The sequence below is a fragment of the Bacillus rossius genome (assembly GCF_032445375.1).
Source record: "Bacillus rossius redtenbacheri isolate Brsri chromosome 9 unlocalized genomic scaffold, Brsri_v3 Brsri_v3_scf9_2, whole genome shotgun sequence".
NCBI classification, from domain to species: Eukaryota; Metazoa; Arthropoda; class Insecta; order Phasmatodea; family Bacillidae; genus Bacillus; species Bacillus rossius.
In genome coordinates, this window is record NW_026962013.1 from 29,595,901 (window position 1) to 29,667,989 (window position 72,089).

A 72,089-nucleotide genomic window follows, 5' to 3' on the forward strand; every position below is an offset into this window, starting at 1 on the left:
CTGGGAAGAAGAATATTGCTAGAAGAAGAAGAAGAATAAAATTTACTACGAGTGGGGAAGAGGTTAACTGTGATTGGGGAAGACTCTGTTAGTAGAGGGGAACAGGATTGTCAAGGGTGGGAAAGAGGAGCACTGTGAGTGGGGAAGAGGTTTACTAGAAGATGGGTAAAGGGTTGCTGTCAGCGGGGAAAAGTTGTGCTAGGAGAATGGTAAAGGGCTACCAGAAATGGGGAAGATGTTTACTGTGATTGGGGAAGACGTGTGTTAGTAGAGGGGAACAGGATTGTCGAGAGTGGGAAAGAGGAGCACCGTGAATGGGGAAGGAGTTTACTAGAATGTGGGTAGAGGGTTGCTGAGTGGGACAGAGGTTCGCCGGGAGCGGCGACCTCTTCAGTGCAGCGCGACCAGCTCGTTCACCTCGCCCATGTAGCTGGCGAGGTCGGCGCCCACGAACTCCGCCTCGTCCAGGTCCTGCAGGCTGGAGTTGCTGATGGTGTTGGTGGTGCTGTCGGCGGCGGCGGCGGCGGCGGCGGCGGCGGCGGCGCGCCGGCCCTGGTCTGGTTCCGCGCCGCCCCTCAGCAGGCGCGCCAGGGCGCCGATGCTCGGGTAGGAGCGCAGCAGCGAGCAGCCGCCCCGCTCCCTGCGCGTGGACGACGCCAGGCTCAGCAGCCCCACGGACGTGGTGAGCGTGAGCTGGCTCGAGTCCGAGGAGACGCGCGACCGCGGCCGGTACTGCGGGTACGAGTGGTTGAGGCTGCCCGCCGCCGCCGCCGCCGCCGCCGCCGGGGACGAGGGCGCCGCCGCCGCCCCGGCCGCCGGCAGCCCGCCGCCCCCGGCCGCCCCCGGCGGAGACCGCGGCGGCTGCCAGTCCGGGTGCGCGCGGCACAGCGGCTGGTGCTGCTGCTGGTGGTTGTTGTTGCACCTGGACAGCACGCTGTACGCGCGCTTCCTCTTCGAGTACTTGTCCCGGCCGCAGCACTGCGCCAGCGTCGACTGCAACACCGCACGCAAGCACACTTCACGCCACGCAGGCACTAGTCTACGGAGCAGTCAGTCTGCTAGGAACGAGCGGTTAACTTCATTATATATAGAGACCGGAAAAATTCGCGGGTTCAATGACCTTCAGGATGGACTCCAATATCCTCTAGACACTCGGGCAAAATGCCAACTGTTCATTTGCTGCTGACTTGTGAGACGTCTCGACTGGGTGGTCTGTGATTCGACACTTCTATGAGTGAGGGTCTCCAATTGGCCCTCAGTCCTCCAGATTAACAGTGAACCAATGGCAGAAGCAGCACTAAGGTATAATTATTTGAATTGTTAGCAAAACACGAAATGAACACCCGAGAATTTTTCAGGTCTCTTATTATAACCAAAAACCTTTGTTTCGCTATCCATATGAGATAGGGGAGAGGGGAGTCGTTCTCATTTAGACTACAACTATTAGGAAGACAATGATTGTACCTACATGCTCACTCCCTAACGTTTTTACCTCCATGAGTCAAAAGATCAGTCACCGCACGTACGCAAGAAAGTAAAGGTAAGAACTCACGTGGATTATTAATTATAAAGCTTAACTTATTACATTATTTTATCTGAAAAAAGAATTTCTTCACGTAGTGTAAAATATTATTTGCTTTAATCTCATGATGATCCTAAATATGGATTCTTAAGCGCTCCGTTTTTGTTTCATGGAATACATACTATAAAAATTAATATAGCGAGAATATGTCCAAAGATTTTCTCTACATACTCCCATGAACACTATTGTGCTTGTTTGATATAATCAAAGTTTACAAGGCAAAGCTATTTTTTAAATAATATAATAAATGTACTGTACAGTTTGATGTACTTTTGATGCAACTTACATGTATATATATATGATGTTAAACGTAAATAGCATGTGAGTTATTACAAATATTACACTGTAAACAAAAATTTTAAAGAAATTTCTATGTATATTGATTAGCGTTACTAAGTACGTATTTTTATGAAAGAGGAGGAAAATACATAAAGTTTCAAGTGAAAATTTCTATGGATGAATGAATAAATAAGATGTGAGAGGAGTAGTATACAAATGTATTTCCTAGATCTGGCTTCTGGCTGAGGTGCGAGGTGCCGGTGTCCGCCATCTTGGATTTGTGACGTCACGGCGGCAAAAATTCCTCAAAATTCCTCAAAAATGACTCAAAATGACTCAAAATTTCCCGTTTTAAGAAAAAATTTCCCGTTTTCGAGGGAAAAATTCCCGTTTCGAGGGAAAATTTCCCGATTTAGTCCTTAAAAATCCCAACGGCTAGAAATGTCCTGATAGAGGCTTAAGCATCCTTAGCTCAAGCCTCAGTTAAGCCTCTATCAGGATGTGACCTTGACCTTTGACCTTTGACCTTGACCACGACGGCCATCTTGGATCCACCATCTTGGATGACGTCATTTCGTTTTCTCGAACATTCCGTCATTGTGTTATCGGCCATATTGGATGATGACGTCACCGTTGCCATTTACGTTACGACCGCCATCTTTAACTTTTTTATTTATTATCCGATTTTAATGAAATTTTTTTTTAAAAATTATAAAAAAAATTAAATAATAAAATTTTTAATAAAATATTTAAAAAACAAACATTTACAACACGGAGCTCGGAGTCCTCGGTTCAAACCCGACGAGTGCAAAAAAAATAAAAATGGCTACCGATCCTTCCCCCCGCGGTGGCTGCGGGCATACTGACTCCCTCCACTTTTTTTTTCAAAGCATATATATCGTCAGGTAGTATGACGTCATGGCCGCCATCTTGTCCTCGTCTGCTGGAAGCCATCATCAGTGTATCGTCGGCGAGAGTGCGCTGACGCCATGTTAGTTTAATTCTTATCCGCTAGAGTGCAGTAATCATTTATTATTGCTGTGACACCCGACATCTTGTCATTTGGCCGCCATCTTGAAAATCCATAATTATTTAGCTAGAAATTCGAGAAAAATTCCAAAATTCATTAAATAAATTTGTAATCTATATACTGCTCGATTAGGTCGACTAAGGTCCTTGGTACGATCTAGGACGATGCAAAAAAATTAAATATAACATCAATTTAACACAATAGTAACAGGTTCGAGGAATTAAACACCACAAGTTCTTTTACAAACATAATATTTATTACATAATTTCTATTCTACTACAGGATCATTTGCGAAAGCCAGCAATCTTATAATCATTTAGTTCCGCAGCGGTGTGAAATGACTAATTCTTAGCTCCAATCGGTTTATACTAGACAGAGTTCAGCCAGAACCTTTACAGACATAGTCCACCTCTTCTTGACAGAGTTTCTGGATACCATTTTTAACAGTTTGCTTCACATCGTTAGAACTGTAAATTACTGCAGCCGATGTCTTGAATGCACACTTCTTCACTTTGTCATCGAACGGATATGGCTTTCCATATATACAGTCCAACCACAAGTTATATTTCAAAGGTCCGTTTGTTGCTACATCATCAGTAAGCTGATTGATTATCCTCTGTCTGATATCGTCAAGAAAATTACAAATGTCTTTCGACTCACCTAACGTATTTAAATAATAGTAGTCCTTCAATGTTCCACGAAATGCAGACTGCGCCAAGTAGAAGCCATTATCGTTCACTTGAAATGCGCCGAACACAGTCTTAGGTTTATTTTCCTGTTCAGACGTCATACCAATCGGTTGCTCCACATCGGTTTTCTTGCTTGTACGCTCACGAGCCTTCAACATAAACCGAGGAGTCGAAATTTCTGCAGGTAGTTCAGCAGTAGGCACACGGACTTCACCTTTACAGTTTTTCGCATGTCGTCGCAAATTATCAATTCTAGTAAACCATTCATGACACTCATCACATCGAAACTTCATGCGAGATGGATTCTTCGTGCATTTGCTCCGCTCATGTCTTCGTGCATCATGAGCAAATGCAAACGACGTATCACAGTAGCTGCAAGGATACCGTGGTGATGAAGACGAACCTTTCAGACCCGATCCAGATACTGGCGTTGCCGCAGTTGCACCATCTCCAGGCATACTCTTATGAACATCAATGCATCGTTGTTGCGCCGAAACCTTTACTTTCTGCCGAACAGCAGGACCTTTGCATGCCTTCATGTGCGTTTTCATATTATCTTTTCTGGCAAACTGCTTATGACATTTCTCACAAACAAACATTTTACGATATAGGTTCTTGGCACATTCTCTATTCTCATGTCGTCGAGCATTGCTGTTATTTGAGAAAATCTTGTCGCAGTAACAGCACCGATGTTCGTTAGTTGTTGCCGATTCGGCATCCATTGAAGTCTCCATTGATGGCGAACCAGCGTTCACCGAGTTTCCCTGTGCAGCCAGCACTAGAGACATTAAAGTCTCTTCTGCTGGCGGTACCACGTCTGTTGAAGTCTCCTCCAGTGTTGACATCGACGTTGCCAACGGGATCTGCTCCACCATCGTCGACGCTGACGTCATGGTTCCCGCAGTCGATGGTACAACCTCCATCGAGTTCGTCGTTAAAGTCGGGAAAGATGCCATCGAGTTCGCAAGAACAGGTAATTACGTGATTAATGCACCAGAAGAAACAATCTAGGTGATCCTTACACCGACGACGTCAGTAACAAACTAAGCATCCTGTTGTCTAGAGCTCGCTTATATATACATGCACCGTATGGAACAATACGCTAGTCAAATCAAGAACCATTTACAATAATACTAGAGTCAAAACAACATTAAAAATAGAAGGACCATCAACGAAAAGGCAGCACATTTGGAAGCACCGACAACGAAAAGGCAGCACATTTGGAAGCACCGACAACGAAAAGGCAGCACATTTGGAAGCACCGACAACGAAAAGGCAGCACATTTGGAAGCACCGACAACGAAAAGGCAGCACATTTGGAAGCACCGACAACGAAAAGGCAGCACATTTGGAAGCACCGACAACGAAAAGGCAGCACATTTGGAAGCACCGACAACGAAAAGGCAGCACATTTGGAAGCACCGACTACGAAAAGGCAGCACATTTGGAAGCACCGTCATCGAAAAGGCAGCACATTTGGAAGCACCGACAACGTAAAGGCAGCACATTTGGAAGCACCGACAACGTAAAGGCAGCACATTTGGAAGCACCGACTACGAAAAGGCAGCACATTTGGAAGCACCGTCATCGAAAAGGCAGCACATTTGGAAGCACCGACAACGTAAAGGCAGCACATTTGGAAGCACCCACAACGTAAAGGCAGCACATTTGGAAGCACCGACAACGAAAAGGCAGCACATTTGGAAGCACCGACAACGAAAAGGCAGCACATTTGGAAGCACCGACAACGAAAAGGCAGCACATTTGGAAGCACCGACAACGAAAAGGCAGCACATTTGGAAGCACCGACAACGAAAAGGCAGCACATTTGGAAGCACCGACAACGAAAAGGCAGCACATTTGGAAGCACCGACAACGTAAAGACAGCACATTTGGAAGCACCGACAACGAAAAGGCAGCACATTTGGAAGCACCGACAACGAAAAGGCAGCACACTTGGAAGCACCGACAACGAAAAGGCAGCATATTTGGAAACACCGACAACGAAAAGGCAGTACATTTGGAAGCACCGCCAACGAAAAGGCAGCACATTTTGGATGCATCATCGAATAAGGAAGCACATTTGGAAGCTCCATCAACTAAAAAAGGCAAAAAGGAAGCACAAGTTACGAGATCTAAGTCTTAGTAAGAAATCATAATACAAGAAATAAAAACATTACATTCTTATAATTTAAATTATTTATTTTATTGCTTTACATTATACAAATGCAAGTAAAAGAAGTCAATATTGTATGTAGCCAGCATTCCTCAGTTCCTTGAGTATGAAGGATATTTCTTTGATGCACGAATAGTTTCCTGCACAAAGCGAACCATGTAGAAGTCTTAGCCGGTCAACCAATATGTTTGGATCTTTCCATGATGTGTAATCATTCTCTTCTACCACCATCTTCCTTGCACCTTTATAATAAATATTATGATCTCTGGTGTCTTCCGTTTTACCACCAACCTCAGGGTAACTTTCATGTTGGAGACGATGATCATCACAAGCTTGATCAGATTTATTTAATATATCACGTCGTTTCCATCGTTTCGGTCTCAGGACACCGCCACATTCTTCGATCTTGGCAGCTTTAGGTGCTTCATCATAGTCTATGTCTTTGTCAACAGCCTCAGAGTCACTGTAACAATCACCGTAGAAGGAATCGTTTTCACCCAATTTACCGTAATAATTCGATGTTGATGATGTTGAAGTGTCTTCATCGTCTTCATGCTTCCTTTTTAGGAGTCCATAATTTTTACAAAGTAGGAAAGATCTACTTGAATTCGGCTGGAATATATTCTCACTTTTCACGTTAAGGATTCTTCCACTGTCTTCATTCTTCCGTAAATCATCAACCTTCTTCAATTTAAGTTCTTTGTCGAGATCGGAAGAGCCAAGAAAATTATTGTCGTAATGCAGATCACTCTTCCTTAGGCTAGTAGATTCATCGTTGTCCTCTAGCTTGTACGCAGGCTTGGCGCTACAAGTTCTGCCATGTCTTTTTAGACTCTCTCTCCGCGTAAACGACTTGCTACATCGAACACAACTTATCATATTGCGCAGTGGATTTTTAACACTGTCATTCTTCTCGTGTTGTCTTTTATTCTTTCTCAAGATAAACTCTTTACTGCAAAACTTACACCTATGTTCTTTCGATACAGCGTCAGATCCCAAATCGGAATTCATATTAGTTACTGAGACTAATGTCAGATACCAATTGAGTGTTTTAAATTAGATTCAATACTTAAATAAAAATTTTTTCATATTTCATCAGCGAGAATTAATATATCTCATGCAAAAGTACTTTATGCATGTAGTTCTGCTTTTCAACAACAGATGTCGCCACATGTTGCTTGCAGGTAAATAATATTTAGTTATTTTATGCGGGATGCGGGATGCTCACTATCGATCGCAAAAGATGGATGGCTTCGTTAGACTCCAAGGAAAAGGAAGTTCATCTTGCATGTTGGTGCTCCACAGATGTCTCATGGCGTAATTTTAATTTGACTGAGTAATGATATTTGTTAATTCCACCTGATAAAAATATTGCAAGTTTTGATTTAGTAGCAGAAATTATCGAATTAAATGTAACTCCAAATAAAATGACATGTCTCATTAGAACAAAAAAAATCCATGCAGAGAGCGGTTTCTCAGAATAGTCAGAAACACTTGAAGAAACCACAGGAATGATTGCAAGAACACGGGAAAAACCATCAAAATATTGTCAAGAATAATCAGGAGCACACTGAGGAAACCACCATAATATTAACAATAATAATTGGAAGCCAACGGAGAAAACCATCATAATATTGACCAGATTAATCGGAAGCACACAGAGAAAACCACCACATGTTTTCTTTGATATCATAAAATTACAAGAAAAAATATTTAAAAATAAAAATAAATTAATAAAAAATTAAAAAAAATTAAAAAATGCATAAATTTCTGGCTTGTACAAGAACTCTATCTTTGCTCAACAATGATAAGTTTACAAGCTAGCAGAAACTGTTTATGCATTTTTTAATTTTTTTTAATTTTTTATTAATTTATTTTTATTTTTAAATATTTTTTCTTGTAATTTTATGATATCAAAGAAAACATGTGGTGGTTTTCTCTGTGTGCTTCCGATTAATCTGGTCAATATTATGATGGTTTTCTCCGTGTGCTTCCAATTATTATTGTTAATATTATGGTGGTTTCCTCAGTGTGCTCCTGATTATTCTTGACAATATTTTGATGGTTTTTCCCGTGTTCTTGCAATCATTCCTGTGGTTTCTTCAAGTGTTTCTGACTATTCTGAGAAACCGCTCTCTGCATGGATTTTTTTTGTTCTAATGAGACATGTCATTTTATTTGGAGTTACATTTAATTCGATAATTTCTGCTACTAAATCAAAACTTGCAATATTTTTATCAGGTGGAATTAACAAATATCATTACTCAGTCAAATTAATATTACGCCATGAGACATCTGTGGAGCACCAACATGCAAGATGAACTTCCTTTTCCTTGGAGTCTAACGAAGCCATCCATCTTTTGCGATCGATAGTGAGCATCCCGCATCCCGCATAAAATAACTAAATATTATTTACCTGCAAGCAACATGTGGCGACATCTGTTGTTGAAAAGCAGAACTACATGCATAAAGTACTTTTGCATGAGATATATTAATTCTCGCTGATGAAATATGAAAAAATTTCTATTTAAGTATTGAATCTAATTTAAAACACTCAATTGGTATCTGACATTAGTCTCAGTAACTAATATGAATTCCGATTTGGGATCTGACGCTGTATCGAAAGAACATAGGTGTAAGTTTTGCAGTAAAGAGTTTATCTTGAGAAAGAATAAAAGACAACACGAGAAGAATGACAGTGTTAAAAATCCACTGCGCAATATGATAAGTTGTGTTCGATGTAGCAAGTCGTTTACGCGGAGAGAGAGTCTAAAAAGACATGGCAGAACTTGTAGCGCCAAGCCTGCGTACAAGCTAGAGGACAACGATGAATCTACTAGCCTAAGGAAGAGTGATCTGCATTACGACAATAATTTTCTTGGCTCTTCCGATCTCGACAAAGAACTTAAATTGAAGAAGGTTGATGATTTACGGAAGAATGAAGACAGTGGAAGAATCCTTAACGTGAAAAGTGAGAATATATTCCAGCCGAATTCAAGTAGATCTTTCCTACTTTGTAAAAATTATGGACTCCTAAAAAGGAAGCATGAAGACGATGAAGACACTTCAACATCATCAACATCGAATTATTACGGTAAATTGGGTGAAAACGATTCCTTCTACGGTGATTGTTACAGTGACTCTGAGGCTGTTGACAAAGACATAGACTATGATGAAGCACCTAAAGCTGCCAAGATCGAAGAATGTGGCGGTGTCCTGAGACCGAAACGATGGAAACGACGTGATATATTAAATAAATCTGATCAAGCTTGTGATGATCATCGTCTCCAACATGAAAGTTACCCTGAGGTTGGTGGTAAAACGGAAGACACCAGAGATCATAATATTTATTATAAAGGTGCAAGGAAGATGGTGGTAGAAGAGAATGATTACACATCATGGAAAGATCCAAACATATTGGTTGACCGGCTAAGACTTCTACATGGTTCGCTTTGTGCAGGAAACTATTCGTGCATCAAAGAAATATCCTTCATACTCAAGGAACTGAGGAATGCTGGCTACATACAATATTGACTTCTTTTACTTGCATTTGTATAATGTAAAGCAATAAAATAAATAATTTAAATTATAAGAATGTAATGTTTTTATTTCTTGTATTATGATTTCTTACTAAGACTTAGATCTCGTAACTTGTGCTTCCTTTTTGCCTTTTTTAGCTGATGGAGCTTCCAAATGTGCTTCCTTATTCGATGATGCATCCAAAATGTGCTGCCTTTTCGTTGGCGGTGCTGCCAAATGTACTGCCTTTTCGTTGTCGGTGTTTCCAAATATGCTGCCTTTTCGTTGTCGGTGCTTCCAAGTGTGCTGCCTTTTCGTTGTCGGTGCTTCCAAATGTGCTGCCTTTTCGTTGTCGGTGCTTCCAAATGTGCTGTCTTTACGTTGTCGGTGCTTCCAAATGTGCTGCCTTTTCGTTGTCGGTGCTTCCAAATGTGCTGCCTTTTCGTTGTCGGTGCTTCCAAATGTGCTGCCTTTTCGTTGTCGGTGCTTCCAAATGTGCTGCCTTTTCGTTGTCGGTGCTTCCAAATGTGCTGCCTTTACGTTGTGGGTGCTTCCAAATGTGCTGCCTTTACGTTGTCGGTGCTTCCAAATGTGCTGCCTTTTCGATGACGGTGCTTCCAAATGTGCTGCCTTTTCGTAGTCGGTGCTTCCAAATGTGCTGCCTTTACGTTGTCGGTGCTTCCAAATGTGCTGCCTTTACGTTGTCGGTGCTTCCAAATGTGCTGCCTTTTCGATGACGGTGCTTCCAAATGTGCTGCCTTTTCGTAGTCGGTGCTTCCAAATGTGCTGCCATTTCGTTGTCGGTGCTTCCAAATGTGCTGCCTTTTCGTTGTCGGTGCTTCCAAATGTGCTGCCTTTTCGTTGTCGGTGCTTCCAAATGTGCTGCCTTTTCGTTGTCGGTGCTTCCAAATGTGCTGCCTTTTCGTTGATGGTCCTTCTATTTTTAATGTTGTTTTGACTCTAGTATTATTGTAAATGGTTCTTGATTTGACTAGCGTATTGTTCCATACGGTGCATGTATATATAAGCGAGCTCTAGACAACAGGATGCTTAGTTTGTTACTGACGTCGTCGGTGTAAGGATCACCTAGTTTGTTTCTTCTGGTGCATTAATCACGTAATTACCTGTTCTTGCGAACTCGATGGCATCTTTACCGACTTTAACGACGAACTCGATGGAGGTTGTACCATCGACTGCGGGAACCATGACGTCAGCGTCGACGATGGTGGAGCAGATCCCGTTGGCAACGTCGATGTCAACACTGGAGGAGACTTCAACAGACGTGGTACCGCCAGCAGAAGAGACTTTAATGTCTCTAGTGCTGGCTGCACAGGGAAACTCGGTGAACGCTGGTTCGCCATCAATGGAGACTTCAATGGATGCCGAATCGGCAACAACTAACGAACATCGGTGCTGTTACTGCGACAAGATTTTCTCAAATAACAGCAATGCTCGACGACATGAGAATAGAGAATGTGCCAAGAACCTATATCGTAAAATGTTTGTTTGTGAGAAATGTCATAAGCAGTTTGCCAGAAAAGATAATATGAAAACGCACATGAAGGCATGCAAAGGTCCTGCTGTTCGGCAGAAAGTAAAGGTTTCGGCGCAACAACGATGCATTGATGTTCATAAGAGTATGCCTGGAGATGGTGCAACTGCGGCAACGCCAGTATCTGGATCGGGTCTGAAAGGTTCGTCTTCATCACCACGGTATCCTTGCAGCTACTGTGATACGTCGTTTGCATTTGCTCATGATGCACGAAGACATGAGCGGAGCAAATGCACGAAGAATCCATCTCGCATGAAGTTTCGATGTGATGAGTGTCATGAATGGTTTACTAGAATTGATAATTTGCGACGACATGCGAAAAACTGTAAAGGTGAAGTCCGTGTGCCTACTGCTGAACTACCTGCAGAAATTTCGACTCCTCGGTTTAGGTTGAAGGCTCGTGAGCGTACAAGCAAGAAAACCGATGTGGAGCAACCGATTGGTATGACGTCTGAACAGGAAAATAAACCTAAGACTGTGTTCGGCGCATTTCAAGTGAACGATAATGGCTTCTACTTGGCGCAGTCTGCATTTCGTGGAACATTGAAGGACTACTATTATTTAAATACGTTAGGTGAGTCGAAAGACATTTGTAATTTTCTTGACGATATCAGACAGAGGATAATCAATCAGCTTACTGATGATGTAGCAACAAACGGACCTTTGAAATATAACTTGTGGTTGGACTGTATATATGGAAAGCCATATCCGTTCGATGACAAAGTGAAGAAGTGTGCATTCAAGACATCGGCTGCAGTAATTTACAGTTCTAACGATGTGAAGCAAACTGTTAAAAACGGTATCCAGAAACTCTGTCAAGAAGAGGTGGACTATGTCTGTAAAGGTTCTGGCTGGACCCTTCTAGTATAAACCGATTGGAGCTAAGAATTAGTCATTTCACACCGCTGCGGAACTAAATGATTATAAGATTGCTGGCTTTCGCAAATGATCCTGTAGTAGAATAGAAATTATGTAATAAATATTATGTTTGTAAAAGAACTTGTGGTGTTTAATTCCTCGAACCTGTTACTATTGTGTTAAATTGATGTTATATTTAATTTTTTTGCATCGTCCTAGATCGTACCAAGGACCTTAGTCGACCTAATCGAGCAGTATATAGATTACAAATTTATTTAATGAATTTTGGAATTTTTCTCGAATTTCTAGCTAAATAATTATGGATTTTCAAGATGGCGGCCAAATGAAAAGATGTCGGGTGTCACAGCAATAATAAATGATTACTGCACTCTAGCGGATAAGAATTAAACTAACATGGCGTCAGCGCACTCTCGCCGACGATACACTGATGATGGCTTCCAGCAGACGAGGACAAGATGGCGGCCATGACGTCATACTACCTGACGATATATATGCTTTGAAAAAAAAAAGTGGAGGGAGTCAGTATGCCCGCAGCCACCGCGGGGGGAAGGATCGGTAGCCATTTTTATTTTTTTTGCACTCGTCGGGTTTGAACCGAGGACTCCAAGCTCCGTGTTGTAAATGTTTGTTTTTTAAATATTTTATTAAAAATTTTATTATTTAATTTTTTTATAATTTTTAAAAAAAATTTCATTAAAATCGGATAATAAATAAAAAAGTTAAAGATGGCGGTCGTAACGTAAATTGCAACGGTGACGTCATCATCCAATATGGCCGATAACACAATGACGGAATGTTCGAGAAAACGAAATGACGTCATCCAAGATGGTGGATCCAAGATGGCCGTCGGGGTCAAGGTCAAAGGTCAAAGGTCAAGGTCACATCCTGATAGAGGCTTAACTGAGGCTTGAGTTAAGGATGCTTAAGCCTCTATCAGGACATTTCTAGCCGTTGGGATTTTTAAGGTCTAAATCGGGAAATTTTCCCTCGAAACGGGAATTTTTCCCTCGAAAACGGGAAATTTTTTCTTAAAACGGGAAATTTTGAGTCATTTTGAGTCATTTTTGAGGAATTTTGAGGAATTTTTGCCGCCGTGACGTCACAAATCCAAGATGGCGGACACCGGCTCCTCGCACCTCAGCCAGAAGCCAGATCTAGGAAATACATTTGTATACTACTGAGAGGAAAATGGAAAGTAATAATATATTTGGAACACAAATTCGTGGTTATTTTGGACACTGTTTTTAAAGGTGAGAGGAACCTAAATACTCTATTGATTTTAACAAATTTTAGGTCATAATATTATTATATAATTTGATTGTCCAAATTTGACTTCGTTAAAGCATAGTGTATAATTTAATGGAATGCCTATGCTAATCTGGACTGGCTACTACAAACAGTTACTCTTTTGAAGACAAGAAGACTTAGTATTCTTTTATTTTTTCGGAATATTTACAATAATTGTAGTAATTTTATATTCTTTTTGAAATTTTTTACTTGTAAACTTTGCCTTAAGTAAGGCAAATTTATCACTGTCAGATGATAAGGAATTGTTATGGCATAATAACTGTTTAAACAATTATGGTTTCTGTTGGTTCCTGTCTTTCCCCTTTAAATTTTTATAACATAATTTCGTCAAGTTTTATTTCGTGTTCTCCATTTAATTTAAGTTCCAGTCTGTGAACACGAATGTTACCTTTTATCTTACATATAATCGATGGCGTTGACGACCAATAAAAAACTTTACGTATGTGTAAATTAGCTCGTTTCGCTACAGTCCGGGAGAAATCTCTGCAGTGTAAACTACCAGTACCTCGTTTCAGGATGGATCATTTCAAGTTTAAGCTGCAGTTAAATTGCTTTTAAACGTTCGCAAGCAACATTTTAACGGACTGCTAAACCGTTTCCGACATCCAGTTCTACGTATTACGTAAAGTACAGCGTTGTTGTGTGTAACGTAGCGCCGACCTCCGTAGCGCAGTTGGCTCCGCTGCTCCGGGTTCGAGTTCCGGGTGAGGCTTGGGTGTAAATGTACATTCATCTTAAAATCGCTCCGGATAAATACTGAAACGGTTGCTAGCCGTAGTCCAATCCTCCCACAGAAAATATGGTCTGTATTGTGTGTTCCCGGCTTTCATTACCTCGCTGTCCTTAAAGAAAAAAAAAACACGACTTGTTCCGTTGTTAACTTGAATTAATTTATCGTATAATCACCTTGCTTTACATAAGCATATCTTATATATAAAATTCTCGTGTCACAGTTTTCGTTGCCATACTCCTCCGAAACGGCTTGACCGATTTTGATGAAATTTTTTGTGCTTATCCGGTATCTATGAGAATCGGCCAACATCTATTTTTCATCCCCCTAAATGTTAGGGGTAGTCCACCCCTAATTTTTTTTTATTTCCAGTTTTTGGTAGGAAATCACCATGGCAACGGCTGTTGCTTTGTTGATGCTTCATTCGTCTCTATGGCAACGGCTATTTCATTGTTAGTGCAGTCCTCATCACCGTTGAAATTTTGCAACTACTTTAAATATCAAAAATTGCCCTTTTTTTTCAAGTATATATATTTTACAGACTTGAAACTTGAAACTTCACAGTAATGTTCCTTATGTTACGCAGGATGACATTTTCCGAAAATTAGATCTAATGGGTGGTTAAAACCAGGCAACAGTGGGTACTTTGTCTGCATGAGAACAGTATTTTGCATTGTTCATGCCTTCTGCGTCTCCATGGCAACGGGCATCGCGCGGCAGTGGCGTACCCACAAGGAGGGGCATGTATTATGAGCGGCGCAAGAGTGATCTGCCTGTAGACTGCCGTAGCGAAGTACGGGTACATCAGTTGTACGTTGCGTGCACGAGTCGGGTAACCTATAGCCGTGCGAAGCCGGGTCGGGCAGCTAGTAAATATATACATGTTGATATTTGGTTTGATAATTTTTTTCACTTGAAAATATGAGCCACTCCAAGAGATAATTGAAATGCAGTTATATTTTAGAGAACAGTCTTAAAAGTATGTGTTTTATAAGTATGCGTACAAACTCCAGATGGTTATATCTAACACAAAAAGTAGAAAGGCTGAGATAAGCTACGCATGGTCCATCGCAAACAGGAATGGTGTGTGGTTATTTCATAAAATTTAGCTCCAAACGGGAAAAGGGGGAAATAAAAAAAAATTCCTTTTTGTTAATATAAGTTTGCGTCAATGGGAATATTTTGATGATATTTCGAAATTTGTGTTTATGCTTATATCTATGCTAAAACCCCGTTCGTATTTTAGTCTTTTACGTATATAACATATATTTGTATGCCCAAAAGTTTTTTTTAACAGAATTTTGTCTTTTTAGTTACGCCCTTTTGAATTAACACACACACATAAACACAATTTTGTCAAATATTTTTTTATTGTTTCATATATATCAGAAATAATTCTCATTTGCACAATATTAAAATAAATTAAAATTTTAATAAAAAACTTGATTTTATTAAACTAAAATGATTCTTATATAGTACATCAGGCGCCTTACAACATTCTAGTTACCTAATATTTAGTAAATAATGTTGAGAAAATTTGGGACAGGACACGGAATGTAGGAGAGGTATCAGAATGAACTGACAGGGGAAAAAAAAAAAAAACTCCCCTCACATGAACAGTAATGACAAGAGAACGAAGCAACCAACACGAGATTGTAGTCGCCGGCTCGGAATGAACTAATCGCTCCGTGGCCTCAGAACAAATTTCCTGTCCGTTTTGTTCTAATCGACGTCTGCACCCCGCACCGCGGCGCGGGCGGCGAGGAAGCGTTCACTCGACGTCGCGCGGAGCGCTGCGAGGCGAACGGAAATTACTCGCCTCGAGGAGTTTGTGCCAGCTCGCGTTCCGAACGCGCGATAAATTTGTACAGTGACGGTTGAACCTGAGACGGAGTCGAGAGGCCCGAACAGTTCCGGACACAACCGATGTTCCAAAGGCCGTATCCATGTAAAGTTACACATTTTTGTAAATTAGCACATTTACAAGAAAACAACTATCACAAAAAAAAAAAAAAAAGCAGTGTTCACAGTAATACTGGGTTCGGATTCTTACCCGGGAATTTATGCTTTGTGTTCTCCCAGTACCTCCAATAGTTAAAGTTATTTGTAAACCGTTCCCTGAATAGCTTTGCAGTATTAACTACGCATGCAATTAGCATGAAAAAAAGAAAAGAGTCAAATTGTTGAATATTCGATTATCTTTTCCATTTATTAAGTTTAAACAAAAAATAAAATATTAAATTATACGCCAATTTTCGTAAGAAATACTCAGTTAATCTAAAAAAAAAAAACGTATTTATTATATAAAAAAAATAAGCATAGCCGTGTGTTGTACAAAGTTAAAACATATTTTTTTGTAGTATTACAAACTATTTCTTGCAACTAGTTTCCAAAGGAATATTTTTTAAAAGTACATAAAAGATTTTTCTGTGTTAAAGTAACAAACACAAAACATGAAACTAAAACCATTTTTGGATGTACAGCGAAGACCAACAAATATATATTTTTAAAACATTAAGAATTTTTGGACGGTTCATAAAGTTTTCTTTATTTTTATTTTGGTCCTCGTTGTTTGTCAGTAACCATTCTTTTTCGAAAGACTCGGTTTTTAAAATTCCGGTTGTGTTACTATGATTTCTATTTTCATCGGTGTCTCGAAGTAACTCCAGGTTAATGCTGAGTTGGTTCTGTGCTGTAAGCCAATAGCTGACTTACTTCCCAATATCCCGGGGTTATGTGGCGTATTTTCGTCTTAGGCCCGTGCTACGATCGATGACTCGGAAGCACAGACGGATGGCAGACAAGGAGACGGATCTCACGGGAAGGAGTGCCCACAACGGCACGCATGCGTACACGGACCCGCACGGAATGGTTCGGCGATGCTCAGCTCTTTCGTTCACGTGACTCCGGTGCGACCAATTGAAGTCGAGTATTCGGCCGCCGGCGGCAGCCATGTTTGTTCACGTTTCAAGTGCGACAATATCTACGGTCCTATCATTACTTTGTGGTTAATTTTTAATTATGAATGTAAATCCTGACCATGCACTGTGTTCACGTATCTTTAAAAAAAAAAAAATTGAGTAACATCAAATCTCGTAAACGTGAAATTAAATCTCATTGGTTGCCAGTTGTTACATTTTCGTGCATCTTGGAAGCGGCCGACGCGATAGTGAAACGTAAATAATTTGCGGTTCCGGATCCGTTTTCCTTTTTCACGTTTTCGCTTCAATGTGGAACGGGCCTTAGAGATGACCTGGATGTCGAAAAGACGTTAAGCTCCATAATAATAATAATAATAATAATAATAATAATAATAATAATAATAATAAAATTGGTTTATAAATAGCAATCAAACCATCTAATATTTATTTTAAACCAGTTAAATATATCTATATACTATCCCCACAAATCTGCTCAGCCGTAGAATTTTTCCGATTACATTTTCAATGACGAGATGTAGTTAATGAAAATTTCAGCGTAAGATGAATTATTATTTTTTTCAATCAAATCCCTAAAAAACAACCGCGTGACATTGAGAATCAATTTTCGCTGCAATGACACAGTTTCTGTTTGCTTTTTTTTTCTTCGTGTTCGCAATAGTTTCGCTCGTGGAACACTAGACGAGTTTTCACTGTGTATTTTCATTTTAATTTGTCACGTCATGGGGTGAAGGACGCAAGTTCGATCTCAACAAACCATCATGGCTCAACATTGGAGCACCAAGTCAGTGTCTAAGTTGTTCGGACACCACTACAGCCTCGGAGGTCCTTTTTCCTTAAGCGCAACCGCATGGCGTAAAACTTTACATACAAATTTTTGTATCACATCTTTCCGACAAAATAAACTCGAAATGTCTGCCCTGTTTCAGTAAATTTCCTTTTGTTAATGCGGATTATTTCAAAAATATTTGTATGAAATATTTTTTTTAATATCAAAATTAACGATTCTATTTACGTACTGATATTTTTTAAATTGGACTTTACATGGCTGAAAGGTATAAATAGTGAGTTTCGCAGACAATAATCAATTCCATCTTTGCATTAGAACATACATTCAGTTTGGTATACGCGCACTGTTTAGATGTATGCATGTTTAGATATTGTGTATGTTGGAATTAATTTTTTATTCATTTTATGTTTGTTTTGTTGATGCAAACCACAGCTCTTCAAAACCTGCCAAATATTTTCTTTCGTTGGTAATTAATTATTCCTCTATCTTTGCGACTTCATCATTAATTAAAAAAAATTTGTAGCAAAATTACGTATTAAAAAGTTTGTTCTTCCAGTTCAATTTTTATCATTAGCTCCAAAGTTTTTTTTTTTTTGCTATTCGCCTCTCGGGGGTCTGAACTCGTTCATTACTCTAGCTACTGATATGCAAGCAAGTTCCGGAACATTTAAAATTTTCCCATCCTTCTAACTTCTGATTTTCAAGTGATCGGAGTATGATATCCATAATTACGTACTTAAAAATAAATGGAAGGAATAGGGACATTTATTTGCTTTCATCAATGCAGTGCCGCAAAACCCAGAAGACTTATCTACAAGGATTTCCGGTCCTCTGATCACCGGTTCCACACCCAATGAGTCTGCATACAAAACTATGATAATGAGTAAGAAATGCGAGTATCCATGTGTAGTCTCAAAGAGTATGTCAGTTTTCAAATTAGGTTTAAAAAACCACATATGAAAGTTCAGGTATTTTAATCAGTAAAAATAGCGAAAGAAACAAAATGTCAAAATATTAAATCGATGTAAATAAGTGCAAATTATTACTTTACCTCCTTGATATAAGTTATTGGCTGGTGCATAACTATAATCCGTCTCACGTTTAGTTTGCAATTCAGAGCAAATGGCCCCCACTGCTGTCAGTGCTTATTATTATAAAACGTTTATTTACTTTAATATTGATAATTATAATAAGTTTGAGTATATATTAATTTAATTATTTTTTTTTTGATTTTGGTAAGACCTTTAAATAGCGTCTACTGAAAATATTATTACAGTTGTAAATACTATTCTGAAGAAAAAAAATTAATCATAAAAACCAATTATTATTTTACAGAAGACTATATTTGTAGAAGTCTGTCACAATTAATAACAATGCATTCCATTAATTATGTCATACGGTCAAACAAAGCCAAATTATTTGAAAATAAAATATATAAAAATGGTGGCAAAAATAGTTGAAACCAAGATGGCGTCTCTCAGTTACGTTTCCTTAGAAGTAAGAATTTGTTATCATCAGATGATGCTGTAGATTAAATACAACAAGAAAATGGATTTCCAAAATTTTCATTCCAGATTTTCCTTTAAAAAATAAAGTATATTAAAAAAAATTCTCATTGCATCATAAAGTTGAGTCTAAAACTTTTATGATCTTTGGATATATCTGGAAACAAAGCACTCCAAAACAAGGACAGCGTTAATGGAGGAAATCGTGCAATGGAAAGAGAGACAATTCCCATTTAATTGTACACTTCAATCTAAGGATAAGACACGCTGTAGTAGAGCCTCTTTGCAATTTTTAGACCACTATAGGGTTATACACTGCAGTGAAACACCAAAAAATAAACATCACAGTGGGAATCTATGCGTAGGTGATGTGAAATCACGTTACTGTTTGTAACTCAGGTAAAGTGTAATTCAAGCTGTATCAGCGTACAACTACTTGAATACTACGCTTAAACGAGCTAGTTCTATACTGAAATAAATAGGTACTCCTATTAGCTGCCCCGTAAAGATTGAAAACCAAGTATTGATAGTGGAAGGAGTTCCTTTAAAGTTTATTTTGTAAAGTGTCCAATTAGCAGGGACGTGTGTTCTCTGCGAAAAACATTTCCGGATCAGCTGTGTGTTGAAACGTTATGGCATTGTCTGTGTTTCATGGTTGGCTGGGTTTATTCCAGGTGCATGTCTACTCGTCGGCACACCAATCACAGCCACCCGATGCGGGAGCAAACGCTTCCTGAATGGCGCGGCCCAACAGGGCAATGGCTTCTCGTGCAACCGTAAGTGAGCAGTTGCTAGGTCAGGGATATCTCATTGCAGTTTAATGAGTGCGAAATACACGCACGCCTCTAACAATTAGCAAAGTGGCCTCGTGTCTCGTGTTCCGAAGTACTGTTGTTTCATTCCAGTACGGCCATCCGCGTTTCCGATCCTGACCCCCTCCTACATTCCCACGATTTACCGGAAATCACCCAGGGAAAACGCTGGGTTGATCACCGACTGTGAACCATGGAGAAGGCGGATGGTTATCTTCCTCGTATATTTGATTCGCGCTGCTGTTTGCGCTCGTATCCCCACTAAAAATCGTAACCAGTGGGTTTCAAATCAGTTAAAGATAGCAAGTAACAGAAAAAAAAAATTTAAACGGGTTGATATTGCCTGCTAAATCAGAGGAAATTCGCTTGAGAATTCCTGTCACCAAAATTAAACATTGCGAAGCGGAAATTTTTCCAAATGAAGAAATTTAAACAATATTAAATTCATTAGTTCTTTAAGTGGACCATGTCAAAAAATAAAACCCTTAAGTCAATCTTCCCCATTGCGAAAACCGTTTAAGGGGCCCGCCTCGTCAAGGGTGTATCTGTGTTAGTGAGGCGGGATGATAAGCACGACGCTTCCTGGCGCTTCTAGCGCGGTGTCGCCTCTGAACTGGCGCGCAGTCTTCTCGTCGTGCATGGGGCAACTACGAAATTTGAGCGGTGACCGTAACATAATTTGGTGGAGCAATGAAGATAAAGGTGAAGTGCAAGTCCTTTAAGTGATTTCAAGACTCTGTACCAGTTATTTCATGCCTAAAAATTACTCTCTGAAAACACACTTTTCTAAAAATACAGTTAAAAAACTTTATCCCGAAACAAAACTAATTATCGGTCCTCAGCAAACTTGTAAATGTTTTTTTGTAAACAGGCCCCATTCGGATTTTTTTTTGAGTATTGTTGAAATCAGCATTGTTTTTCCTGAAGCCCGGCACACCATATGTGTGCCCGGGTAGGCCAGACCCAACTATGTGGGGCCCGGAATGCATCAGTGAATGAGGAAATACGAAAATATCCATAAGTTACGTTGAAAAGTATTACACTCTTTTAGAAGGCCCAGTTATCAAAATCATTCATAGTTATTGCAAATCTTCTAAAGGTTATCCTACACAATTTTTTAAAAATAATTTTGAATACACCGACCCTTACTACACCTTAATAGGCACGATATAACACATTCCCAATTTATTTTTGTAATTATTATAAATGCTATCCGAAAGAAAAGACATTTTAAAACAATTCTGAATTCAAATTTTGACTGTTTTGGGCCAGTATCTTAAATTCGCGGTATAGTTAAGTGGCTGCTAAAGAAAGGTAAAAAAAATTAAAAAAAAACATTATTGATGGGGGCAGAAGTCCCGTCTTCGAGGGACCTCGGCGGAGACGGACAGACGGACAGACGGACAGACGGACAGACGGACAGACGGACAGACGGACAGACGGACAGACGGACAGACGGACAGACGGACAGACGGACAGGTCGGCGGTGGGTGGGCGACAGCCTCGCGAAGAACCGCCCCCCCCCCCCCACTTAGCGGGATTGCGACGGGGGGCAGACGCGGGCACGCACCGACCGTCTGGGCCCTCCCCAGGGGCCTGCCGAGCCGGGGAGAGACGTCTAAACACCCGGCGAAGCGATGGACGTACGTACGTCAGGCTCCCGCACCTGACGTGCGCACGTCGACGCCTCTTTCTGGGTCGTCCGTCCCGGCCGGGAGACCGCGCGCCAGCCGAGACCCCTCCGCCGGGAATACACGCCCTGGTGGAGGGTTTCGAACGACGGGAACCGAGGGGAGAAAAAAAAATTGTGCGTGGAGTCCCTCCGCGCGGAAGAAGTGAAACTTCGTAATGTGGAAATGAAAATAGGAAAGGGTAGAAATTGATTTTTAGTGAAATCATATTGTATCAAATCAAACTAAAAAAACCAAGTAAGTGAAATAATGAATATTATAAATTAAAATAGAACAATAAAATAGAACAACAAGTACGTATTTCAGCTAATTTCACGACGCTCACACTGTTTACTTCGCTGCATAGCAAGAATACCACGCGCATGTGCTTGGAATATTGGACGCTACTCGATGCTAACGCTCGCGCTGGCCTGTAACAGGTAAACTACGCGCATGCGTTCGAGTGCCACGCATTCGCTCTCGCTCCTGTCTCTTTCTATTCCCCCTCCCCAGGAGCGTTGAACGTTTAACGCAACAGTGCTTTCATACCCCCTCCATGGTAGCGTTAAAAGTTTAACGCAACCTTGTTGAGTCACATTAGAAGTTTCACTTCAAAAAATTCACGTACATTGTTAGAAACTGCAGTAACTTTACAGATATTTAAACGAAGAATTCATCTCAAATAAACTAAGACTTCTACGTAATTTCATACAACTGTGTTTTTGTAGAAACAACGACGTACTTCGACTTTCGAGTTCTGTTAAACAGAAAAAAAAACACACTCGTGGAAAAAAATTAATGTTTTTTTTTTAGTTGTATTTAACAGTTTTTGAATGTTTTGCGTACATAATGAGATTATTTTTGTTGGTTTATGTTCGAAGTAAGTAAACTTAGTTCCCATTTATAAATTTACGAAGATTCATAAATAATTTGTAAACAGCGTTCTTCGTAAATTTGTCGTTATCTTGGTAAATTAACGGTAACTAAGCTAACTTACTTCGATTTTAAATTCACAAGAATAATCTTAATATATAAGCAAAACATAAAAAAAAACTGGTAAATACGACTGCAAAAAAGCACTTTCAAAGATCCCTGAATAATTTGTAACCAGCGTTCTTCGTTAATTTAAGGTCAACATTTTTAACAGTGTATCGTATTGCATTTCATGGCCAAAGTAAATGACTATATTTCTGGGTTGAGGTAAAGTCCGTAAAAACGACGGCGTTCTCTGAAGTTTCGGTATGTATTGTTGCAGCCATCTTCAAGGGCGGGTTAACAACTCAACCTAGAAACCAAGACTTAAATTAAAATATATCATGGGGTAAGCGGGAGCAAACGAAATCTATTCGACGCAAACCTTATGGAATATTAGAAACGAAAACAATGTTTAGTGAGATATCCCTTTCATGTTTGTGCTGGAAAAAAATTGTTCGCAAATAGGGTTATGTTGGATTATTTCTTTAAAATTATTGTTTTAAATAGACGTATGTATAAATCCGCAGAATTATTTTTTCCAAACATTTTCAAAGAACCGCGTAGGAAAAAAATCCGTAAGAACTCTGTCTCACGTGCTGTGTTTGCTATTTTATTTTCTTGTAATTAAAATTATTCCACATACATAACATACAGACATACATAACGAAACATCTCTTGAATTTTCTTTCGCCAGAAATTTTGTTGTCAGATATTTAAAAGTTATTTGCGGGCTTTATCTAACATTTGACTCAAGTGATAATGTATATAAACACCTGGAGGACTTCTTAAAGCTATTACATTAGTAAATACCAAGATATGTAGGACTGGTATTGGAAACCGAGTCCCCTGTATTGCAAGTCAGATGTCTCACCATTGAATGAATAATTTTTTTTATGGATGCTTGGCACGTTGGCAATTTTCGTTACCAACGAGCTATTTGACTTTATATTGGCACTAATTTTCTTAGTTGGACAATTGCATTTACTTTGACTTTTTTTATGAAGAATTTAGCAAAATTACACTCATGGTTTAACCGGGTCTTGAACCCAGAACCCTTCGAACCGAAAGCCGATGTGCATCTCACTGTCCTACCTAGGTCATCAAAACTTAGTTATGAAAACAAATATGTCATATACGCTCCAAAGATATAATAACGCAAACAAAAGGTTTGGACACTACTGATACTGGCTTTTGATGCCGCTAGGTTGGAGACACAGCAATATTCACTGCGGAATTCAGCATAAAAGCGAGAATAATAAGCACTAAAATAATCTGAATTTTTATGACCATATGTGTATGTGCATGTGTGTTCACCTGTGTGCGTTGAGTCTCAGTCCAGCAGCCGTGTTTGCAGACCACTCGAAAACAAGTAATGTCAAAAGTAATCGATTGCTACTGATTTCATAATTCATGCTTCGTAACACTATTTTTTTAAAATTATCGTTTTATAGAAATAAAAGAGCGAGAGTATAGAGCGATACGGATTAATGTTGTGACTTAGGAGGAAATCAGTTATCAAAGGATTACAGCATAATAATTGTATCATCTTGATAAAACTAATTTTTAGTTGTCCTTTCTTAAAACTTTTGTTGAAACAATAGTAACGCCAGACCAGTCACTATAATTATTCTAGTGGGCTATTTTTTTTATAATGGAACATTTTTATTTATGCATCATGTTTTACAGGACTTTAGACATATATTGTTTGGTTTTTTAAGGCATAAAATCACTAGGTTAACGAGCAAAAATATACTAACTTTAAACCTATTTTTTTCAATTTATAGTTCCTTGATATATTTACAACCTAGTGTGTGTACAAATACTTTTGAAATGTCATAAAAGTTTTTTGCCTGTATGTTCGATTCTTTTTAGGTTAATGGAAAATATTCTTCTTCTTGGTCCAGTTAAAAGATGTATTAGATTGATGCATCAAACATACAAGATTACTTAAATTATTTGCTTGGGTTCCGTATTCTTAGTAATTTTACCTTAAAATGCATACGAAATTAATAACAAAAGTTTTACACAATCCTCTCATACGCAAATACTGTAATGTGCATTAGGATCAATGGCGAAAACTGCTGGTTTCCAAGTTCTACCCACAGTTCCTAGTTTATGAAATTTATTCACTTCCTACCTTAACCTGGCACGTGACCAAACGACATCATGAAAAGCAACTTGAATTTTACGAGGTAAACATATTAGAAATTCACATTAAGGTATGCAAAAAAAATATCTCTCGCAAATATTTACGTACAGTAAACCGATGTACGTTGAAAAATGCACACTCACCACGTTTTGCAAAACACAGTTCTAGCATCATCCAAATGGTAGCAACATTAGGAAAATATTTGTGATACATAGGTACAAGTGGTTTAACAGTCATTGTTTACATTCCATTTGTAACCAAAATATCAGTGCTCTCACGAGTCAGAAGATAGAGAAACGTATGACAAGCCAAACACGTTAAAATGACCTCAACAATAAATTACTTATTGAACAAAGCGCAGTAATTATTTTTGGGTGTGAAATTACGGTAAGTCGGCTACAGGATTTTGCCCGAGGATTACATGCTATTGCTGAGCGGTAACGTGACATTTAAGCCATCTTAAAAAATATATTCTCTCTGATAGGGCACAAAAAATTCTGTCCAATGGGAACATAAATTATTTTCATTTATTATATTTACCCCGATGGCTCATAGACTAGAAAAATAGTTTTAAAACAAACAATAGAATTTTATTTTTCAAATGTTTTGTATTTAACATTACTATCTACTCCACGTGTATATATATATATATATCAGATACGTTGGCGCTTACATGAGTTTCTAGGATAATGTCTTGGGGGTGTAGGTGGCAACCGATCGTAAACAATTATGGTTTAATCGTAAGATGTGTGGCCTGTCAATTAGAAATATGATGTGAAATAGCAACCTGTTAAATTTTAACAGGTGAGTAACAATATCAGTGAAAACATATTAAGATATACCAAACATAACAGTTATTGCATAAATAAACTTTGCTTTTTTTCCTAATAGCTACTATGTTGTGAAATAGCAAATATCAGTATGTCGTCAACGGTAATTTACTACCGACTTCACAGTTTCGTGCGAGTGAACATAGGCTATTTATTGCCTAGTATCGGCACACCGATATTTCTAGTAGCTTTTCAATGCAATAATTTAAAATAAATTTCTACTTGAATGGATGTAGTTTTTCAAAAATAAAAAAAGGTAGAATTACTTTTTAAAAATTTTGACAGTATTAATATTTAGTATGCCATGTAACTTTTATCAAACTAGACAGTTCTCAAAAGTAATAAAACTTCCACAGTAAGGTCTTTTATAATTGGAGGATTTGGTTGTTAACTTCCTATTATAATTGGAGCACTTAATAAAGCAATATACATGATATAGTAATAATATAATATTCTTTATTAATAATAAGTAGTATTTAAATGTGTGTTGATGCAAAGAATAGTTCAGTATTTTACGAGGCGTGTCCGGAAAGTAAGTACCATTTGGTCATTAAAAAACAAACTTACAGAAAAAAGGTGTTTTATAAGTTTTAGTTTACTACATATCTACATCACATTTTCACATAGTCGCCATTCAATTGCAAGCACTTTCCGCAACGTTCTACCATTTTATTTAACAACTCTGTATAAAAGTTCGCCGCCTGGAAATTAAACCAGTTGGCCATCGTAATTTTGTACATTTTGCTGTAATTTTTGACTCACGTTTCATTAAATAAACCAATATGAAAACCTTTTCGTTCCCAAAAAAAAAAAATAAACGGTGGCCATCATTTTTCGACTCGAGCACGCAGTTTGCTTAACCTTTTTCCGAACATGTTTACTAAGCGCCTGTACTTACGCTACACGCATTGCATATTCGATGTCCATGAAGCCTATGGGCGTTCCATTCCCGGGCGGAGAATTTCTATGCAGATGAGTTAAATTAACTGGTAGAACGTTGCGAAAAGTGCTTGGAACTGCAAGGCGACTGTGTGAAAATGTGAAGTAGACATGCAGTAAACTGAAACAATCAATAAAACCTTATTTTACGCGAGTTTATTTATTTTTTTAATGACCAAATGGTACTTACTTTTCGGACACGTCTCGTAGTTTTGAGTAAACATGCAGATTTAGAAATTTGGTTAAGATTTTTGAAGGAGTTTTGAATTTGGTGTGCCACAGAAGCAAACACGTATAATTGATGATTTTTTTTGACGTGACAACGTCTAATAAATCGATGAACGCCGGCTGCACGCACGAAAAAGGGTCCCGTTACGCTGTGTCCCATTACGCTCATTGTACGCTTGCGCCTCATCTATCTCTCTTCCACTCGATTGGAACAACCATCGATTTGACTTTTTCGAGGCGCATTAAACTTGAAACACTCCCGTTCGTTTCCTACTTTTCCTATCATCGCCCTAACCTTAACAGAATAACAGATATTGGAAGAAGTTAAACAGCAAACATGTATAACAGTTATAGTTAAAATAATCTCTTCGTTAAAGTAGTAAACATACCTATTTGAATTAATGAGTGCAAATAAAAGTAAATTTATCAATTAAATTGTAGATTTAATTTCACTCCTTTGTATCCATACAAAATAGTTGTAATTCAATAAAAATGATTCAATTTTAGTCATGAAAGTATGCAATCATTTCATAAATGTTTTGTTATTGACGTTGTCACGTTAAACTATCGTCCATACATAAACCGACTTTACAGACAACCAATTTTTTTTTTTTGCTTCACGGACATAGGTTTACCAATGAGAACTGTCAAGTCCCAAGAAGTGACACTGGCCCGCTCTGTGACCGCACCTTGAAGGCCTCGCGGAACTTGTGCGACATGATGTTGTAGAGCACCGGGTTGACGGTGGTGGACAGGTAGTAGAAGATGCCCGACAGGTAGGTCAGCACCGTGTACACTTGGTCCAGCGACTTCCGCTTCTCCTCCGCCTTGACGCTGTTGGCGTAGACGGCGAGCAGGCGCTGCGCGTGGAAGGGCGCCCAGCAGATGAAGAAGGCCGCCACCACCGCCACTGCCAACACAGCGGCACGAAACAACAAATAACACGTCAGCGAGTCTTTCAGCACTCGCCAAGAGACGCGTAACACCCAGGAGCGTAGGAACCGGTTGGCGACAGGGGGGACTGTCCCCCTGAACTTTCTGGGTGGAGGGGACTGTCCCCCTGAACTTTCTGGGTGGAGGGGACTGTCCCCCTGAACTTTCTGGGTGGAGGGGACTGTCCCCCTGAACTTTCTGGGTGGAGGGGACTGTCCCCCTGAACTTTCTGGGTGGAGGGGACGTGTCCCCCTGAACTTTCTGGGTGGAGGGGACTGTCCCCCTGAACTTTCTGGGTGGAGGGGACGTGTCCCCCTGAACTTTCTGGGTGGAGGGGACTGTCCCCCTGAACTTTCTGGGTGGAGGGGACTGTCCCCCTGAACGTTCTGGGTGGAGGGGACGTGTCCCCCTGAACTTTCTGGGTGGAGGGGACTGTCCCCCTGAACTTTCTGGGTGGAGGGGACTGTCCCCCTGAACTTTCTGGGTGGAGGGGACTGTCCCCCTGAACTTTCTGGGTGGAGGGGACTGTCCCCCTGAACTTTCTGGGTGGAGGGGACTGTCCCCCTGAACTTTCTGGGTGGAGGGGACGTGTCCCCCTGAACTTTCTGGGTGGAGGGGACTGTCCCCCTGAACTTTCTGGGTGGAGGGGACTGTCCCCCTGAACTTTCTGGGTGGAGGGGACGTGTCCCCCTGAACTTTCTGGGTGGAGGGGACTGTCCCCCTGAACTTTCTGGGTGGAGGGGACTGTCCCCCTGAACGTTCTGGGTGGAGGGGACGTGTCCCCCTGAACTTTCTGGGTGGAGGGGACTGTCCCACTGAACTTTCTGGGTGGAGAGGACTGTCCCCCTGAACTTTCTGGGTGGAGGGGACTGTCCCCCTGAACTTTCTGGGTGGAGGGGACTGTCCCCCTGAACTTTCTGGGTGGAGGGGACTGTCCCCCTGAACTTTCTGGGTGGAGGGGACGTGTCCCCCTGAACTTTCTGGGTGGAGGGGACTGTCCCCCTGAACTTTCTGGGTGGAGGGGACTGTCCCCCTGAACTTTCTGGGTGGAGGGGACTGTCCCCCTGAACTTTCTGGGTGGAGGGGACTGTCCCCCTGAACTTTCTGGGTGGAGGGGACGTGTCCCCCTGAACTTTCTGGGTGGAGGGGACTGTCCCCCTGAACTTTCTGGGTGGAGGGGACTGTCCCCCTGAACTTTCTGGGTGGAGGGGACTGTCCCCCTGAACTTTCTGGGTGGAGGGGACTGTCCCCCTGAACTTTCTGGGTGGAGGGGACTGTCCCCCTGAACTTTCTGGGTGGAGGGGACGTGTCCCCCTGAACTTTCTGGGTGGAGGGGACTGTCCCCCTGAACTTTCTGGGTGGAGGGGACTGTCCCCCTGAACTTTCTGGGTGGAGGGGACGTGTCCCCCTGAACTTTCTGGGTGGAGGGGACTGTCCCCCTGAACTTTCTGGGTGGAGGGGACTGTCCCCCTGAACGTTCTGGGTGGAGGGGACGTGTCCCCCTGAACTTTCTGGGTGGAGGGGACTGTCCCCCTGAACTTTCTGGGTGGAGAGGACTGTCCCCCTGAACTTTCTGGGTGGAGGGGACTGTCCCCCTGAACTTTCTGGGTGGAGGGGACTGTCCCCCTGAACTTTCTGGGTGGAGGGGACTGTCCCCCTGAACTTTCTGGGTGGAGGGGACGTGTCCCCCTGAACTTTCTGGGTGGAGGGGACTGTCCCCCTGAACTTTCTGGGTGGAGGGGACTGTCCCCCTGAACTTTCTGGGTGGAGGGGACTGTCCCCCTGAACTTTCTGGGTGGAGGGGACTGTCCCCCTGAACTTTCTGGGTGGAGGGGACGTGTCCCCCTGAACTTTCTGGGTGGAGGGGACTGTCCCCCCCAACTTTTTAGACAGTGATATTTTTATTTCATAATATTATTCTGCCCAACTTTATTTGTAATTTCTTCACTCATCAAATTTTATCTTAAGGAAACAATAATAATTTTAACATCGATGTATCCAATGTTTAGATACAAAAAACTGCTTAAAAAGCGCTATTTTGCACTTTTAAAATCAAAATTTTCCGGTGGAGGACCCCCGGACCCCCCCCCCCCCGGTCTTAGTAAGAGGGAAATGGGTTTACATGACATTAAAATCATTATTTGTCCCCCCCCCCCAACTTTATGAACACAGCTACGCCAATGGTAACATCTAACATCGGTAACAAAGCAAATTAACGTGTTCTCATGTTACTTGTACAAAAAAAATATATATGTCACGAAATGTAACGTTAAATAATTTAAAATATCGTCGATCGTGACCAATACATGAAACTTGTGTTTTCAACTACATTTATTGACGTAGTTTCCGCACCCACGGCTAGAATTCGTTGCTGGAGCAGCTACGTCGACCATCGAATCATTCGATTTTCAGAGCGAAAGGTTATAGTGGACCTAATTTAACTCTGCCCATCTTGTTAAAATTAAGTTAACAGTTAATATTACAAAGTTTTCATTTGGCTTTGTGAACTTTGGTTCGTGCCATTCGCCACAGATGACAAAACCGTGGATACACATTTCCGTGCCATTCCAGTTACGAAACTACTCTTACAAAATGCCCTTATACGGAGAACTAGAATGTTACACATAAACACATCAGAAAAACGGTCATTTTTTGGCGACGAGAAAAATGGAATGATTATAATAATCGGTAATCGAATCGATTCACAGGAGAAAAATCGTATAATGCAATCTGAGAACTTAGATTTTACTCTTGTGAAATGTGTCCATACATGAAACAAGGATTTTACGGAGAATTTATTTCCGTTGAAAAAAAAAGGGGGGGGGGTTGTGCATATAGAACCACTTTTCCCGTTGTTTTCTTTGAAGTTATTTCCTTCTGTTGATAGAATGATAGGTTTTAGGATTTTGCCACCTCTCCCTCTTTTCGTACGCCTCTGCATGGAAATATTAATTTTTATTTATGAATACATGTATTTAAAATGAAACATCAATTTCATTAAATACGTGTCCATGTATGAAAAATTTTGGCTTTAAAATTATTAAAATCACGTAAAATAATTTCTATAATAACGATATCCTAGAATGAAAATATATTACAATTTTAAGATAATTTTAAAATTTTATAACATTAAATTATGCTTTATTGTAAAATATTATTAAAATATATTTCGTTCTATGATTTGGTTACTATAGAGGTTTTTCTTATGTGACATTAATAATTTTACAGCAAAAACTATATATTTTTCATTATTGTTTATTCTTGAGTTTCAAGCCCACTAGACTATTTCTATACATTCATGTCTCCACAATGAAAATATCTAGCCGACAAAACAAACCCCGTTGAATGGTGTCAAGACGTTCAGATTCTATTATTGTTTATATATTTTCGTTATTCATGCAAGATGCAAACTTTCTATCCTCTTCAAGTTCGTTCAATGAACCCAAAATATTCTCAGCATTCTATAATTTCAAGGTATTTTTCTATCGCAGTCTGCTCTTCAATCATCTGTTGGTTATTTTTTTCCTCCTCGAGTGATTAGACTATCGATAATTTGAAACGGATAACACATCGCTCCACCAAAACGAAGCAAGAAAGAGCTCTCAATTTGTCAAGTACACGCTTGGTGAGATTTATCGCAGGTTCCACTCATAGGGATGGACTTCTTCAATTCCTTTAAGAGGTTAGTATCCTCAATTATTTTGCTTATAATATTCTACGACTTTGTTCATTATTTTTAATTAATTCATAATATAACCATAGCTAATAGTTTACAAAAGGCCTTTTCATTTTCGAAAAATACCCTTATTTAATATTTTTTAATAATTGAAGGCACATTTTCGTGTCAGTCCTAGCGTGCACTGAAATCAAAGAATGTGGGTTAACCTTTAACATTTAGTTTTCTTCTTCAAATACCTTTTTTTAGTATAACATTCATAAATCAATAAAAAATTAGGTTTTTCCATAACCCTAAAAAAATCAGGTTTCTATGGTTCTGAAAAAAAATATTTTTATTGATTTAATGAATGATGTACTAAAAGTTAGCTTTTTGAAGACGAAGATTACACACGAATGGTTAACCCAAAACTGTAAATTGTAGGGTTCCATGCTTCCAGTACGTTATATGACTGACAGAAAAAATTTGCCTTGGAGATCATAAAAAAAATTAAATAAGGACCTATTGACTGAGAAAATATTTTATAAACATATAAATATGGTTATATAGAGAATTTATTAAAAAATAACGTGCAAAAAAACTGTTTGAAGCTAATTTAAGGTACTGACCTCTTGAGTTTTTGTTTTACAACCGTTATTTCCCCGGAACCCGAAAGCTTTGGTTTCCTGAAAGCTTCTCGTCGAGTCATCGGAGGAACTTCGGCGGATCGCTACCAAGCATCGTTTATCTTTAGAAGAAGACCGAGTCGTCGGCTTGCATGCCAACTCACGCACATAGCTTAACCGTAACAGCCGGGGAGCAGGTAGCGGGAAAGTTCTGCTCCAGCAGGGAGCACACACTTCCCGGTCTCCGAGCTGGAATGGCGTGCCTTGAAGGTTAACTCAACCCGCGCGGACGCCTAGTAAGGATACGGACAGCGAGACAAACTTCTGCAGGTTCGAAACGTGACTAACAAAACACTTCTTTATTCACAACTTTAAATAAATTATTACCAGGAACGCAACTAGTGTAAAGGTGAAGCTAATACTATTTTTCAGCTGAAAGGAAAGAAAAAAAGGTGGAAACTGAGATAGCTATTATTATCTTCAACATAATTTTTTTATTGAGTCCCATTCCATATAAAAAAATAGGGCCATAAAAGTTAATCTGCATGCATTAAACAAGCTGTGTAAAAAAACTTCTAATAAGTGAACATGAAACAATTACGTAGGTAAGACTTTTGCTCATAAATATTTGCCTGACTCTTCACAAATATTGATTAATGGGTAGAATGAATTAGGCACAAAAATTAACAACGAACCGGCATTAGCAATTTTGATACCGAATGTTCCAAAATTCTTGGTGTGTACGCCAGGCGGTGACAGAAGACAACTAGAAAATATCAAATCAACACAAAATAGCGCTTCACTAGCTATGCCATGAAATGATGAGAAACAAGCCACAAAGAGACGGAATGACAGGTCACCGATGCATCTGAGGAAAAAAAATATTTTATTCAGAAACTTGCAACTACACAGATCCCTCATCACAACAACTGCTCCTCGAAAACTGCGATTTGCTAACAGTGACGCAGGATTCACTTCACACGAGTCTTGTTGTTCTCTGTACAACACCTGAGCTTCCTTTGCATGTCGCATTGCCGTCCGCAAGCCCGTACGTGTGATGCGTGTCGGCCTTCTCTCGACTTGCGTTACGCATCCGTCTCGTCGGAGACATACAGTAGTACAGCGCTCCACAGGTTGAGTTCCAAGCATACATTAGGTGGTGATGATTCGTGCTTATCTGGTTGCGTTATGTCACCCATTTAACTTAAGCAGAAATAATGTGAAAACATTCGTAGAACTTGCCAAAAAAGACGACGTGAAATTTAACAGCTCAGCACGCATTCTAAGGACTAGCCGTAACAACGAAGTTGTTGGCTATAGGCATTTATTGTAATATGAAGCCATGAATTATAAATTGGTTTTAAATGCACATCTATTATAATTCCTTACATGAATGACGCATGAAGAAAGAATGTAGAAACCGTAAACACGAATCGAACTGTTTTATGAGAAGCTATTCTATACTCGTATGGAAACAGTCAATTTGTAGATTTGACAGAGCGCGTGTAAGAAATAAGAAAAAATGTGTTGACGTGTTTACCAACCAGTATTAAAATAATCGATTATCCAAAAAGGAATACTTTTCTAAATTTCATTTTGGAGTGAACGCTTCGTAATAAAACTTTTGTAAGACATTTATTTTAGTGAATTGCTCAAAAACTGAATTTAAATACACTGTAATGATTTTCTTAGTAAGGAACGACATTAAGCATTTACAAAAAGAGTCTATAACTTCCCATTTTGCCTCATTCTAATAATCATAAAAATGTTATTTAATTGGCATGTTATGACAACATGACCACACATGGTAACTAATAGCGTGTTAAGAAATATTTTATGCCTGTTTTCTAAATGAACGATTAATCTAAATGTATATAAGTGTATTTAAGCAGTGGTGGAACATAACAAAAATATTGTTTTTTCTTTGAACACTCTAGCAGTATTTATTTTTAAACACAGAATAATAGGAAGAACAGAGGAGTTTAACAAGGTTGTATGCTTTCTCATCAAAATACTCTTAATAAAGTCTCCATAACATGTTCAGAACTTGTTGTGTGGCCTTTGTTTATTAGTTGGTGACGTCACAAGTAAGTAATTGTGCGTGACAAGGCCATTTTCGCAAATGTGTTTGAACTTCTCTATACGTCACTTAATATGACCAAGTGTTGGATGTTGGATGCTACTATGGCTGATACCTTTTTAGCATAATTTATTAATTTTTCGAAACACCTATGAAAATTGCGTGCGTATATTTATTACCAAGGAATTTTGTTTTTCGTTAAAAGATACTGTGTAAGAAGTACATATACAAAAACTTGTGCCTTAAAGCATAAAAGCATAAAATAACTAACAACCCTACCTAAATAATTATAAAATAGAGGCCATGTAGTCTCCTCTTCTTTTTTTTTTTTTTTTTTTTTTTTAGAATTGTACCCACCGAAGCTCGGTTTTTTGTCCAGTGTTAGATATTCTGGTGAGTTTCCTTCCTACATGGTTCCATCATTTCCATATCCATCATCAAACAAATACTCAAATTAGTCCACCCGACAGAGTACAGGTAAAACACCCAAGTGTCTAATTACCAAACGGGGTACAAAAGTCAATAAAAAATGAATATTCAGTACTACAAGCAAGTATTTTTCAAGAAAAATTCTGAATGCTTGTTAGACTGCAACACGGTACGCTCGCACCAGCGGTTTCTTCGTTGAAACTGGTGGCCGTCTGCAGAAGAAGCCATCGCCTTATTTGGACAGGCAACACAGGACGCATTTGGTTTCGCATTTGGTTTCTTAACACATGGTGATCTCGAATGTTTTTTTTTATTTTTGCAAAGAAATACACACCCCTATAGTGAGATGGGTAAACTAGGTGTCAAGGTCACCCAATCATCAAATAGTACGTTGTGGCCAGCCTCAGCGATACACTGCATTGGTCAGCATACAAAGCAGCTTCCGATCTTGGGTCGTGAGGTTGATTCAACTACGGGTACATGTGTATTTAGATCAGTTATTTATAAGCTGTGCTTAGGAAAACACACACAGAGCTATGGTAAAGGGATTTTTTCCAGTTTTATTGGTCTTGGAGCTAGGACCATAAAAAAACCTAAGGGACAGTTTTTTAAAACCTTCACAATAAAAAAGGTGGCCATAGTTAAAATCGTGTTCTGAGCGTGTGGCATAACTTGAAAGTTTTTCAACGAATTCTATTAGTAAGTTTTGTAAATTTCCAGGATATTAGGGTTAACTCAAGCATTAAAAAAGTTAAGAATCTTATCGGTCTCTCTCGACCTTGTTTGGTGGCAGGGGCCAAAGGATTTGCTTCCCACTGACCAACATTTTTCATATATACTCGGGTATCGAACTAGTGTTCAGTCCTGCCAGGGGATTTTTCACATCTTACCCGGTTAGAGATCTCGATGATCACAGCCTGTCGGGGGCTCAAGTTGTGGCAAGACGAGAAAAAGAGAGAGAGAGAGAGTGTGTGTGTGTGTCGCAACCACCCTCCTAGCTTCTCTTGACACGGGCCATATTTGGTGAAATTCTTCGCGTCGGACCAGACAGACGACCGCTCTCGGCCCGGCCAGGTTCCCGAAGGAGTGGGAGGGGCCCGAACGAGCAGGCAACGAATTATGGACGTCGTAGCTTATCGGAACGACCTCCAAGTATCCCCTTCTCCCCCCCCACCCGTCCACCACCTCTTCGCCCATTCCCCTCCAACCAACCCCGTTAAGGAAACTTGCAGCTTCGACGGCGAACAGGGAAGTCTTCGTGACCCGTGGCTGCTGTGCTTGCGGAGGCCGTTGGCAACTTCGCGGTCGTTCGAGGGGGACGATATTTATCGATCAGGCAAAGACTTCGAGATCGTTTGAACTCGAATAACCGGCGTGGCACGCGCGTAGCTATAGACTGTTAGTAAATTTTCACCATGAATTTACGAAGAACGCTGGTTGCAAACTACCCAAGGATCTTCGTAAATATCCAGGTATTGAGTTCACGTGCTTTCAACATGAGTCGACAAGAATTATTTTGGTACAGCAATAAATCAATTCCAAATCTTGTTGACTCCATACCAAAATCACTGTTATTTCTTCCACGTGTATGGTTACTTTTTTTCCTTCAACGTAACACATAACTCGGAAGTCAGATTACGGAGTAGTTTTTTTTTTTTACCAAGATTCATTTATCAGAAATTATGAAGAACTAATTGGTTATTTCGGTTAATTCTTGTGGAAAAGTCCGTAAATTTGCTGTGATTTATAACAGTGTAGTTTTGTTTATCCTCCACCGCGCACTCGCTTGCTCATGAGGGTTAAAAAAAAACAAGACTTTTTCAACTCGCGGATTGTTCTGAATGGTAACGATACAAAAGCAGAAGTTCTGAGCCTATATTATATTCGGAGATACGTCGGATTCATAGCATTGCTATTTGTTTAAATATTTCTCTAATAAAAAACCTTCGTCATACACTTCATGTAAGTTATTTCACTCATTTAACTGATGGACAAAGCTTTCAGCAAAAATATATTTTACTTTACTTTAAAGATGTTGTCTTGGACATACGACATTGCTGATTGCACAAAAAAGATAAAGATACACAAACACACAGAAAACACGCCAAAATCAGGTTATGTCAAAAAAAAATAGCAGACTGATACAGTCGGCTAACAACGACGAGACAGTATCAACAAGAACAGTAAATAAAGACAAAAAAAACCTTGGACAACACAACGGCAAATAGATGATCCCAACAATGGTGCTAAAACTTTTTGACGTGACGTCTAATAAATCGATGAACGCCGGCTGCACGTACGAAAAACTGTCCAGTTACGAACATTGTCCCGTTACGCTGTGTCCCGTTACGCTCATTGTACGCTTGCGCCGCATCTATCTCTCTTCCACTCGATTGGAACAACCATCGATTTGACTTTTTAGAGGCACATTAAACTTGAAACACTACCATTCGTTTCCCACTTTTCCTATCATCGTCCTATCCTTAACAGAATAACACAGATTGGAAGAAGTTAAATAGCAAACATGTTTAAAAGTTATAGTTAAAATAATCTCTTCGTTAAAGTAATAAACATATTTGAATTAATGAGTGCAAATAAAAGTAAATTTATCAATTAAATTGTAGATTTAATTTCACTCCTTCTTTTCATCCATACAAAATAGTGATAATTCAATATAAATGATTCAATTTTATTCATAAAAGTGTGTAATCATTTCATCAATGTTTTGTTATGACGTTGTCACGTTAAACTATCCTCCGTAAACCGACTTTACAGACAACTAATTTTTTTTATTTGTATTTTAAACGGAAAACACAACGAAGACACAGATGCACACAGGCAGACCCAGTGATATGAAAAAAACTAGAGAAAAAAATTGATGTTCCCGCCATGTAGGCATAAATATATCAATCCTTGAGAAAAGACTCAAGACCACGGCACAGTTACCCAGGGCCGTCGAGAGAAACGTAGATAATTTTGGCGGGCCCCTACCCATTACATCAAACCCCACAATTATAAAAAAAAATATCCTAAGACCGTAAATGTTCCCGGCCATAACTGTTAATATGACCTGCGCGTATAAAATAACTTGTAAGGTGTGCAATGAATTGTGTTTTAAACACACGTGTAGTTACTCATGCATAAAAAAACACTCGACACTAATTCCCCCCCCCCCCCCCCTTGCACATGTGCTCAGTGCAATGGATATCCCCCCCCCTTTTTTTGGCACAAGACGGCCCTGCAACTATAGTAAAATATTAGATTTTTTTTTAAACGAAGATTGGTTTTCCTGTAAGCAAAAACAGTACAATTTTATATTACACTCCAATTTTGTCTTTCAGAAGCATGTAGCGTTATCATTAGCATAGATCTCTTTAATTAGCATAATCGTAACTGTGAAACGGTAATTGTAAACGTAATCCCGCGGGCCCGGTTGAGAATCCTACAGAATTACGCCCCCTACATATATTGACAAAATATGGAGCACTAAATATTTTTACACATTTGTCCTAAAATAAACTGTATTACTTTTATTCCTCGTGTACAACTAGCAATCAAAAATAAAAAAATGTAAATACTTACTTTCTTTTCAGTTAGCAAATTATTATAACGTGACGATAAATTTTTATTTCATGCATTGGAATTTATACTGTCCACATTTTTCTTTTTGTACTGGGGATGGACCGTAAACGATATGGTAACGAATACAACTCATGAAGTCTTAACTGAACGTATTCACTAATCAGAATTATATTTTACTAACGGTATAAACTATAAACTGTTTTATAACAATAATTCACTTGAATGAACAGTATTCTTGGGCTACTATATTTGTTACGTAATTGAACTAATTAAAAATAATTTAAACTAATACTAACATCTAGCGTAACACAAATTGATAAACAATTTTTTTTTTTGTTTTCTGATTTGGTGCATAGACGTATGGAGGTTTTGGAGTTCCTACTTTGGAGCAAGCAACATGCAGTTAACCATGCGAAAAACGTGGATTATGTGAAATTTAATCCGGCAACGCGCAGTGACCGCCCTTGAGCTTTGTTTATTGTCATCGCAAACGCAAGACGCACAGGACATTGCAGATTTTTGAACGTGAAGGACAAATCAGTGGAAATCATTGGAATGCTTGGAATCAGCACATCTTCTCCTTTACAATTGCCGTTAATTATTGTTGCTTCAATCACATTTGGCATCAGTTTTTTCACGGAAGGTCTGGTTCCGTTGCATAACTTTGGCGTGATAGCGCTACATGACAGTGTGGTGGACATAGAGAAATGAGATACAATTACTGTTTGTATGTCTGTGACATATTATTTTCTTTTTACCCATGGATATCGGTTGAACGGTTTAGAAGTTGATGCGCTGCAGCGCAATCTAGCGGCGAATTACAAATAATGTATAGCATAAAAACACTCTCCATGAAAAAACACTTCGATATGCCAACTTTCATGGTGTCGGAGTTTACTGACGTCATACATACATTCCAACATCCAATTATATATATATTAAATTTATTTGTATCAAAATATGTGTGTCCACTTAAAATAGGAAAAAAATTACTTTCTTCAATACTGCATGGTAATGATTTAAGTTGTAAATAGCTTAGAAAAATAAATCTAATCTTACAAGGAGACTGAAGATAGTTAGCTTTGGAAAAAATCTCTTACGTAAGCATTGCAAGAAGAAAGTTCTATTTCTAGGGCAACGTTAAGTAGTTGGTTTTGAATCTGTAGCTCATTGACTCATTGTAGAGATCCTTCTCGGAAAGGGTTCCACTCGTATTTACCGTGTTGCCAAAACAAAGATGTCTCATGCAGGACATTGAATGGCTACTGTCGCGTACATTCTCGCCTTGCTTCGACGAACCAATAACACCATAAAGTACACGAAAATGCCCTGTTCCAGCGTTCCAGTTCCCCCCACCCCCTTCTTGTACGAAAGTAATCACGTTAGTGCCAAGGCGGGGGAAATGTTGGAAAAAACATTTCGTGCTATCATATATATTTTTCTCCTTAAGACAACATCGTGCTGAAACTTCTAAGCAGGAACGTATAGCAAAAAAGGGGTGGACCTAAACCCTGGGCCCCGCTAGAGTTTCGACATATTTTTTGATGTGTATCATCTTAGCTCTCGGTATACGGCATTTGGTAGGAGTAATTTCGTGAAAATGGAACGGAAGTCGATGAACGGGTAGCAACATAAACCCGCATATAGTCACTTTTGTAAACTTTAGGGTACATAACAAACGTATTGGTCTACCAAATAAAACTTTATGATAGTGAAAATACCCTGGAATATATTTGGTAAACTAAAACAGTCATAGTAAAAAGTAATGTCAGGTTTGAAAAATACTTAATTCAACTGGCATTAAAATGATTATAATATATTCTCTTTCTAAATTCGCAATTGGCTAAGTATCTTAGTGGAAGAGCGCGTTACTCGAAATATTTTTTTACTTTCTAAAAATAACAAATTACTGGATTATAGAAATGTGATTTCAGCATATATATGAATACATGTTATTTATTTGTCTTGTCTCTCTAATATTATTATACACATAGCTCAGTCCATTGAATTGATTATTACACCATAAGTAGACCTATACTATCTATTTTTACTTAAGAAAATAAAGTAAATGATGTTTATTAGGAAATGAATGTCCATGGTTTCACATAGGTATTAAAAAATAAAACTTTATAGTAGTACAACAATACTTCAATAATTTACTGTCTAAATTCAGCGCGAAAATAGGTCAACGTCGAAAAAAAAAAAACTGTCAATTTATAAATGAAAGATATTAGAGAGTTTGGTTGGCGAGAAATTTGATTCACAGCCGAATATAAGATTTTTCATTTGCGGAAATTTTACTTCCTGGGTTCTTTGACTCTGTGTTGAGGTATCCGTTCGCAATGTCTCACCCAGTACGCCCCAGTATGCGCGGCTACACACCTGGCTACTCACAGGCTAGCGGAGTTTAATTTCGTTGGTGGGGGGGGGGGGATGGAGAGGGGTAATGTGGGGATAGAACCAATCTATCCGCTGTTTGCTTTAAATTTATTTCTAACTGTTGGTGGGAATGATATATATTTGTTAAGATTTCGGGGGTGGATGGATATGCCCTTAATAAACAAATAATTAAATTATAATTAGAGTAACGTGCAATGTTAAACAGAGAGAATACACAGTAATATCTGAATGTAATTCGCAGGGCGTCGACCATCACAGAGGTGGACATAGTGGCAAGACTGTCGTACCTCCGGCGAGATCACATAATCCACCTCGGGACGAGGGACCAGAAACGAAAAGAGTAGAGACAAATGTATGTCATATGTTTCCCATGAGATAGTGACAGTAAATATTTAAAATCTTATTTCAAAGTGGGTTCCCAAAGTGGATCTCTGGGGAAAATGAAGAAAATTGACTGAAAAGTCTTTATTTTGTATACGAACGAATGCCTCACGTGTATATGATCTTTCAAGGTAGCATCGAATTACCAAAACGTGTGCGCGTGGAGCTACGCGCGACAGAAGTGAAACTTCTTGCTTCTTGGGTATAGATAGAGATAAATTATTAGTATTTTTTTTTTTACTGAAAAAGAGATAGTAATGGAGAATAGTAAGGAAGAAATATGGTAGCGTCAACCGTTAGTCGTCACGAAAACTGAGGAGTAGACAAACACAAGCAGCGTTACCAGAATTTCGTAGCATCACTGCTGCGTCATTTATATATCTCTCCCCTGCCGTCTCCCCTTCCGGCCGTTACAACTAGCATACAGCATGCTCCACTACATACCTATCCTCCCCCTCTTGCCGTCTTCCCATTCAACCGCTAGCACATTCGTTGAAGTGGCGTCGCCGCTGACGCACTCTCATCCTCTACCGATTCCCCCACCACGTACCTAGCTATTCCCCTCATATGATCAGAATTTTCGTAACGCTCGAAAATTGTAGCCCTCTCAGCAAAGAAGTTTCACTTCAGAATCTTCAATCCAATGTTACAATGAATAACGTTTCGTTTACCATGTTGCGTTCCGTAAGCGGCGGGTTACCGTTGTGAGGAAGAGCCTTGAAAGAGCATTTAATTTTTATGTGGGATGCGAGATGACTCTCTCGCGGACGCAAGAGAAGGAAGGCTTCGCTAGAGATGATTTAATCATAGTGTTTCTCAGATGTTCTAAGACATAGTAATGAAGTGCTGATTTGGTAACAGGAACCCAGGAGTCGAAAGACTACTTCCCAACACAATCAAGTTCGGTATAGTAAGATTCCACAGAGGATTGGTGTGACAAGAATAACAAGAATAAATCGGAGAAAAATCAACAGAAGTCTCACGAAATCGTGCTCTCTGAACATTTATTTGAACGACTTATATAATATGCATGTGCATGAGACTTAGCCTTGCGCTGCTCGTTTGGGGTGACGTGAGCTTGCTTCCTTTCTTGATGGTTTGTGGGACGAACGCAACTTCGAGGAAGGAAGTCTTCAGGAGGTACGGCAGCTTGCTAGATGTTGTTTTTCCTCCAGGAAGAGCTTTTATGTTGACGGCTCGGTCGAAAGGCTCGGGCGGACGGGTTATAACTTCACTCGCCATACTGGATTTGTTTTTATAACTGTCAACGGGCATTGGATTTGTTTTTCTAACAGCCAAAGGGCATTTGGTTTGTTTTTCTAACTGCCAACGGGTGGCCACGTCTTCGTGCACACGTGGTAACTGCATGAAACCTTTTAGTTTTCAGCTCATAGTCTGCGCCTTGTTGGTTAAACGCCCAAATTTTGGCTGAAGTATAGTGTTTGAATTGTGGGAACAGCTTTGAATGACTGTGTGTTTTGGAAGTGACTGTCATTAACGACGGAGATTCTACAACACACTTATGTACTGACCATAACTAGAAGTGGTAAAGCACCGTTTTCGCAATGTTTTGGTTGTGAAAACATGGTGACGGCAAGGCAGAGAAAACTCCATGCTAACTTCACATCTGAATGAAGAATTATTGATACTCGATATTTATTGAGACATACTGTTGGGACTATAAAATGAGACTATAGTAGAATTAATCAGCTATGGAAGTAAATGACACTTATTAGTAACGCTATTATTCAAGGCAAACATTGTGATCATGAATTCCCCTGACGTTTTTACAAGTAGCAGATAGCATTAGTGATATATCAGGCGCAAAAATGAAGAGCCAAAAAGTAATTTGCAATGCTTATGTAGTGAAACTCCGTATGGAAAATTGCAGTAAAACTAAAATAACGCCGTGAAAACTCAATCATCCAATTTAGAGGATGACGTCAGGCATGTCAGGGAGGTTTTAGTCTGTGGAGTGAGTGTGCCTGCTCCAAAGTAGAAGTCATAGAAGTCACACCTATTAGCAATCGGTTTTAAAAACAAACCGTAACTGCGTACAGGCTAATATACTAGAAGTTTGTTTAAAATGTTGAAAGTATCTCACTTGGATTAATCGCGAAGTTGCCATCAGGAAGGGAGTAATCGTTAAAAAACAATGATACTAACTACACGTATGCAAGAAATTACCGTTTAACTTCATTATTTATAAAACAACTTTTTTTTCCCCATATGGGATAGGGGAATAGTGGGTCATTTTCATTTTGACCTCAATGATTAACATGAAAAACATTGAGAAAAAAACACACATAACCTTACTTCTTACGTCTATGGCCTAAACGGGCGTCGGTCAGTGGCGGATACAGGACTGTTTTCCGGAAAAGTGTCGGAGGGGGGAGAGAGAGAGATAAAGAGAGAATTTTGGAAACTAAAACAACAAACAAAAATAAATAACATTTGAACACATGAATGAAAAATCTTACATTACTACTGACGCTAACACGCTGACATACAGGCTTACAGCAGTAGCAGTAGGCTAAGCGGCTTCTCAGTCAGTTGAAATTACAGGTGTTGTAACACCTCACCAAAAAAAAAACACACTGCATTCATTGCTTCATTGATATTTAGAAAAAATTTCCCTATTCCTAAAGGAGGGGGGGGGGGGTAGGACAAATACTACCCACCAAACCCCCCATTTTTTGTGACGGCCACTGAAAGGCGACTTCGCCCGGCTGAACTCTCGCACGTGGCGAGGCAGGCCGCGGCGGAAATACGCACTACGTAAAAAAAAGAACCGTTAAGGAGGCGCGAAGACACGTGTGATGGGCTGGTGAAGGGCGCGGAGGAAGGAAAGGCTAGTGACCTCGATGACTGATGGACGGCCGTAAAAAAAAAAATAGTCCAGAGCACGGCAAGGCGTGCGCGCTGATGAAGGATAAAATTGAATCCAGGACTTCTTGACACGGCACGATTGTGCTCAGAAACAGTACAGTAGAACACTCTCTCAAAGTTTTCCGCTCGAAAGATGAAGACAAAATTTCAGAACCCCCCCCCCCCTTATAAGCGGAGTTGTGTTTCTGGAAATATATTTTATTGAAATTCTTTTGGATTGTAAGTTAACTGATGAAGACTTAATAAAACTACCTTTTGATGCGAAGGCTGCTTTTAGTGAAAAAAAAAAAATCATGGAAAGTTGCTCACATTATTTCGATGTCAGAGCAACTTGGTGAATAAAAAGACATATAAAAAAATTGTTCGCGACCTATTTTCAAGCAATATTTAATTTGTACTCAATAAAATGTATTGATTAACAATTATAAATACACAGAAACAATATTAACAGCAGTTGGCTGATTCAATTAACCAACTTTCATTGCATTTATCCTGAAGGGAGCACCACAATACCTTAAAAAAACACACACTTATGCATGTAGTTGAATAACATATGATCATTGTGTTTTCAATTACATTTCTTGACTCGAATCACACGTAGTTTCCGCACCCGCCGCTAGAATTCACTGCTGTTGGAACTACGTTGACTATTGAATCATTTCATTTGTAGAATGAAATTTTAAACTATAGAACGAAACGGCTCTGGTAAAAGCAAAAAAAAAAAAAGACTTGAAAAAAATATTTTTCTCTGGCTTTGGGATTGATTTTCGACAAGGAATTTTACTAAAATACTGCCCATCTTTTTAAAATTCACTAAACAGTTAATACTATAAGATTTCCCTTTGTCTTTGTGAACCTTGGTTCGCGCCATCCGCCACAGATGGCAGCACCGTGGTTACACATTTCGGGACAGTTTATCATCGTCAGGCCGTCAAGCAGCCACTGAAGTCGGCTGTTGTCGATGACGTCATGCGTCAAGATCTTCTCAGCCAATGGACATGTTTTCGTCAGAGTTTCGTAATAGTCAGCGATGTGTACGCGCCTTAGTTTGGACAGGGAAAAGTACCATATTGGCGTGAGACGCGTGCTGTCAACACATGCTGTCAACACGTCTGACGTCAGCGTATCGGCTTTCAAAAAATAAATGTATGCTTTTCTAATGAGGCGTGGCGCCAATCTTTGGACCGCTGCAGAATCCTTGGTCTTCCCGGTAGGGAAAACTCAGATGTTGGGAAGGGGGGTGGGGAGACCAAGAGTATCTCTAATGGCTCTTTAAAATTCATAAATACCTTAGAAATTACGTTCACATTCATACCGACTACGCCAAAATAAAGTGTTTCCCCCCCTTCCTTAAAAGCTGAAATATAGGAACCAAAAGACGTCATAGTGATTTCAACAATTTTTAGGTCGTAAAAATTATTTAAATATGTAATGTAGCCAGGGGCAGCCATGTCTGCATGATTGACGTGGTAAGTGTGTGAAGCCGTTTGTTGTCTTCAACTAATTATTGCCGACATGTTGGTTAGACGCCCAAAACATCTGCTGAAATGTTAGGTATGCATAGTGGAAACAGTTTTAAAACACTTTTTTTTTTTTAAAATTAAAAATCGAATGTAGCACATTTGGCGTATTTAAAGAACATTACACAATTAAATGAACTTAAAGTTAATAGTGATTGGCTGCGTGAAGTCATTGGTGTTTTCTATTTAATTCAATCTTGGGAATGACTATAACTAATACTGTTAATAGACTCCTTGTTATGGTTTCTGAACACCTCTTAGATTGTCATTTAATGTAACAAAGGCCAATTTTCAATATTAAAAAAAATGGAAATGGCATAAAAGCTTTTGAAACCAAAATGGTGTCTTTAGTTTCCTTAAGATTTATGCACTAAGTAAGCATAATTTAAAAAAAATCATGCCGAGTGGGACAAATATACGCAAATGGTGTTTTCAACTACAATTTTAGACGCGAGTCACAGCTCGTTTCCGCACCCGCCACTAGAATTCGCTGTTGGAGCAGCTACGTCAACTATAGAATCATTAGATTTGTAGAGCGAAAGGTTACACTATATAATAAAACTGCTCCTATAAAAGCGAAGAAGTCTTGAAGAAATACTTAACCCTGTCACTGGACTTGATTTAAGACAAATATTTTTTTATTAAAATAATGCCCATCTTTTTAAATTTCACTGAAGAGTTAATACACTCTTAAAGTTTCCCTTTGGCTTTGTGAACTTTGGTTCGCGCACCACAGATTGCAGCACCGTGTTTGTTAAACATTTCCGTTCCTTGACTTTCGTAGCATTACTCCCACCAACTGCCGTATAAGATGTTACACATGAAAAATAATAATGAAATTTATTTAAGTATTCGAAGAATGGTATGGACATAATAAACCAAGATGCCATAATACCGCACTGTGTAGTTGTGTTAAAGTGTCACTAAGCAATTAGATACTTACATCGTTAAAAACACCGCATTAAAAACGTGTTGCATAACATCACGGCTGCATTACTGTTTCACAACTGTGTGTGAGATTGCAGTACTGTGGTGCGATCGCTGAAAGTGATGCGTCTCTAAGCTACTGACGCTATAGTCACACTTGAACTCCCGTATAATTTTTTTTTCCTTCCTTGCAGATAGTGAGTGAAAATATCCATTCTTGATAGAACAATTGTCATAAAACACACATTAATATAATTGTTGATAAAATATAAATTTTTAATTTGGGACACCACTCATAGGTTTGCAAACTTCATAAGAAATTGGAACTAGAGAAGTTTGGTACAGGGTCCAGGGTCAAAGACCAGCCACCAAATGGGATTATGAGGTCAAAATTTCCCAGGTTTTCCTCAAAAAGACTAAAAAATCATAAAATATTCTTAAAATTTCCCATTTTCGAGCTACAATACTCGTTTGGAGGGAAACCGGGGAAGTTTTGACACTATAATCCAATTTGGTGGCTGGTCATTGACCCTAGACTATGTACTCGACTTCTCTAGTTCCTACTTCTTATGAAGCCTGCAAACCTATGAGCGCAGGCCCAAATTAAAAATAGATATTTTAGTCCCCAAAAATGTCGGAGGCTTATGGAAACTTTCCTTCCTGGGTCCAGGACAAGGTTTTGTCTCTTAAGGGGCCCGCAGAGTCAGGGTTGTATTTTTGTTCGTGTGGCGGGATGATAAGTGCGACGCTCGCTGGTGCTTCTAGCGCGGTATCACCTCTAAGCTCAAGGCTCTGAAGTGGTGCGTAGTCGTCTCGTCGTTCATAGGGAAACTATGGGATATGAGCGGTAACCACAACATTATAAGCTGGTGAAATGACGACAAAGGTGTAAAGCAGTCCTTTCAGTGCTTTTAAAAGTCTGTGCCGAGTGTTTCAAGCCTAATAATTTTCCTGAAAACACCCGTTTGAGCCTTTTTCACGCTCCTTAAAATACATTTTAAAAACAAAATATGGAAACAGAACTACTCGTTTGGTCTCAGCGTATTATTAAAAGCTTTTCTTAACCAGACACACATCGGATGTCTTCAGCAGTTTTCAAATCGAGTGGTTTTTTTTCTGAAGCTCTACAAACCGAATTTGTGTCCGGGTAGGTGGGTATCTTAACACTACAACTTTATACGGCGGAAAGCAATGAAACGCCATTGTAGAATCGCCCTGCCATTAAAAACTCCAGGTGAGCGGATTTATCTGGGGTCGCAATGCCCGCAAGCGACTACCAAGGACTCATCCTTATTCATTCACCACGTTTTGAATTCGTATTCCATTAGTCACAATTTCCATTCCAACTGGAACTCAATGTGTTTTCCCTTAAAGGAGGATGTAGATGGTTGACGACGAGAAAGGGTTAGTTTTGCAGTGTTTATATTCATGTTCCTGCGCTTTCCCCGCTGCAGGTGCTGCAACTCCCGAGACAGTTTGTTTTTATTCCCTTCCACTCTCTTCCAACCCGGTCGCGGATGACGTAAGCAAAAAGTACCGAATAGGGGGAGGGCTTGAAGAATCGGAGTTCCTCAACGATAATGGACCACGGGTCATTTGCTAGAACGCCTGCGCCAGTGTCGCGTTGGACTTCAGGAAGACTGAGAGAGATCATTTCTTAAGATGGACTTTAATTTAGTCTGAATGAATAAACTTTTGCCCATCTACCTTCTGCAGCGTATCTGACCGATTTTCACTTTGTTTTCGACTAATATATATATATATTTAATATTTTCGATAAAGACCAGGCGATCTAAACTTTTATTACTTTACTTTCACTACTTTCGCTACGTCAGTTCTCAGTGGAATAATATTGTTACGTGGATGCTATGAACGAGGCGACGAGGCAGGCCAGACAATCTGGTGCACCGACCATCCGGGGGGGGGGGAGTGTCCACGGGAGGCCTCCAACTCCCGGAAAGGTAGCGCACGTCATCGCGCTACATGGTAATCTGATATAGAGCGGCGCTTGTCTGTCGACACGTCTTCAGAGCCACCGTCCAGTGAAGTTGCGTAACTAGGACGCCATATATTCTGGCAGCTTCGGACACTTCGAAGGGCTACGAGATCTTTCCGGAGCGGGACTGAGGTGCATATAAGCGGCGAGGCCTGCCCGCGAGGCAGTGAAGTGAAGAGGGCGAGTGACCCTTTGGCGAGCGATGAGTGGGCTAAGGTTGGTACATCGCGGTCTGTGTGTGATGTAGATGAGTGAGTAGTGCGAGGTAGTGTGTTGGCACCGACGTTCGTGGCATAAGATACGAGCAACAGAGCGCTACTGTTGAGCCGAGCTCCAGTGGGAGAGTGAATAGTAGACTTATCAAAAGTGTGATTAATTTATGGATAGTATAATTTAATGACGAGTGAAAAATATATTTGATAAATAAAACTCTGGTTAATCAATTTGGGCTATCTTGCCGCACCTGTGTTTTCCCCACATGTTTCGAAATTCGAGGTACATATGTAGGGGGTGATAGAACGCAATTAAATAGGTCACAAGTCACAATTCACCATGCGATATGTGCTGATAACTCAACCGGTGAACCGCTAGACGGCGGTACTTTCCATCACACGATATAAACACGTAGTTCCCAGCTAACCGTCGTCATTTGGTTGTGGATCTCCAACTAGATGGACGCGTACGCGAATCAAGAGAAGGCCGACATGCATCACACGTAGGTACGGGCTTGGGTACGGCAATGCAAAGGGAAGCATGAATATTGTGCCGAGAGCGTGTGAAGCCTACGTCACTGTTGGCGACCGCAAAATCGATCGGTTGTGCTGTGGGATTTGTGTGTGATTAGGACTAGCATTTAAGAGGTATTCACAAACATTTTTTTAGATTAATTTCATTAAATTCTGTGTTTTCTGGGTAGTGAAAATGTTTAAAACTAGTGTTTTAATATGTTTTTTTTTAAATGTGGTACGCTCTACGTCCAGGTAGCCTTCATCTTTCGTATTCTGCTATAAAATTGTAGGGTCATCGTTTTAACCTGAAATTCTGGACAAAATCGTAAATCGGATGATGTTAATAATTTTTTTGATGTGTCTAATTTGGAATGTCATAACTCTCACAGTACGATGACATATATATATTTTCTGGTTAATGTTTGTGGTAGTACCACAGAAGGCCGCGTGAAACATGGCTCGTCCCGAGGGAATGATGAAGTACCTCGAGCCCGAACGGGTTCTTAGGGGGAACAAAATGGCGAAGTTACATTTTTGCTGGAAAGTGGTTCTTATCGTCTATCCTAGCCGGGGCGCTTATACGTCTCGAGCACTTTACTTATCTTTACTTTAGGGGAAGGGGAGTGGCAAGGTTAAACCATATCCAAGCCTAGCTCCACCCAGATGAATGGTCGCAGTTAAGGCAATTGCGATCGAAGAAATGGGAAGGGCAATGGGGGAATGGAAAGAGGGGAGGTGGTGGGGAAGTGTTAATTCAACTTTGCAAACGCTTCAGTGAATCATCGCTTCAGCGTGGAAATTGTGACAAAAAAATAGAAGGGTAAAAGAGGGTGTAAATTAGAAGGTTCAACGAGCGTTTGGACATCGTACAAACAATTGCCTCGCGACTGGATATTTCCTTTCCCTTTTTTCCTTTCCTCCTCAGGGGGGTTGGGGAGAGCCTGCCTCAACTTATTTTCCTTCTCGGAAGTCCCCCGAGACTTCAGACTGTGCCGTCCGCCAGCTGTAACTCATTCCCCCCATCCCCGATTAGAAGGGGAGGGGGGTGAGTCGTTACGTCAGCGAGATTAAACAACGATGCGTCCGAGCAATGAATCGCTCGTCGCAATTCAGCGCGACTGGAAAAACACCGGACAACTGGTGCCTCGTTTGCCGTTGACTTGGGAATCGTCAGGGAGCGGCATGTTTCGACGAGTGGAGAGAGTTTAGGCTCGTAGTTAGCGGTACAGAACAAATGGCGCCCACTGGCGCCAGATTGATACCGCTCGGTTTGTTACCATTAAAAATTGTTTATTTTATATACCATCATTAATTATACCTAATTATAATTTTTTAACAATTTTTTTATTTTTCCCTACTTTTTCAAGACCATGAAATAGTGTCTAATGACAGTATTATTGCAGTTGTAGTTGTGAAAGAAAATAAAATGCTAAACAACCAAACAAATAACAACATGATTATTTGCATGAAATGTGTTTTTGCCATTTGATACGCACCAAACATACTACATACATAAATGCTTTACAGGTTTTGTAATCGAGAGAAATGTGCCAATTTCAAATTAAACATTTATTCAGAAAAAATCACTGAGTGTGATCACTTTTCAAAAATTTAATAGATATATTTTGTGAATAAACAATTTAAATAAAATACCTAATAATAAAAGTATTAGCAAAGCACCAGTCCAACCATCTTTCGAAAACGAACTTCTGACGCTCTTTTAAGTAATGTCGCGTCCACGACGCAATTAAAAAAAAAAAAAAACTTTATAATCGGAAAGTTGGTAGCACTGACGTCACAGACGTGTCGAACGTGATTGTTTATGAAATAATTTCATTCGCGTCGCGTCCATCCCGCTATTGTGGTTCCAGCACGGGAGTTTGGTTTTGAAATAATTTCGAGGGCATGGCGAGTTTAGGTTGTAAATCCTGCTTTAGCCGGAGCCTATTTCAACCTTCCGTCCGTTCAAACTTCCTTCGGAATACAGCCCGCTGTTGTTCGGCGGTCCCGGGGGGGGGGGGGGACTTTCGACGCTTAACGCAAACGTTCTTTTCGCGCTCTGAGGCCTGCTCTCGGGTGCAAGTGTTCGCTCCCAGGGGGAGCAGGAGCGGCGTTCGCGGGGTCTTGTTGACGCGACGGCAAGAACGCGACCGACCTACTGTGGCCGGGTGGTGACGCGCCGAGGAGAGACTTGCTTCCGGTTGCCACCGCTCGGTATGTAAACATCGCGTGTTTGAAAGCCTTCCTGAAGATAAATCTTCCTTCGAAATAAATTACCTCACTGGGTTTTTACGTCCTACGCGGGATCCGATTCCAGGCAGCTAGCGCCATGAGCAGATAATCTTTAGCCACCCCCCTTCTTTTTCCAGTCAACCCCCCAAAACATCATAAAATTTTACAAATTCAAGCTGTTTTATTATCAGTTTTAAACCTAAACTAAACTCTTAAGGTTTTCCAAAGACATAGGCTGTTTTTATTTTTTCTTAATTAAATTTAATACATGTTTTTCGTACGTTTATACGGCTGTTGTAACTACCGTAATGCGGTCAATCAACCTGAAACAGGTTTTTTTTTTTTTTTTTTTACTTTCGCAAGCGTGAGGATATTATACGTATTTCTGTTGTAATTTAAATCGTAGGAATTGACATGTATTTTTTTTTTAAATTAACTATTACCTTACGTTAAAAAACTTATTTTTACCGTCTGTCATTTTTTATCCTTCTATTTTTGCTGCACCTCAGATTATCCTGATCCTCAAAAACTGGCGCTCTGGGCAATTGCCCGGTTGGCCCGTTTGTAAATCGTGGCCAGCCTACGGTTATGCACGTAAACGCCATGGTACCTCCAAGACTGCTGTGGGATACAAAACACTCTTTGTTCCACTACGTGTTTATTTTGACTGGAAGGGGCAGTGATTAAACCATTGATAACTTCTTGGCTACACGTGTGTTTTACCCTATAGGTGACGGTCTTTGAGGGGCTTCGTTTATATTTGTAGATTATTTTTTTTCCGTGAAAATAAGTTAATGATTGGCCTCAATTTAGAATCACAAAGAGTACCTCGAATTTTCCCCTCAGATATAAATAAAAGTCTCAAGGGTGAAGAATAAAATAATATGCAGTACAAAAACAAAATTGTAACTACTGTGCTGAAACATCCAACACATTAACGAACTAATTTTTCTGAATCAATACACTTAATAATAATTTTATTTACATAAATGGGAAAATGTTGAATATTTGAAACTTATTCAGTTACTCCAAACGTTTTATTTTAATTTCTTTCATAGAATCTCATATCTTTTAAATACTTGAGATTCCATCGTATTGGATGGTTCTAGGATGGCTTCTTCAAAAATGTTAATTTCAACACGGTTCTGGAACAGACGAACATGAAACAGGTGGCTATCCGTTTATCGTGGGTTTCTGCTGAACGCATATGACCACTGCAAACGGTAGACTCACGCTGAACATATCTCATCTATCTAAAACTTTTAGTGAAAAATGTTTAGACTTCACTTCATTAATAATATAACTGTGAATGACTGTGTTTTAAAACAAAACGAGTAATTAAAAAAAATTCACGAGAGCTTCACAACGCCAGATACTATTAGCACAGAGAACGTTCACTAGCATGACCAATGTAAGAAGAAATTACCTCGACCAAGTAGTTCTGTGAGTGCAGATGTAATAGTTGATAGTTGACGTTAAAAAGCAAATCCATACAACCTGGAAACACAGAATGGATTCGCACGCACTTGTAAAGAGTTTGTTATAAAATTTGCTATCTCGATTACCGGCAATGTGCCATAAAATTGAAATGACCCTCCGCACGAATAGTCGTGAAATTTTATCTTTACTTCGAAGGAAAACCCCTTCGAATTTTTAAGCGTCGTATCGTAAAGGTTCTGTAACGGCATCAATACATCAGTCGGAACGGGAGTTCCTAACACCGGTACGTCCGTTGCTATATGTTCGTGTTTGTCGTTCCGCATTCGAATATGACCTCTTGAACCCGGTCGGAAAAAATTCCTTTTATTTGACAAATGTGGTTGGTTTTACTTCCGTAGCACCGTCAAACGTTGGTAAGTGCCTTCCGGTTTTATGGAAATATATCACCTCCCAGGCACACAAATGTGCCTAGTATTAAGGAAATACAGAATTGTTATGAATAATAAATAGGAGAAAAAAAAAACGGAAAATTTTCATGGCTGTATATTGTTTGAAATCTTCTTCAAAGTATTCCATATATAATACTTGAAGAAATGTTTGCGTTTTGAAGCTCGGAAATGTAGGTTTCCAGACGAAATGAATGAACGTTTCTTTTACCTACACCGTTACAAATTTTTACAGTGAGTTTTTGAAGAAGGCAAGTTACAATTTACCCTGGAATCTTCGCGGGCACTGAATTAACTAATTCGAGTTTGAATTTACAAGAATTATGATGGAGAATTAACAAAATTATATCGTTATTACTACAGAAAATAAGTTCTCATTTCTCTTTGGCGGATTTATACGGTTCACAACGGAATGCAGAATTGGGAAACTGGGATCCAGTTTAGTTTCGACGAAGAACGAGTTTACCGCAACTACGAAGATAGTTTATTTTTGGCACGCTATTTGTTGAAAAGTCTGTGAATTGACTGTAATATTTAAAACCGTAGTAAGAATTTTTGATATATAAACATTAAAGTTCTCGATATGCAGCATTTGGGTGGAGTAATTTCGTCGATGAAACGGAAGTCGCATGGAACGGAAATGTGTAACCACGGTGTTGCCATCTGTGGCGAACCAGAGTTCAAAAAGCAAAAGGGAATTTTTTTATATTATTAACTGTTTAATGAATTTGAAAACAAGATTGGCAGCCGAAGTTTAGATTTTTTTAAGTTTTTTTTTTACTTTTATCGAAGACGTTTCGTTATATAGTTTAACCGGGTACACGTCGTTTGCCCTACAGGCGTTTGCCCTAAACGTAGGGCAAATGCCTGTAGGGCAAACGACTTTAGGGCAAATGCCGTTTAGTGCAAACGACTGTAGGGCAAACGCCGGCAAGCACTTATGTTTTGGATTAACGAAACCACACCAACTTTTAGGGCAGACGCCTGTAGGGCAAATGCCTGTAGGGCAAACGACTGTCGAAAAACTTATTTTAGGGCAAACCGCCTGTAGGGCAAATGCCGGAGCCTGGTCCGAATGGGATTATCAAACATTTTGTGTAAACGCCTTTAGGGCAAATGCCTGTAGGGCAAACGCCTGTAGGGCAAATGCCTTTAGGGCAAACGCCTGTAGGGCAAATGACTTTAGGGTAAATGAAGTTTAGGTTATTTTGGGTAATGTATGTTTTTTAAATTATGTATCGATTCAAACAGTGTCCTTGTAGTTTATATTTCCTCCGCAGGTGGCAGTACCTCAATAAATGTTTTCCCTCTAAATGCAAAGTTTACAAAAAAGTCGCTAGATGGCACTTATGTAAGCCTATATCGAGGTTTGGTGGGAATTCGTTTGGTATGAACTTCCTAGATTCACCAACAGATGGTTCCGTGCGCTAAGTTCAATGTTATCGAATATTTTTTTCTGTAAAATATTTCGGAACATAAGGTGATGTAAGGTCTTCGACCAAAAAAAATCGTATGATAAAAAAAAACAGTATTGGTGATTTAAAAAAAAAATCGCTGGAAAAAGGTTCAACTTTTTTCCCGGGGCTTTGCTTACTTCAATTTCAGCTGTCAGACGTGCATTACGCTATCATTACTTAAAATATTTCGAGCAAATAGGTAAATAATGCGAATACTAGCTGTTAAACATTTTCTTAATTAGCATAATAGTATTAATGCGGTTAAACTCCTACATATTGTTCATACTATTTTATTCCGTAATGTGTACACAACATACAGCTGAAGTACACAATGAAGAAGTATTCCAGTTCGTTTTGTTCTGGGGTTTCCATAATTTGCATTAATTACCTCAAAATCATATTCACCCCTTTTTAACCTCTTAGCGATTGCATTTCACTAAATGATTATAGTTTGATTAGTAGTGTTTAAGTCTTTATTATTACTAACATTTCTTTTCTTTATATTTAGTTATTTTTAAAAAATATATATACTTATAACCCTTTTTCACAGCTTATGGCTTGAATTCCACTAAATGGAAAAATTGTGGTTGGTAGAATTAGTATGTTTATTATTGGTGGTCAATATCTTTTCTTATAATAGATTATTTTCACAGATAAAACTTTTATTTTAAAACCATATATAGGTACCCCTTTCACCTCTTTAGGGGTTGAAATTTGCAAAATGATAAAATTTTTGTTGGTAGTTTTTGAATGTTTATTATTAGTACCCATGGTATTTTACTGCGCGTTATTAGATTCGGAGATATAATTTTTCAATTTTCAAACCATATTTATCCCTTTTTCACCCATTGGGGTTGAATTTCGAAATATGATGATTTTGTTGTTTATAGTTTTTGTGTGTTTATTATTGGTTCCCATTATATTTTGTAATACTTTATTAAATTCAAAGATATGAATATAATCATGAACACAATTTTCATCCCTTTTTAACCGCTTAGGGGTTGAAATAGTAATTAAAATTTGCGGTTATTAGTTCCAGTAAGTTACGTTTATTATTGGTACCAAATATCTTTCATTTTGCTACATTAAATTAGGAGATTCAATTGTTAATCTTAAAACCATATTTACCCTTTTTTCACCCCTTTAGGGGTGGAATTCCGCAATTTCATATAGCATAGTATATACGATATCCGAAGACCTTTGTTTGAAAAAAAAATTATCAAAATACCACCAGTAGTTTTCAATTGATGCCGGAACAGAAATACAGACAAATAGACAAACATAAAAAAAATAAAAAACTATATTTTCCAGTTCACAATAACGTAAATAGGCGTTTAATAGTTGTTTCGTCAGTACTTTTGTATAGACTTTTCATCTCGAAAATAGATAATCTATAGATTTGGTAGCCGAGGTAATTTCCCATGTTACAAGAGGTAAACAAGCTGTGTAACCTGACAGACACAAAACAAAAATAAATAAATAATATTGATACTTGAAAAGAAAAATTAAACAAAATTACTAAGTTAAGTATTAATTGTGAAGCATACGTTATAAAAATAAGAAAAACATAATAAGTAATTACTTACGCATATAGCGCCTATCTGAATTGTCAAAATGCATTAGTGGTGATGATGGTTAATGTGCGAATAATAAACTCAAAGCGTTAAATTATATGTTCGTTTATACAACATTAATACTTTATATATTGTTAAATATATTTTTTACTCGATATTTGACGGTTATGTTCCGAGAAAGACAACTGTCAACTCCGTTGTATTGTTATTTAATGCGTTAAATTATGTCCTTAGAGGGAGAAGGGGAAGGGGAAGAAAAGAAGGCACATAAAAAAGAAAAAAAGCGCATATTTGAATTCCTCATACAAATACTTTCGTTGCAACAATGCAAAAATGTTAACTGCTTTCATATGAATGTGACATATTGTTGGGCCGGTATCAACTACAGTCTATCAGTTTATACCGATCCATATTGTTTACGATTCAAATGAGTATGACACGGAAACAAAATATGAAAGGACAAAAAAAATACAGCCTTTAACTTCAAAGCTTTTGTGAGGTTAATTACTTTCGATTTATCTAAGTCACGCTATTTATGTGTCGAAAGAAACTTGAGATGGATTATAAGTTACCTAGTATGAACTATAGTAATTATACTTCACATACATGGGTAAAAGGAGGGGGAAGGGTACTGTCGTTCAATTAACCGAAAATGTTGAGTTTGTTAGTAACAAACCTGCCTTATATGCGACAAAATATATTCATATTTAATAACAAATATTAAAACATAAGTTACAAATTAAAATAAATTTTATAAAATATCGGGAAATTTTGAAACTAGCCCACGCAATTAGTAATAATAATATTCAACACATGATAGTAATCAATCACTTGCATATATATAAATATAAACAAATAATATTATGTTATATATAAGACATTTTCCGAACAATCACAGAAATTTCCAAATGCCGTCCCTACCACACTTAATTAAGCAAATCTCTGCCTAGTATGCCTACTAAGGAATACCCTAAAAACTATTAATTTGAAACATTTGTTTAACTTTATACATATATTCTTATAAAAAAAATTACAAATCGCGGTAATAAATAATTTTAGTAATAGTGTCCATGAATAATAACGAAATAAAAACAAGTGAAGCACTGCTTTCTGCGAGTGGGATTTGATGACAATGGTTTCAAGCTCAATGCTAAACCGCCCTAGCTCTCAATACTAGGCTGCTGGGTAGGGCCTACATAAGTATCGCAATAGGGCATTCATCACATAGCACATAAATAAAATTTTAAGGAGTGAACTCTTTCAGCAGCATACACGAAAACACCTTTTCTATTACGTAATCGCATATCACTATAAATACGGCTGAGAAACCATACAATTACCATGTTATGTGTACTAAGGTTGTATACAAATTGATGTTTTGTTTTGATTCATAAACCATGTCAAAATATGAAACTAAAGCCCGGGCTACATTCGCAATAGCACGCAAACAGCACAGACGCACAGAAGTTCAACATACACTATTAGATATGAGCTGCCACATTGGCAAATAGCACGCGCACAGAAAAATAGCACAGGATCGACGCACAGAAGGTTCATTAACTTTTAACTTTTAGGTTATTTTCTATGCGCGACCCTGGTGGTAGCCAATCAGCAAACAGTTTAAGTACTACTCTAGTGGGCTTATAAAAGAACAATTGTCACGAAAGTATTGGTGCTGTTGACTTGAGTAGTTTGTTATTGTTTTCAAACGCACGATAACGTAAAAATGGAAGGCACATTTGATAACTTTTTGATTGCTGTAATAGAAAGTAAAAATATTTTGTACGACAGGGGATCCGCAGGATACAAATTTGAAGAAGCTAAATTAAATGCTTGGAAGTCTGTGTATGAATGTGTTAAAGAAGCCGGATTTGAAATAAACAGTGTGATGTATTTTTGAATGCTCATTGTGTTTTGTATGTAAACATTGAAGTATTTAAAATATTTCTGGGTTTAACGAAAACCGTACCACAATAACAACACACAAATCTAAACAAACGTCACTTATGCCAACTTCAGTGACCAAAATTGTTAACGGAAGTCTTACATTTAAAAAACTTTTTTGAATGCTTCCGGTATTCTTTTGTGTTGTGTTGTGCGTGAATGTAGCATCAAGCTCTGTGCTATCTCTGTGCGTGTGTGCTATCTGTGTGCTGTTTGCGTGCTATTGCGAATGTAGCCCGGCCTTAAACTAATAAAAACTACAAGTCATTTGTACGATTTCAAAGACGACACGTAGGCAACAAGGCATACACTGCGCGCTCAAAAATAAAATTGGCATTGCAATCTAGAAGTCTAGAAGTCTTTCCAGCACAGCATGAACATAGCAATGAGACAAAACAAAAATAACAAATAACGTATTTATTTATTAAACATAGGTGATGGTGAATAGACGTCACTTGTTCCTACTAAGTTATGAATAACATATTTTCCAGTAAATTCTGTTTGTTTAATTGTTTTGAAAATATATTAACTAAAATTGCACTTTTTTTGTGACTATGCTGATACATTAGCATCTGAAACAGAGTTATAATTAATGATCTTTCTTTGTGTATTATACTTTTACGTAATTCATTATTGTACATTCCACGACATATCAAAATCGTTCCTAGTTTACACTCATACCTATGACATTAATTCAAATATTGTGGCAATATGGATGAATTAATTAAATGCATTTTGAAAAGTTGTACATTTCATTGGCGGTCACACATTAAATCAGTCTTTTATTATACTTCACTTGTTCCCATAAAACTTATTAGGGGTTAAGCTATAGATGGTCTGGGCGAATTAGCAAAATATGCACACTCTCGATGGAAGTATTTTCACCGCATTCTACAAACATATTAATAAAACGACAGATTCAGTTGGGCACATGTTATATAAAAATTGAAAATAGGCATGAAGGTCTCAAAGGCTATTTTAACAGTAACTTTTAAACACTGAAAATGTTTTTATAAATGCATATGTATAATCCTCTGCCTTAAATTATTTTAGGGTCATCGTTTTTTGGACGACTTCAAGTGAAAATTCCAGCAGGCAAGGATAATAAAAATTTGTAAGCTCCTTTTGCTAACGTGTTTTTTATATATAGCAGCAATATTAAATTAAGTTAATTTGTTCGCTAGTTCCCCCCCCCCCCCAGCAATGGAAAATATTAAATCATCAACATCTCTGTTAAAAAATGATTTAAAAAATACAATCCAGTCACTGAGATTGGCGCACCATCTGTTGTAAGTAAGGTTCAATTACCAGCTGTATTCTTAGACTTCAACGTTGGGAAAGCAAACCGTATGTGCTGCCATCTAATTTGTGAATTTTGTACTTTGTACTCATTTGGAGAATGGTTCCAACATTTGTCAACAGGGGCGACACACGTAAGGACATCTATCTTCGAAACGGTTCGTAGGGCAAACGCCTGTAGGGCAAACGACTGTCGAAAAACTTCTTTTAGGGCAAACGCCTTTAGGGCAAATGCCGGAGCTTGGTCCGAATGTGATTATCAAAAATTTTGTGCATACGCCTTTAGGGCAAACGCCTGTAGGGCAAACGCCTGTAGGGCAAACGCCTGTAGGGCAAACGCCTGTAGGGCAAACGCCTGTAGAGCAAACGCCTTTAGGGCAAACGCTTTTAGGGCAAACGCCTGTTTGGAATGAGGAATGCGAGAATATGCTTCGAAAATGCGTTTAGGGCAAACGCCTGTAGGGCAAACGACGCACTCCCGTTTAACCTTTCGCTATACAAATCGAATGGTTCAATAGTTGAAGTAGCAGCTCCGGCCAACTAATTATAGTGGCCGGATGGTTTTAGGTTTGTATGTGAATTCCTTATAGTTAAATAGACAGTTCAAAATTCGGAAAAAAATAGTAATCCTTAAAAATGCTATTTAATGGCTTTCTAACGTCTTAATAAGACATGGATTTTATCTTATGTTTAAGATAGAAAATTACACGCAGTAAAGTAGCACTAAGAAACAATATTTTTAAAATCAACCGAACACTAAAGTAGATATTGGTTTTTGTTATCCCTTCAGATTTGTTTTAGTTTTCATGGGTATTAGGGGCTAATTTGAATATTATTACGCTCAAAATTCATCTGTTTATATCGGTTTAGCAGAAAGTAACTTAATTTTTGGAAGAAAAAAAAATAATTTTTTTGTATAAAATATTGAGTGATAAATGTAATTTTTCTCAACTCTTAAAAGGTCGTATTTGTATGTTTATTCCAGTTTATTTTTTACAGTGAGTATTAACTATTTTTTAACAACGTACAATACGGATGTTTCAAATGATAACTTTTTAAAAGCAAATTGTGTTAAGCCACTTGTATGCTTTTGCCCGGCAGAGGTTGACTAAACTTGCAAAATAGCTCCTTACATTTCCTTCTTTGGAGCTGATGTACGATAAACGCCATGCGAATTAGTAGCCGATCGGGTGAACAGTATTGCCGAAGTCTATATAAGGAACGTTTAACACCACAGTTTTGGATTGGATTTATAAACCTTCTGCCCACGCGCATTATTTCATGTTTCCTTTTAAAAACTCTCATCAGACCGGTTAATAGAAACGATGAATATACTCCGCCTTGTCGTAGCCCCTACTAGGATATTGTTTTGAAGATGATGGTTCAGAACTTGTAACTAAAAGAGTTTTTTTAAAAGTAAAGAACGTTTGTTTCTCTAGATATTTTTTATTTAAGATAATGAAACAAAACATTTTTTAAAAACATATAAATGATAACTTAGATATTTTTTTTACGTGTCACCATACAAATTTCAATTTCGCTATAGCGTAATCACCAGCTTTTTCTAAGCTTTCTGCATACTGAGCTACCGCCAAGTTGTTGAACCAGTCATTTAAATCATATTTCAGTTCGTTGTCACTTCCATAGTGGTGTAAAGTTTATAGTGTTGAATTTTTTCCCTCCTAAATCCTTGATTTAAGTTCGCCAGTCACAACTGAAGTTCGGCCGGATTGATTATCATCATGAATATTCGTTCGCCCGCCATTAGAGATGAGGCACCATTTCAGAATCGAAACTTCATTCAGCACATTGCCATAAACCTCGGTTATCTGTGTGGAAATTTCGATGAGTCAGACTTTTTTCCGCATTAAAAAAAGCGTATCTCACTACGAACCTCACCCTTGGTGAAATATTTAATTTAATTTAATTTTGTAGTACGTTTCGAAGCCATACTATGAACAATGAACGACCGTTGCGGATCGCTGCTAGCATCAGACTGGCGCGAAGGAATGAAGTGGCGGTACATAGAAAATCAAATCAAGATTCGTTTTGAAACCAGTTGCCAAGAAATGGCTTGTAACACCACAATAAAGATATTGAAGTTATTTTTGCATATATGAAATACGTTTCTCGAGATAATACTAAGTGGTTCCTACAAAAATTAATGCATTTTAAAAATTTTGAAATAATGTTTAATTAGAGCATATTTTTTAAAAAAATTGAAAATATAATTGAATATTCAATAATAATTTGCCTTTATTTGGTTTTGTTATGCTTATTAATGCACGCAGTTAATAAAGATGAAAGATATTCAGGTAACTGTTTACAAATACTTTTAACTACTGGAGGTACTGGGAAAACACAAAGCATAAATGTCAGGTTAATTCGAAACCCAGTATTTCTGGGAACACTATCTTGTAGTGAGAAAATTGTTTTCATGTAAATATAAAAATTTTACTGGTTAAGAAATGTTATAAACATAAATTACAGTTACGACCATAACATTACTATAAATCTCTGCTCCAGATTAACACTGTTGGAGGAAATATATATTTAAATTTTTTTCAGTATTTTGATTTTGTAGTATTGAAAAAGGATTATAAATACTAATTAATTGCCAGTTTTAGCAACAATGTTATTATATGGCATGCAAACTCATAAGTTTAATTGGTTAATGTCATCATAGTCGAACCACTGACTCCGATTTATAATAAGATACAATGCGCTTGTGTCACAATCATAATAATTCTCCTGCTTGATAATTTTAACGCCATAAATTTATTATTAAATAAGAATAATTGCAACAGTTATAAATTATTTTTTTTGTTGGTCTTGAAGTAAAATATTAAATATCTGAATCAATCGTAACCATCTAAACATTTGAGCTATGGTATTTTAGTTTACTCCATATGTTACGTTTGAATTAGTTTACAAGTTTGTGAAAGGATATTGCACCAAGTTACTGCATACATATAAATATGTTTATAGATAATTAATGTCACGTGAATTAAAAATTTCAGTTGAAAATTTTTTTTTGCACTTCTTACCGGTTTATATATTTATAAATACGTCTTAATTTATCAAGGAAAACTAAAGTAGTTCACAAATCATTTTTACTGGAAACATTCCCATATATGCTACAACTGTGGGTATAATATATGGTGCACTGAAGATATGTAAGAGCAAGCTAATTTTATGCTTATTGATTTTATAAAATAATGTTTCCTTGAATTAAAAATTCTTTGGTTTAAGTAGCCAAGAAAATAGTTATTTCACCACGACACTAAAAAAAGTAACTTCTGGTCATGACCAAAAAACGATTTGAAATAAAGATTCGATTTCATATGGTGGTAATAAATGTTTCCCAAGTAAACATGAAAACTTAAGGCCTTGGAGGATAAGTTAAAGAAGAGTTCTAAGCCACCAGTTCGTACACAAGAAAGGAATTAATCGATTCGACGATAAAAATGTGCTTTGAACCATTTGATTTCAAAACTCGTGGCTCATAGACGATGAGTTATGTATGGCATTAAGTGTCCGTGAATTATGGCGTTAAGTGACCACGGACGATCACGGACAGTCATCGACTCGATCTCATCGCCATATGGAGAGCTGAGAAACATTATATTGCTAGTCGCTAACACTTATATTTAGAGCTTTTATTTTAAATCCAACTAGTTTCATTTTAACGTTGGAAGAAAATATATCTCAATGTTGGCATTATGTCTAATTAAATTTGGCATATCAATATATATGCGAATTTTCTACGATTAATAAGCAAATTCTGAGAAAAAAAATTATTCACTTAACTTACATCACTATGTTTCTCAACGCCACATGTACTAATGTTTATGGAACAGCTTTAGCGATCTCAACTGTCAAAACACTAAAATAATAATAAAAAAAAAGGGGGGGTTGTCTGTAAATTCGGTTTACGGACGATAATTTTACGTGATAACGTCATAAGAAAACATTGATGAAAAATTGCATACTTTTTAATTTTCAAATATTATTTACAGTTCTTGCAAATTTAATTAAAATAATTTGTTTAAATACAATCACGAACAATTAGTTAAAAAGCCCGCCTTAACCTGTTTGATATTATAGAAGATTTTCTCGCACGGCGGTTGGCCGGTTCTTGCACGCTCTGCTCAGGCGGAACGTGACAATGAGTCATGCTTTTTCGTGCGTGCAGCCGGCGTTCATCGATTTATAAGACGTTATCACGTCAAAAATATTCAATTAAATAAGTAAAATTAGTAAAAGCAATTTCTGATTACAATTTTCTGACGGGCTGACCAGCTACATTCACTGCGAAGTCAATGGAAATAATTTATAAATCGATTTAATTCAGTCATTGGAATAAACTGAAAAAATAACATTTTGGTTACCAAAGTTTTTATAACAATTTAAAAAAAGTTTAATTTTGAAAATTTACTATCGTTAAGGCAGACATCACCCATTAATATTTTTTAAAAGACCAATAGATGGTTTCTATTTACAGTGTTATTTCAGTTGTAGTCTTTCACAGACGCCTCTGACTTCACAACGGAAACAAAACTTGTAAAAACTTTTTACTATTAATATTTTAGTTTACCAAATATATTCAAGGTAGTTTCACTATCATAAAATTTCATTTGGCACACCAATACGTTTGGCATGCACCCTAATGTTTTCGAAAGTGACTAGATACGGGTTTACGTTACTACACTCGGATCCGCCATCTTTGTGTCACATTTCCGTTCGTCGACTTCCCATTCACACCAAATGTCGTATACCGAGAGCCAAGATGTTTACACATAAAGAAAAAATTCCGAAGATGCGAGAACGCATGGTATACGGGCGTTTTAAAACTCATTATTTGTATGAGATAATCCATAAAAGAATGAAGTTTTAATTTCTCTTAAAATTTGAGATATGCTACCTGTAAATTTTTTTTTTGGCGAAAACCAAATTATTTTTTTAAATTTGTTATTTTTTAGTTTAGTAATGATATACCAAATAAAATATATTTACGTTAGGGGCTGCAATCACAGTATTGATTCGAAATGGCGTTTTACAAAATATGTTGCTCTCGTCGATTCATGCAAGGATTGACTCAGGGTCAGTGAATAGTAGGTTTCCCCGAGGTAAATAAAATGAGAGCCAGGGATTATTTCTCCTCCTTCCCCTAGCTGTTCGTCTGCGTCTAAGTCTCGGCAGCTAGTTTCCGCTGCGGTTGCACCTGAGATGGAACACTGCCAAGGCAGAGGGAGTTGTTACCCGTTACCCCGTCACCCCGCGCTAGTGCGACAGCGGGAATGAACTTCGCGGGAAATAGGGGATTCTTGGAATGAACGTGTTCGCTTAAAAGGATGGTGTCGCAAATTATTTTGACTATATAATTCCGTATTTTTGCTCATGATTTTAATTAAATCTGTAATCTTACCACCATGATTCATTGTTTATCAATGTATATAAAAATTACAATAAGAACTATTTTATGATTGGTATAAACTTATAGGGAAATTTAACTATGAATTGTGTGACATTAAGTTTTGAATTAACCCATTTTATGTAGTTTAGTTGTAAAATTCTTTGTATGTATGAGATCATCCATAAAAGAAGGCTGTTTTAGTTTTCTTAAAATCTGAGATGCCTGTGAATTTGATTTTGGCTAAAACCAAATATTTTTTATTTTTATTTTAGTAATGATGTACTAAATAAAAGAGCTTTACGTTAGGGGCTGCAAATCAAAGTGTTGATTAAAAATGGCTTATTACAAAATAAGTTTCCCTCAATTCATGCAAGGATTGAAATATAAATTTTCCCCTAATGTTCTTAAGACCAATCATTAAAAACCTATTTAAATTACAAAACCATTTATAAAGAACCAGCTATTATTATGGATTCAACTTAAATAAACAAAAAAAAATTACCAATTTAAGAAACTACCCGGTAAAGGTCTCGTTGATATAGTGTTTTTTTTTGGAGACGGTAAGAAGTAATAATTAGAGAATGCGCTACGAAGCCTGACATAACTTTCTATAAAGAAAATATTTTTATATTTCGTAATACCAGTATAAATTAGGTGTCTTAAACCTTGATATTACTATTTATTATACCTATTTAAGTATACCAATTATATTCCAGGGTAGTCTCACTATCGAAAAGTTTCATTTTGGCACACCAATACGTTTGGTATGCCTCCTAATTTGTACAAAACAGACTATCTACGGGTTTATGTTCATACAGGTGGGTCCACCATCTTCCTGTGAAAATTTCGTTGCATGGTGCGTGCGCTTCCTAACAATTCACTCTCATCAAATTTTCCATAACGTGCCTAAAGAAGTATTACTTAAAACAAACAGACAAATAAATGCCTTTCCAAAATGTAACTTTGCTGTCACATTATTGAATATTGGCCGAATTTTTGACGTGACAACGTCTAATAAATCGATGAATGCCGGCTACACGCACGAAAAAGGATAACTCATTGTCCCGTTACGCTCATTTTCCCGTTACGCTTTGTCCCGTTACGCTCATTGTACGCTTGCGCCGCATCTATCTCTCTTTCACTCGATTGAAACAACCATCGATTTGACTTTTTCGAGGCACATTAAACTTGAAACACTCCCATTCGTTTCCTACGTTTCCTATCATCGTCCTATCCTTAACAGAATAACACAGATTGGAAGAAGTTAAATAGCGAACATGTATAAAAATTATAGTTAAAATAATCTGTTCGTTAAAGTAATAAACATATTTGAATTAATGAGTGCAAATAAAAATAAATTTATCAATTAAATTGTGGATTTCAGTTCACTCCTTCTTTGTATACATACGAAATAGTGATATTTCAATAAAAATGATTCTATTTTATTCAAAAAAGTATGCAATAATTTCATCAATGTTTTGTTATGACGTTGTCACGTTAAACTATCGTCCGTAAACCGACTTTACAGGCAACCAATTTTTTTATACTTGTAGAGACAAATATAAACTTGAACCTCTAAGCCGGGACCCGCAGCGTGCACTCTATCACGCCAATGAGGTCGGCGACCTCTGAACCTACGGCAGCCGCGGATATCCTCCGAGGATGCGTGGGCGGGTGAAAACACTCTCCCGCGCTTTCCCGTCGCCTCGTCTCGTTGGCAAGGGGAGGCTGAAAAGGGGAGTACCTTGGAGCGGGATGCAGCAGGAGGAAATAAGGGTTTAATAGGGATCCTCCAACCTCGCGGAAACACCTTTCTCCTCCGCGTCCAATCTCCTCGAGTTCCAAACCCCTCCACACGCGCCGAGAGTCTAAACGCTCCGGACTGCTTACAGGAGTTGCGTTCAGAGGTGGGACGCTGTGCCACGAGCGTTAACATCAAAAAGGTAGGAGGAGGAAGGGAGGGATAGAAGGGGAGGCAGATGGGGTTTAAGAAGACGCGAAGACCTCGGAGGAGTAGAATAATTTCTCGCTGCTTCGCACCAGAGGCCACCAGATTCAACATCGGAGGTGCATCGGCGCTCGTTCGCGAGAAGTATCTCTCTCTTTCTCTCTCTCTCTCTCTCTCTCTCTCTTCGTCCTTCTGAACTACGGAAGAGATCATACAATTTCGCAGCTCAAGTTTATTTCCCTACACTTTGCAGAAAGAATGAAGACTTCCTAAGTTAAATTCTGCGCATAAAAACGTTTTCTTCTTTTTTTTTCTTCGGAAAATTTAGGTATAGATATTTCCGACATTAAAATACAAGAACGGATTAGAAATAAAATATACTGGATAGCGTTTAGGTCCCCATGCAGAAATTACGAAATGATACCCAACTGACAATATAAAATAATGAATAATCGTGGTTTATTAACTAAAAAAAGCAATAAAGTATTCTTATTCAAAATTTTGTGAAATTTTGAAGGTCAAGGTCAAGGTCATCCAATATTGCCGCCGTGATGTCATAATCCAAGATGGCGGATCGGAGCTACTATTATACATGTTCTACTGTAAATAATTACATATTTTTTAAAATGCACCTAAGATGTCCTACAAGATGGTGGATGCCACGACGGTCTAGGGATTAGCACTCTTTGGTTAAAAATTAAACCAATATGGTGGCAGAACTCTCTAGCAGATGATGTGTGTACTAAGTAACACTAACGCTCCTAGTATCGAGTATTGAAAACAAGATAGAGACTCGGCATCCAAAAGGTGATGCTATTATTCCTTCAAACTAAAATTAAAAGTACAAGTTTAAATTTATGTGTTATTTTATATATACATCCTTTTTTTTTAAATTCTTAATCTAGTAAATGGCTGAATGGCCATGTGGTCATAGACGTTTGTTTTCCCACCCAGAAGTATGAGCTATCATGGTTCGGATCTCCTCGCTTCCAAAGTATTTTGTATAAAAAATTAATTTTAATAATTCGATAAAGACCATAACAATAATAGTAGGTAATGGAAATCGACCTTATGTGCATGAGGCAGAGTTTTGCTGGCGCTCTCTAGGAACAAACAGCAGAAGCAGAGATGGTGGCATACAAGATGGCGACCTCCAGGAGAAAAAAAATTAAGACAGCGGACGTGACATCAATCAAGGTGGCGACCTCCAGTGGACGAAAAATGATGTCATTTGTCTCGTCAGAATCGAAAAAAAAAAAGAGTTGTGACATCATTATCTAAAAAGACGGACGTGACATCAGAATTAAATACTTCGGAAGGTTCTACCGTAACGAAAAAGCGCAACGTATATGAGAGGGGAACTCGATGCCAAGATGGCGACCTGACGTCAAAGGTTAAAGTTAAATGTCAAGATCAAGGAAAAAAGTCGAAGTCGAAGGTCAAGGTCAAAATGACGGCCGTAACGAAAAGTGCAACGATGATATCATGATTCAAGATGGCCGCCGTGACTTCAGATGGTGGTCGGCACTTCGACACCTGAACCATGAACCAGTCCCCGGAGCCCTTTTTCTATGCTACTATCTATACGCCTTTGCTCAGTGCTTGCATGTCGCGGGAAAGTAGAACTAGAGGAACCACTGGAGATACACGACAAGAACATGGCATAGTCTGTGTCATGTCAGGTGTTTCAATTTTTATCGTTCTTCAAAGAAGTACCAGTGGTACCCATTCCCGAATAGTCACTTTGTAAAGCATCGCGTGATGTTTGTTTGCGAACACTGACAACCACGCCAAGTTGTTCGCAAACAATATCGACAGAACAACCGTGGGAGAAGGATACGTGAACCATTGGAAGGCATTACTTTTGAGACAAGTTACACGAAGTACGACAGCTCAAGGTTTCTTAGAGTTCTGTTCACGCTCCATTCACGCTCCGTTCAAGCTCCGTTCACGCTCCGTTCACGCTCCGTTCACGCTCCGTTCCGTATACGTTCCGATCACATTTCATACACGCTTCGTTCACGGGGTATTGTGAACTCGGTCTACCTTTCTTGATCCGTTCACGTTCTGTTCAAATTTAGTTCGCTTTTCGTTCACGGTCACTGTGAATTTTGTCTACCTTTCTTGATCCGTTCACGTTCCGTTCACGTTAAGTTCACATTTAGTTCACGGTCATTGTGAATTTGGACTACCTTTCTTGATCCGTTCACGTTACTGTCACGCTCCGTCCACGTCACGTTCACTCTACGTTCCGTTCACGTTTTTTTTTCACACGTTACTTCCACATTCAAGCTCACTTTTCGTTCACGGGCATCGCAGCATCCGGCCCGCAGCGGAGACAGACGCGTCTGCCAGATAGACGCGGCGCCTCCTAGGCGGGCGGCCTGCAGCCCGCATGAAGTTCATAACGGCTCCCTCGCCGAGGGGGAAGCGGAGTTGAAATTATAAGTTCTATTCGCGTGCGCACGCAAATAAACCGGAGGCTAGTAAATTCGTCGGCGAATTGCCGCCATAAGTTTTTTGGCGGCGTGTGGGCGAACCGTGGCGCCCAAAACCTCTCCACGCATCGATTTACAGCCGTCTGGAGCGCTGACACTGTCCTCCCCTTAATTTCCTTACCTCCGAGCACGCAACACACACACACACACACACACACACGCGCGCGCGCTCTCTTTATCTATTTCCGCTGACAGTTCCCCAAGGTCATTGGCTAGCCGTGCGGGAAGTCGTCAGCTAGAGAGCGAATTCACCTCAAGAACCTGCGCGAAAATTAAAATTCTATTTGTTTATTGGCTGCTCGAAAAAAAAATGTTGCATATTAATTAGGATATTCGCAGTTGGATAATGACAATAATTTAATATAATGTTGGACTGAAACATTATGTAAAAGGTTTTAGTTAAATGTTAAAGATAGAAGGAACGCTGTCGCTTTTTTATTATTCGTTATTTTTTTTTTTGCTTTCAAAATAAAAATATTTTAACGTTAATTATATTAGTAAACGTCAGGGGAAAACCTTTAAATATTGAAAAAAAGAGTAATAGAATGTGCATGCTCGTAATAGGAAGCGACACATTTTTTCAGCTCGTTCAGAAGCAAATTTTATATACAGTAATAATATAAATGAAAAAAAGCATTAAAATTATTTTGTAAAACAAACTTATTTATTTTTAAATTTTGACGCTTTAAAGTAAATACGTATTTTTCTATTTCTTTCTTCACGTAATATATTTCGTGCTGGAAAAAATAATATTTTAAACAAAAAATATAACCTTATTATTGTGATTTAGGACCAGATGCTATGCTGTCTGTCACAAAATCAGTAAGAATTTAAGATATAATCTTAGATAAACAAAAACTGGATATATGACCAAATGTTAAAAACTTAAGAAGCTGCTATCGATCTGTTCTCGTAAACTCAATTTTTGATTATTGTGATACAGTTAAATGCAACTTAACCGAAGGTCACTGCAAAATGTTACAGTGCATTCATAATAATATTATGTATGACCTTTTGAATTATAATTTAAAAAATTCTTGAGCACATTTTGCTATACTACAATAAGTTACCTTGGCTAAAAATGTATAAATAATTTCCATTGCATTTTAACTGCTTAAAAAAAAAATTAACGAAACAGTCCCCATAATAACTTGACAAGTTTCAATACGTTCGAGACACGTTCTCAGAGAAATTGTTCTTCGCGCATACATCAGCAAAATACAGCTGCTTTTTCTGTGTCTACTTTACATACTTGGAATGAACTACCGGAGACAATCAGGCTTCAATATTATATTTCGATCTTGAATAAAGAATTATCCAGGTACCTTCCAGGTACCTATTAAACTTTCATGCTCAGATTTAGCATTCGAATATGCATGAATATGTGTAAATTATTATTAGAACATGAATTTGTACTTTTAGGAAAGTTTATGCCTTTTGTTAGATTTTATAAAATGTTCTATCACAAAATATGTTATACTATAGTTAACATTATAGCATTAGGTATATTTTTAACTTGTTTAACCATTATGAATTTTTCGGTAATATCGTCAATGTTTTTAATGTCTTTAATATCTCATTTTTTAAAATTATTTTTTATACTTGCTAGGAATTTGTTTTGATAGTTTGAATAGTATTTTATTTGTAAGTTTCTTTAATATCTCATTTTTTAAAATTATTTTTTATACTTTCTAGGAATTTGTTTAGATAGTTTGAATAGTATTTTATTTGTAAGTTGTTTTTTTATCTCTTGGCTATAGTTTTTATCAAGGCTAACTTAGTTGTATACGATGTGGCCGGCAGGGCCACATTTTTACTTGTAATTTATTTTTGTTGCTGGTCTCTAGTTTTATATGGTTTTTTATTTCACGTATTTTTACGCCTTTTTTAATTAATGTTAATTTATCTGTAATTTTTTTTAATTATATTTGTTTCTGTTAATTAGTTATACGCCGTTTGGTAGCTATCGATTATGAGTTTAAGAACATCGATTGTGTTTCACGTAAATACCACTTGGCGAGCGCCCGGCGGTTGGCTGATGACGTCAGACTTTCGGCTTGCCGGGAGTGAAAATCAGCTGGGGCCGCGAGGTGTGTGTGGCCAGCGACCGTCGAGGACAGAGCTATGTGACGGTGCGGACTGATGTGCCGGACGGCAACGGGCGACGAAGAGTATTGGGATGGAGGCTCCACGCTGGGTGACAGGGCAATGGATTGCCCTGTGATACAGAAGTAATCAAGGTAAAGAGAGGCCGCGATTTTGATTTTTACCCTCGTGGTGCTGCACTGGTTTTTGGCAAACCTAGTGAACTTTGTATTTTCCCATACTAAATTTTATTTGGACGGAACTTTTATTAGCCTGTTTGGTGAAGAGGCCCATTTGTTTCACACGTTGTTCCAGTGTGAGATTTTTTAAAAAGGTCGCCCGTTTGCCTGTAGTTGTAATAAAAGTATAAGTTTGGAAGAAACGAACATTTTGCAATTTGTTTTTGAGACTTTGTCTTCGGAATTTGCATACTTAAAGTTGCATTTAGCTAATATAATCAGCTTGTGCAGTATTATTAAATGTATGCGATCGGTATTGGACTACATGCGCAGCCTGATGTTGGTTGGTGCGGCCATTCTACGTTTTTATGAAATCATTGGCAAGTTAATAAAGAAGTAAGACTTTGTTTTAAGTAGATGATAAATACTTCTGTGGTAACATAGTAATGTTACGTGAAGAGTTTTTGCTACTTTTCCCTTAAAAATAAGATAATTTTTTTTTGATCATCTTTCACGCCTTTGTGAATTCGTACCTATGGCCCGGCGTGGCATTAGACTCTGGAGTTGGTGAGGAAGGTCAGGAAGCCAGCGCACGCCTAGGATATTAACTTTGTTTTTTTTTTTGGCAAGTCTTTAGCAACGAACATCTGAAGAAAGACTAAACCGTTGATTGAGAGTTTAAGAACTTTATTTAAATAAATTTTTTGTACTTCAGTATTATTATTGTAGAATTTTTATATATTTGTATTGATTGTCTTGTTTGATTTTTGGTATTAGGGCAGTCAGTTAAATTTGATATTTTTAGTGGCCACGCCTCACGCCCTTTTGGTGATAATAGTTGATT

At 38.4% G+C, this 72,089-nt stretch overlaps 1 protein-coding gene across 1 annotated transcript; it reads right to left on the reverse strand.

The window, feature by feature from the left end:
• Positions 1–390: 390 nt before the first annotated feature.
• Positions 391–41,909, reverse strand: LOC134542892 (alpha-1D adrenergic receptor-like). The gene is made up of 3 exons (XM_063387477.1): positions 41,750–41,909; positions 27,271–27,491; positions 391–993 (listed from the first exon to the last, which is right to left on the reverse strand). The coding sequence occupies exons 1-3, from the start codon at positions 41,907–41,909 to the stop codon at positions 391–393; spliced, it is 984 nt and encodes a 327-aa protein (XP_063243547.1).
• Positions 41,910–72,089: the final 30,180 nt, after the last annotated feature.

What these genes read in the sequence shown, in the direction of transcription:
- LOC134542892 (XM_063387477.1), bottom strand. Translation starts at nt 41,909, where the DNA reads ATGGCGAGTGAAGTTATAACCCGTCCGCCCGAGCCTTTCGACCGAGCC. An exon ending in ACAAACCATCAAGAAAGGAA is followed by an intron (nt 27,492 to 41,749) that starts GCAAGCTCACGT and finishes CTGTGTTGGCAG; the next exon opens with TGGCGGTGGTGGCGGCCTTC. An exon ending in AGTTCCGCGAGGCCTTCAAG is followed by an intron (nt 994 to 27,270) that starts GTGCGGTCACAG and finishes GCGGTGTTGCAG; the next exon opens with TCGACGCTGGCGCAGTGCTG.